At 35.7% G+C, this 72,089-nt stretch overlaps 1 protein-coding gene across 2 annotated transcripts; it reads left to right on the top strand.

The window, feature by feature from the left end:
- The first annotated feature begins 18,364 nt into the window (after positions 1-18,364).
- SYT14 (synaptotagmin 14) lies at positions 18,365-71,466 on the top strand. 2 transcript variants are annotated; one of them, XM_058802380.1, is made up of 7 exons: positions 18,365-18,491; positions 24,920-25,138; positions 50,394-50,662; positions 52,544-52,993; positions 66,588-66,777; positions 69,827-69,883; positions 71,013-71,466. In XM_058802380.1, the coding sequence occupies exons 1-7, from the start codon at positions 18,380-18,382 to the stop codon at positions 71,324-71,326; spliced, it is 1,611 nt and encodes a 536-aa protein (XP_058658363.1). In that variant the 5' UTR covers positions 18,365-18,379; the 3' UTR covers positions 71,327-71,466. The 2 variants fall into 2 exon arrangements, with proteins under 2 accessions (XP_058658363.1, XP_058658364.1); XM_058802381.1 differs by lacking the exon at positions 69,827-69,883.
- The last annotated feature ends 623 nt before the right edge of the window (positions 71,467-72,089 follow it).

Here is a 72,089-nt window from a genome sequence, read left to right as displayed (position 1 = left end):
AACATTGTGTTGGACTTCTTCACATGGATCCTGTTTTGTGTTTCTACACTGTAGCACCCTGTTCCTGCTACTCAACCTGCTCAGTGTTGTCGTTCCATGCTGGAATGTCGTGGGTTTGCCAAGGGAAAAAATAGTTGTCTATTGTTGAATAAAATGTTAACTAAACGTTTGTTGAATGTGATCCAAACTTATGAAAATGCTAATTAAAAAACAATTCTCAGCAAGAAAGTAATTTATCATGTAAAAAGTGCATCCGAAAAATTACACCTGCTGACTAAAGGCTTTTGTGATACAGTGCAATGTTCTGCTGCAGCTACCAATGTGGATTTTTTTCTGAAGAATAATGAATTTTATATGCAGCAGCCTAAGTTGCATCACAGTTTTGGTGCTGGAACTGGGTCTGGGCTCTGTGTTTGTTGGTGGGATGCAGTGTACCCTGGCTGAGTTTATGGATGACGCCAGGGAAGGAGTAGTTAATAAACTGGAGGGCAGGGCTGGCAAGCACTCAGCAAGCCCAGAGTGGGCTGAAGGATGCTCAGAAGCTTCCACAAGCAGGGGTGAAGTCCAAGCCCTGCTCTAGCAGCTGTGGGCAGGCTGGCTGAGCACCTCTGAGCAAAGAGACCTGGGGATCCCGGTGAGCAGCGAGCTGAACATGGGCCAGCCACGTGTCTGTGGCCTGGATCCAGCTGTGTTAATCCAGCATGAGAGGCTGGCAAACCGGGAGACCTCAGCAGAGTGCCACTAAGCTGGGAGGGAGCTTAGAGCACCTGGCACATGAGGAGAGGCTTAGGAAACACATTGGTGTAGCCTGGGGAGATCTGACAGTCACTCCTGCAGTCTTTCATTGTGCAGGGGGGTCTGAGAGATGGGCACGGCTTCTTCAGCTGCCCAGTGAAAGCCTGTGGGCAGGGGCTGTGAGCTACATCAGGGCAGTCCTGGTGGCTGCTAGGGACAGGTGCTCACAGTGGCAGCGGTGACACCTTCCCCCGAGAAGCGCTGGTACCCCTGGAGCTGTGGTTGTTGCAAAGCATGGCTGTTGAGGCTCAGAGGAGCTTTCTCTAACGCTGGTCCTGGTCTGAAGGCTTTGAGAACACCAGAAGTCATTCATTCCCAACCCACAGCCCTCTATGGTAATGCCTGTGCTAGATTTTCTTCACCATTATTATCAGCATCTAGTGGTGAAATTCCAGCTAAACTCTGAGCATAGCAGACCTTTGAATCTTGAATTGTGCTAGTTTAGAAAGACATAAAATTTTGAGTTAATACAAAATTCAGAATTCATCTTTGATGTACAGCTTTTCATCTTGTTGCTGCCATAGTCATTTTAGCAAATGGAGACTCGGTATACAAAACCTTTGTCTTTAATTGAGAAAATTAAACTTCATCAGCTGCCTCTGGAAAACATCTGGCAGCTGATGTGTTAAATGTTTGAATGTTTTTGTGTTAAATGTTTGAATGATTTAGATTTTTAGGACCACTAGGTGGATCTTCTTGCTCAAGAAAATGAAAATGTTTTGTTGAATGTGGAGTTTTAAAATTATTTGATCTTTCATTATTTTTCATTTTACTTCCACTGTCTGACATTATGAAAAGCTCTGTGTACCCAAGTGGGTTTGTTTCTCTTCTCAGATTACATTTTGGACAGAGTATTATGTAGTTTTAGATGCAAACTCACTCAAAACCTTAAAATCTTAAATAGGAGATTGTGTTCCTAGTCAAGATGGAATTGAACTAATAATAATTTGTGTCTAAATCAAGCATAAATTTTAATTAACCATAACATTATGGTGAACTAATGCTATACTATGATAAATTACCTAAAAATAATATTTAAAGAATAAAATTTAAGTGTGTCATGCCACTGAACCTTTGGGATTTGTGGGCTAACCAACACAAACCCACTATTTTCAGACTGAAATGCTAAATTAATGGTTGGCATCTTGCTGTCATGCAAAATGTTTCCATATTTTCAGTTTGGTTTTTTCAGTAACTAGTTTACTAAAAGCTGAGAGAATTCTTGGGAGTTGGAAAGGTGGAAAAACTTGGGTTTATTTGTTAATCCATGAATAATAGCAAGGTGTGAATTATGTATTAGCTTCACAATTCTGAGGACCACAGAGAAAAAGAAGAACCAGTCTAAGTCAATTGAGGATAAAATTTCACATCTTTAATACGTTAATTTAAAATATAAAAGATACTTTCGTTATCTTTTTGATGTATTTTTATTTAATGGTTGATTTCCATCCAAAAGCAGTTTGAAAAAAAAGTAATAAATGAATCACCTATTAAAAAAAGAAATAACATTCTAGCATTTTTCTAGGAAAATGAAAAGGAATAAAATCCTGACTGTATGCCTGTTAAATGGTATGAATTTATTTTGCAACCTTGTGGTCAATAAAAAGCAACATGTTGATTAATGTAAATGCTTTATTTGGTGGACCACCATCTTACATTAGAAGCTGAATGTTTGAGTAAAGACCTCTTGCTTTATAAAACAAGAGGTAGCAATGTGGAATCTGAATCTAGAATTAGTATTTTGTGATACAATTTCAAACTGGTTGATTTCACTGAGAGCAGTGAATATAATTAAAATCTACTGCTGCTCTCTTCCTTCACTGAGTTTTAGGTGAAGTCTTGTTTTTAACTGTCTGGCATCTCTCTAATGAAAAATAATTTTATTTTTTGCCATAATTTTTATTTTTTCTTCACTGCCGAATTTAAAACTAACAGGTCAAAAATTCTAGGGAGAAGACATCCAGTCACTCTTCTGCTTTATCTTTTGTCCCCTAAAGATGATTGCAATGACTTTAAAGAAGATTTTAATCTCCTCCCTCTGTCTGGTTTTGGGGTTTGTTTGCATGTTTTCTAATGCCTTGTTATTATAAAAGCGGATTATATTTTTAATTTAGTTTTTCTTATGTTTTCCTGTCAAAATCCTTTCTGAATGAAAATGATGTTGCCTAGCTTCTAGGAAGCACAGAAAAGAGGGAATTATATTGCTATCACAACAGGATTTTGTAAGGGTGATGACTCTACAAAACTCCTGGGATCCTCAGACTCACTGATACCTAATTTCCCATTCAAGAGTGTATTTGAAGCTTGTATTTCATATTTCTAAGTATGTTGACATAAAATGAGGATTCTTTTTACTTTCACAGACATTTAATTTTATTTTAGTAGAGTTACATTTTATTCCATTTATTTGATCCCTTTTATCCTTTCTCACTCCAATATATGGATTTCCTACAGTTATTTCTTTAAAGTGTAAATTTAAATAGAAATATAGATATTTTCCTAAAGCTTTACAATACCATCTGCTAGTGTTGCCAGTTAAGAGTTTGAAGTATTGGTTGATATCATTACATGCTGTATTGCATGTCATAATTAATTTATTATGGAATGGAGGAGAGTAATAAGTGCTGTATAATGTATTCCCATATTTTTGAGATGGGGAGAATTTCGTTACCTGAAGCTTGTTTTAGTGCATTTTGAAGTGTCTGGAGCCAGGGAGTGATTAATGGATATGAAATAAATGTTTTGGGAGGTTTTGAAACTCTGCTTTGTATTTTTATGAGATTGCAGAGAGCTGGGTATGAAATCCCAGAGAGTTCCCCTCAGTTCTGTATTTGTATCCATGCGCTCTTGTTGTCAGTAGGGTGTACTTAAGAGAAGCCATAGCTTGATGTAGTTTGGAATGTTAAGGTTTGATCATGGGGCATATTACTCCAAAATATTTTTATTTTAGATATTATGTGTTGGTGTTTTGTTTACAAGCTGTAATTCCAATTAAAATGGTCTTTATAAAAATGTGAAAAAAGCATAGTATTTCTAGCAACAATTTTATTATTCTTGAATAAATATCTCAAGGTCTATACAGTTGATTTTTAAATTTAAAAAATATCTAAAGGAGAAATTCTGGGCAAACCAAGTATTTGTTAATAGGGTTGTTTTTTAGGCTTTTGTTGGTTTTATTTTTTGGGGTTTTTTTGGTTTGTTTTTTAATGTGGAAGATAATCATAATATTATTTTGGCATTTTGTTATATTGGATTTTTTTTTAATATTTTCACAATTCTTCCATAGATGCCATTCTATAGGGTAATTCTCTCCAGGAAATTATGTTTATACCTGGGAAATATTAGTGTGGCTTCAGTTAAGGATCTTGCTTTTATAATTTTATCTGTATAAATTCAGTGTAAAGCTCTTCAAACTGTACCACCATTAGCAATATTAAGCCAAATTTACGTTTATTGTTTTTTCCAAAGGATTTAATGTATAATTTGAAAAATTGTTAAACCAATCTTCTGCATTGTTATTAATTGACAGAGTTTTAGAACTTTCTTTTTCACTGCTTATAAGCCTTATAAAGAAATGAAGTACATTTTATTTGTTACTGTGTTCTAATGGTGCATTTCCACACAGGTGGAGAACGAACTTGCGGTGTACATGAACTGATCTGCATCAGAAAAGGTAAGCAATGATTTGTGAAAGTGAACTCCTTAGCTTGTGAATATTCCTGGTAAGAAATCTACTGCCCAGTGTTATGCTCTGACTTTTTGTGGATCTTAGTGCTGCATCTCTTTGTGTTGCAGAATCTTTTGATGCTGACAATGTCAATAGGAAAAAATAGTGAAACTATAAAATAAAATTTGATTTTTCACAAGAGGGAAAAATGTGCTCTTCCAAAATTCCCTGAGTTACATGGAATTTGTTAATGCTGTTCAGCTGTGATGGGTAACCATGAAAACTTTGATCTTCGCTTTATCCGGATATTTGTGTGATTATATGATTTTCATTATTAATGGAAAGTTGTGAGGATCTTTTAAAAAACTGATGTAATGAACTGGCAATCTCTGCCTCTGATTTCAGGTGAGATCCTAATGACTCAAACTTCTTTGCTACCAGCTGCAGCAATAGTGAGACCAGCAGCTGATAGAGCAGAGCTGTGCTCCAGGGAGGGCTCTTACAGCTTAGAGCTGAGCTACACTCACTGAAGTTGGAGCTCCACAGAGCAGCTCAGCTGATGTAAAGGCCAGATACACTTTTCTGTCCCTTCTGGCAGCCCTGTGCTCCCTCCTGCAGCATTGCTGTTGAACTTCTGTCTTCTCATCTGAAAGCTAAGCCAAAAAAAAAAGGATTTCTTCAAGGATTAGTTCCTTGAATTGAGTCTGGGTTAGGTCAGAAAAGTCTCAGTGCTTTCAAAAGGAAGGAGCAAGAAAACGTGGTGGGAGAGGAGTAAAGCTGCAGGACTCTTGACAACAACTTAGTCTCAGAGTGCCTCTGTAGTATTGTCAAACCACAGAGTATGCTCTGTGGGAAGAAATTTTGTTTGTCCTCTTTGTTTCCATTGCATTCACTGAGACATTTTGGTAAAATTGTTTGGGTGTGTTGAAACCTATATTTAACAATGCCTAACGTCAGAATTAAGTCTACCAGTTAAGGTCAGAATAGTTTTATGGTCACAAGCAAACCTTTCCAAATATCTGTTGAAAGGATTTTTGAGTGTCTATGTGTTGCAGTACTGTAATTAAAAACATTTCTCCGCTTCTCTAAACTGTGAATCATTTAAATCTTGCTTGTATAAAATTCTTTCCCATTTTGGAGGGGAGGTGATTTTTTTCTTTTTATTGCTGTCTCTCTTTTTCCATTGACAGATAAGGTGGTACACACAGTGCTATGTATTCCTTCTATAATAGCTGCTGTTTATCTTTCTGAATTGGGAAACTCATTGGAATTTCTGAAAGCCTTCTGATGAACTTTCAAGAGCTGTTAATCTTGCTTATCCTTATTTATTTTAGGATGCTGTACTGATTTTAAGAAAAACAAATTTATCATGTTCTTGGAGACAGTGCTGTATGATTTTAACGTTAATTGCTGGGAAGTTAAATTGAAAAGATGTGTTGTTTGTTTTTTTAAGATTCTGTGTTATATTTGAGCATTGAATTCTAAGCTCTGTTAGCCATTGATACAATAAATTAAATAAAAAGAGCAAAGAACTTGTGTTTTAGCATTGTTGGTTATAAATTAGGCTAGGGATAGATAAGTGTGATTAAAAGAGAAATAAGTAGCCATTTATACTTGCATTATGTTGGGTTCCTTTTTGGGTCATGTGAGTTTCCACGTGCATTCTAACCTTGTGTGTCCCTGTGTTACTGACAAATTTCTCCTTGTGGTGCATGGATTTGGTGGATTCCTGTCTGTTTTCACTCCCTACTCAATGTGTACCTTTAAAGCAGGAGGAGATTGCCATGTACTGCCAATCTTCCAGTCATGTGGACTTTGGGATACTTTGTCTAAAACTTTACATCTTCTGATGCACATTCAAGATGCTTTTTGATCAAGACTCCTAAGGTTACTTTATTTGCCAGTTGTCCAGCCCTGCTTGCTTGCCAGGATGAGATTGCAGACTCAAGATCTCTGTTGACATCCTCAGAATAGGAAGGCATTTCCAAGCTGAGAGTTCTTGGCTGCCAGCAGTCTCGAGCTGGTCAAATCAGACCTTCCAGCTTTGTCCTTAATGTCACTGAGGGCTCATGTCAAGCTTATACGGGATGGAGTTTCCCATCTCTTGGCCGTGCCCTGAAAGCTAAGCTGCTTTTTGGTCTGTGAGCTCACAGTAGAAGTTGAAAGGGCAGATTAAGTGTTCACACTGACACACAGGTGTCAGTCTTGTCTGGTGCTGGGTAAGGTTGCAGTGTGCCCTTCTCCTTTTTCTCTGGTGTCTGTGTGACTGTGGCACCAGGAGAGGTGGTGACATTCCAGCACTCCTGGCATTCATCCACTCCCTCATTTTCATCAACTTCTGGCTCTGAGGCTTTGAGAGCTGGTGGTGTTTGACAAAATGGTTCTCCATTTGCTATTTGCCTGAAAGCCTCTCATGTTTTCAGCCAGGGGATGGTGGGTAAGTGTGACTGCTCTGTGACTGGAGTTGGAATGCCTGTGTGGAACCTCTGAAGGAAACATTAGTAAATAACCTGCATTAAGGAACTGGAGTTTTGCAGTGTACATTTGTGCTTTGCTTGTCTGTCCATCTTTCTTACAGCGCTTCCAAGTACATGGCTGTTGAGAAGCAACTAATAGGATAAACAGTGATGTTCCATCAATTTTTTCCTGCACTGAATAGGGAAAAGGGGAAAGTAAGCATGCAAGCAAGCATGTGTCTTCTATGAATAATGCATGGGAAAACTTTCCGGTTTCAAGTGATGGAATGTAATTACAATTTATATGGGGATTATATGACTTGAAGAACACCTATTGCTGGTAGTTAATTTTTCTTTCTAGTCAGTGAAGTAATGCATTCCTAAATTGTATTTTTCTTGCCTGCCCTTTCATTTTTTTGCTAGGAAAATAGGAACCTTGGAGTATCAGGTGGTGAAATGTGGAAAGGGACCAGAAAGGTCTTCAAAGCTGTGACTACACCATTTAGCTCAAATAACATAATGAAAACTTCTTAGCTGTAGTTGAAAGCATAGCTTAAAAGCAAAACCTAAGCCTTAAAAGGAAATGTCTGCTCTAAGATTATTCAGCTGTAAAAATGAAATATCTTGAAACCTCAATTTTGCTGGTTTTTAGGTTTTGTATTTCTCAGATTATATCAGTTTAAATGATAGACTCAGAGGTGTGCAAGTACCAGTTATAATGTTCATTGAATATCTGAGATTATGTCAGTTCTATTGCAAATATGATCCCAGTATGGTATTGATACAGGACTCAGATTTGCTACCCAAAGATGTAGCAGTTGTCTGGCACAGGCCTCCTCCTGTGTCATATTAATGCTGCTATAGTTTTGTAGTTGCCCAAGAGAGGCTGTGGTGGGTTCCCCTCTATGCTGCCCAAGAAGGATTGCAGTACTTTTATAGGGTTTTTTACTTGGTTTTTATTTTAGCAAGTTCATACATTTTTGAGAAGAATTTGCAAAGAGCTGATCAGGAGTAAGGAGACTAATAGGCTTTCCAGAAAAGTCTTAAAAACTAATTCTTATGTATTTTTAAAGAGGCTTCCTCTAAATGCATAAATATAGGGAGTGTGTGTCTTGAAAATGGGAGTATTTTGTGGCTGTTATGTAACATCTAATAGCTACAAAATACTGAACTAGTCATGTCTCCTATGTTTAACATAGTCAAGTAGTTGAAGTGTTGTGTGGTTTTATATTTACACATTATTGAAATCTGAAAATTGGAAAAAATGAAAAAATAGATTCTTGCTTTTATTATAAATTAGCATCTTGTTTACTTCTGTTATTTAATGCAAGTTTGTGTTCACACATTTCTTTAGTGTCTGACAATACAAATTGAAGGCTTGGCTGTGGAAAGAAGAGTCCTGCTTAGTTTTTGACAGTGGAAGGTGACAGAGTTTCTCTGAAATGACTCAGTTAACAGTTTGTCTTTTTGCTGGATATCTTCCTAGTATCCAGCTGTTTTTGAGAGAGTCAGGATATAAAATTGTGTAAGTTGTTCCTTTGGTTATTTGCTATGGAAATAAAAGAATTCAGGGAACTTGAGATTCGACTTGAGAACAATCTATCTTTTTTAGCTGTATAGTGCAGATGCAAGTCTAACTTGGAATTAGCTGTTGTTAGATTTAGTAATGTTTTAATTAAGGCTGTTTAAGGTTCTCTTTGCACAAGCAAGACAGATTTGTGATGAGTGTTTACGATATTGAGCTATAACTGAAGAAACTCCTCTTTAATATATTCTGTTATGTATTCATTGTGTGACCTGGAAGTGACATTAAATGAGAAAATATATATGGCGATATTATTTTTAGGTTTCTTTCACCCAACATTTTTCACTTGTTTATTTTTGAAGTAGTGCAAAGTGATATTTCTAACTCAGCAGTGTGTTTTGTATTTAATTCTTGGAAATTAAATACAGTCCAAGTAAGGACTGAGTTGCACAGAAGTTTAAAAATTATTTTTAAGCACTTTTTTTCTTTTGCAAGATGTTCTTTCCTTTCTATTGTTGTGGCAATTTTGCAAACAAAGGAAATTATTCAGCAAACTGACTTTGTGACTAAGAATGGAACAGAAGTGCACTCTTTAATATGCAAAAGAGAAGTTGCAAAAAGACAATGTCTTCGTCTGACAATGAAAAATGTCACTTGTAATAATAATTTTGAGAAGATAATAAGGTGTGAATTTTTGCTTTGTCAGAAGTATGTTTTAAGTAGAACTATTCCTCTTTAATGTTCTGGTCAGCTATCCTCACCATTTGCATGGGTCTGAATGTTAAGCTGCCAGCTACACTTATTCAAAATGACAAAAAGTAGCATTTATTCATTAGTTTCATTTTAGAGTAGAAACATGATTAAGTTGAAAGTCAACTGCATCTGATACTCAAGTTATCTTACACTATTAGTGATAATCTACACTAAGTAATTAAAATGATTTTCCCCTTTCTGGCTGCTGTCATCCAGCTGGTAGAACTACTTGTTCTTCATCAAGAGAAGGTTGATGTCACAGATGGCAGTAAATTTCTTTTATTAGATATCCTCATATTAATGTAAAATGCAAATATATGTTGTTTCTATACTCATTTAGAGGTTCAGATTTGAACAGTACCAAATAAAGTGCACTTTCTGTTTTTACAAAGAGGACTAAAAAACTCTTTATTTAGAAACTTAAAAATTAAAGCTACTTTTATAATATATAAAGAAAATAGTAATTAATACTTTTTTTTTCAAGGCTGGAAAAAAATTTTTATCCCATGGATACTAAACCTCATACACTTGGGAGATATTTAGACATATTGCTACATGTTAAAAAAAAAGTAATAATATTAAAATTAACACCCGCAGAATATATATTCTGAATTTGCACTCTGTTGGAAAAGTAATCTCTATGCACATGTGTTGGATTGGAGAAAATTCAATACAGAGTAAATACTTTTCTTTGAGCTTCCTCATGCCCTTACAGGAAGCAGAATATTATTTTGTGTGTTTTCCTGTGTTTGGAGTCTTCTGGAAAGCAGCAGCTACTGGGGTGACTTAATTCCAGCTACGGCAATATCTTTTCTTCCATGGCAAGTTTTGTATGTAAGAAGTTTGCTATATCCAAACCCTGGCATTCCTTCACTCAAGTTCTCATGTTCATATAATCATTTTTACCATGCAGTACTTTGCTGTATATCCTGGTTAATTACTGTTGGATTACATGGACTGTCTCATGCTTTGTTGTTAATTGTAGTGTCTGATAGGGAAAAATGAGGTTTTAAAGTATTTTTATTACATAGATTATTTTTCTTTCCTCATAGTGGAGAGCTACTTTGTGATGGGTATGAACTTTTAAACTGCAAGTCTCTAGACCCCTGTGGGTCTTTAATACTTTTGCTTTGGGAGGATTATTTGAGAGTACCATTAAAAATTATAATCACTGCTGTTCTCTTACCCACTGCGTGGATAATAGTCATGTAATATGCTATGTAATTGCAACAGATTATTGGGATTTGGAGGTAATCAAGATGATTCCATGATCACTGTCTATTCCAAGTGGCAAGTGTGATGCTTCCTTTGCTGTTTCTTTTCAGAGATTTCTGTTGTGAGATACTATTTAATCAGAGATGAATTTCATGTAAGAGAGAAAAGGCATTGAGGGACTGGTAAATCAGCAGGGATGGCAGGCTGACAACTTTTCCAGCACATAAGGATTTAGGAATTAAAAGATTTCTGTCAAAAGTTCCATCTCAGAGTATGGCTTCAGTTTCTCCTAAATTCTTTCTTAAATCAGCGGTATTTTGGAACCAAGGGTCCTCTTTTTCTGTAATTAAATTTATCAGCAAAAGACAGTTTCAGCATGGTATTTTAAAAGAAAGGGTAAAGAATCCTGGAAAAGACAATCTGTAGAGGCAGTACTAGAGCTGCCACAAGCAACTTTGTGCACTTATGGATGTGATTAGTTAATGTAATGAACCAAGCTGGTTTTATCATAAACTGTGAGTTAGAAATGGCTGAGGTCACTTGGTTTGTTCAGCCTGGAGGAGACTGAGGGGAGATCTCACTGCAGTTACAACTTCTTGTGAGGGGAAGGGGAGGAGCAGGCACTGGTCTGTGCTCTGTGGTAACAGTGACAGGACCCAAGGGAATGGCCTGAAGCTGTGTCAGGGCAGGGTTAGGATGGATATCAGGACAAGGCTCTTCCCCCAGAGGGTGGTTGGACACTGGCTCAGGTTTCCCAGGTCAGTGGTCACAGCACCAAGCCTGACAGAGCTCAAGGAGCATTTGGACAATGCACTTCTTTGGGATGGTGTGTGTGGGGTTGGGAATTGGACTTTGATCCTTTTGGGTCCCTTCCAACTCAGGGTATTCTATGGTTCTAGAATAATATTTTATGAAGTAAATGAACTCTATTTGATGTAATTATTTAGTCAAGTAATTTGATTGTAATAAAATCAAATAAACTGAATTTGTTAATTAAAATACATTCTAGAATTTCTTCCTGTGTATAAGAATTCCTTGAATCCAGATGTTAAAATGTGTTTTTCTTGTTAGTCCTTGTAATTAGATATTAAGGAAACAAAGGGAAAAAGAAGTTCTGCTTTGTCTCTGTAGCAGTGCATAGTATCCCACAGCCAGGGTGAAGTGACAGAAATGGAATGTTAAATACATTATTATTATTTCTGAGAAATTTCCACTGGAATAGGAGTGACAGTGGAGTTAGACCAGTGCTGCTTTCATGATACACTAATTCTAGTAGACTTTTTGTGTGAACAAACACATTCATTTTTTGCTTAATGTGGCATCTTTTTGAAATTACTCCAAAAGTGGCATCATGTATTACTTCAGAAAATATAAATTGTGTGTCTTCCTCAGTATTTCTTTGAAAGGTCCATTTAAAGGGCATTGTTATTCCAAATAAAACCACTTCCATCCTTGTCTCGTTCTGTCAGTCTTGAAAAACTACTGAGAGGTTCATGTTGCTAGAATTGTTTATAATTCTCTTCTGGAGGAAAAGCAGCACTCTTTTCAGTTTTGCCTTGAAATTGAATTGAGTTGTCATTTCAAGTTTGTGCTCGTTTGAAATTGCTGTTGCTCAGGGTTGTGTCCTGGATGTTGATACTGGAAGTGTTGAAGTGCAGGTAGCTCATGTTGCAGGGCTTGTAATTTGTGCTGGAGAGCGTGTAAACTTGCTGTCCAACAAAGTGCCAGGTGCAGGAGCAACAAACCCAGAGTGAGGAACATCAGAGGACTGGCACAATAAAATGTATTCAGCATAGCATGCTGAGAGGTGCAGCCATCAGTAGTGGGCCAAGGTAAGAAGTCTGTGCTGTGTCAGGAAAGGCAAAATGCAGTTTGGAATTGGAGGGGGCAGCATCTTTCTACAGAAAAACTTCAGTTTTAATGTTACCTAAATGTAACTATAAAAGCATTGCTATATGAGATCTAATTGTGTGTTTTAAGTTGAGCTAAAAGACTTCCTGATTTTTTTTTTTGGCAAAAGAGAAGAAATAGGTAAACTTTTAGAAGGGACCTACATAATCCAGTGTTTTATATGGGAGATAGAAGAAAGAATAGAACAGGAGTCATAGGAATTTTGTCTTTTGACTTGTTCAATAAAATGTTTAGAGTTCATTGTCTATCACTACTTTTTAGCAGAAATATCAGCTAGTCAATTTTTGTGGTCCAATTGTTTTTGTTTTTTATATGGGAAAGTATTCTAATAGTGATGCTGCCATATATAGTTCATGTTTTGGAAACAGTGCAGGTAGTCAAGAATTTAATTTTTTTAGTCAGAATTCTAATTCAACAGTGGATAAATCCGTGTAGGTGTAGCATTTTGTTTAGAAGGTTCTATTCACTTGTTGCTTCTTCAATTACTCCAGCAAACAGGAAGATTGTAATTGTATACGAATTCACAAATTGCTGTGAAATGTTGAGTAATGAGTTTCCATTGTTAAAGAAAAGCTGTTTAGAAAGACCATGAAATCTTAGGTAGCCTTCAAGTTCAGTTACTTGCTTTTAAAGAAGAGACAACCCTATGTAGTTAGTAAAAGAACTGTACATGTAAATTGGCACATATGAAAATACAGTCCCTACTCCTGTTGAGTAATCAGACCAAAGTATTTCACTTGTGAGCAGACTCAGGCGTAGAGAGATTAATTTGGTTTTTTTCCTGTCATGGCAAGTCTGTGAGAAAGAAATAAATCCTGTTTGGAGGTAAATAATTCAAGCATGGAGGAAAGCAATAAAGGCACACACTTGTTATTTTGTTTAGTAACCTGCTCAGCTTTCTAAAAATATGTTAATTTCTTGTGATAGTGGCAAAGTTGGAAAGAAGTGACAAACAACAGTGAATGGCATTTGGATGAAAATATTTTGAGCTGGACAGCACAAATTATTTTCATGGAATGTCAAGATGTAATGGTGTAAAAAATGAATACCAGTAAATCATTCTTCTTCAGGACTAAATACAAAACAACAGTCCTGTATATTTAAAAGAATTTAAAGGGCTAAAGTATCTTAGATCAAGTTGAAAAAAAACAAAAAAACCCCCAAAACCCAAGTTATAAATAAAACCAAGCTTACATATTACATTTCAAATGTTTTTCATGCTAGGATCCTAAAGGTAATTGGCATTTTTCAGGTCATACCCCTGGTTACTTTATTTGTGTACAGAAGAGATAGTATTGCATTTGTAAATGAATAATTGAAACATCACTAAGATAACTGTGTGGCTTAGTACATTACTAGCTAAGTGACTGGTATGATGTCACTTTAGAGTGTGAAAGATCCAAAAAGAATTGATTTATATTAAATAAAGTTTGGGGCTAGATACATACTAAAATATGAAATGCTTTTAAATTTCATATAAAAAACATTTCATCCTTTTAAAATGTCTGAGGCATTTTGTTGTTTGGTGGTAGATATTGGAAGATGTAATTTTCTGAAGAGTTTGAAACAACTTTTTGAAATGAAAAATTATGTCATAACAAAGAAGTTATTATTTGAGAAAGAGGTGCTAATTTGATATTTAAGATGAAGAGATGGTAAGTTTCTGTGTTCCTATACTTCTGATTCTAGTGATGATAACAACAAAATGGAATTAAAGTGATGTTAAGGTAATACTTCTGTAGTGATTATGACTTTCTATGCCACTTCCATTGCCAGCAATTCAATTAGTCTTGGTAGCTTTGTAGAAAGATGTTTGTTCTTTTAGTATTTCTAAAACAGCCTGATATTATAATGAGTTTCAAACATGAATTCAGAATTTCATTGGTGTTTTTCTTAAGAAGCAAAAATAATGATGAAGTTTATAGAGGTAGGACCTTTGAATTTAAAGGATGACTTTGAGAAAACATTGCCTTCCTACTGCTGTCTGATAGTAGAAGCACTGGGAACCTCTGAGAGTTTTAAAATGCTTTTCATGGTACAATTAATTCCCAGACAACTCTGAATTTATTACAAAATGTTTTGAATCAAAGTAATTCTGGTGGTGAATGTGGCATAGGTGTATTTTTTTATGTAAAAAAGAACTTTTAAATTTTTTCTGTCTATGAAGTATACCTGCTTGATACTTAAGCTGTGAGAAACTAACTGAAGGATTAATGTGATGTATAAAACCTGAATTCATAGATGGGAATCTGTGCACATTTCATGTGGAAAATTGAAGTAGGTTTTTTCCCCCTGGCTTTATAATGGTAATACTTTACAGGATTTCAGCTTGATAATTTACCTAATCTGTGAACAAGTATTCTAAGACTCTTTACATGAGTGCAAATTGATACAGAAATATAATTTTCAAGTCCTATGTTCACACTGAATTACATAAATAATTAATTAGTTTTGCTGCAGCTAAAGTTTCATTCTTTTTGTAAGGTATCAGCCAATGTTTCTTTTTTCATCCAGAAAAATGTCATCAGATACTGTGTTTCCATAGAGAACTATAAGGCTTTCAGATAGTGCCTTTTTTAACTACTTAGTATCCAGCAAGTACTGGAGAAAAAAAACCCCAAAATATTCAGCTTTCATTTCCTTTTAGGCTGTGGTTAACTTCCTTAAACACATATTTTGATGGATCAAGGCAGATGATTGCTGAGCAACATAAGCATAACTAAAAATTTTAAAAATGCAATTTAAACCTACAGCTTGAAAAGATCAAATGTGACATATGTGAGAGTGTTTTTCCCTGAAGATGCTGTACAGTTAATATATCCTATTTAAAGTAGACTGTCACTGCTCTTTGTTGAGAATCATTCCATGACTGGAATTCAGTTAAATCTCCTGCTCAAAGCAGTGTGGACACTGAATTCAGGTGAAGTTGCTCAGGACAGCCTGCTCCAATAATAAAGCAATCATTCTCATAGTTCATTCAAAGGTCCCATGATCTTTATCTGCCCTCTGATCTGTCTTCTTTTTTGCCTTCTCTTCACTTTCTGACTTTTTCCATGTACCCCAAGTTGGTGTCACACCTTCTTCATGTCTCACACTGATTTTCCTCCCTGAACATCATTAACCTGTGCCACCTTCTGCTGCTCCTTCACTTCTGCTGGCCCCCATGAATTGCATTCCCTGCCTCTGTGTTTGATAGATGTTATAGCTGGAACTTACTGAAAATGAAGGTTTTCTGTCCTGGGCCCAGTCCCTGGTTTCATTTGGGTGAGGATCAATAATGCAGAGAAAACTGGCTCTTGTTTCAATAGCCTCAGATATTCTCAGTTATCCATATGCAGTATTGGAAGGAATGAGAGTATGCCTACTGCCAGCAGAACTTGGGGAGATTTCATCTGTTAAGCTTTGAGGTAAAAAATTAATATATACGAACTGAGGCTTTTGTCAAAACTCAGAGTGTTCCCCTGTGTGGAAAGATTCCATGAAAAATGGTAAATAGACACCTGACAAACAATAAATGAATGCCTGAACACGTGCCAAAGTTCATGATAATTAAAATATTAATTGGGAAAAAATTAGCTGACTTTCTTCTCTGTTCCAGAATAGAAATTCACTTTTCTCACCTTGTTACTCCTCTTGATGAAGCAGGATGTCTCATTTGATGTTGTTGGCAAGCTCCTATTCATGAGAAAATTTTCAGGGGTGGTTTAGGCAAAATGTTACATGGCCTCTTCTGGTCAGAGGTAAGAAGTGAAAAAAAAAATATTTCCAGGTTTAGATAGGTCTGGATGTCCAGCTCAAAACAGAAGTGCAAATCTGTCCAATTCGTTTTTCACGGTGAAGGCACATTTCTTTGGATCTTTCTTTCTTTGTCAGATTTGAAAGACACCTGTATAGTAATTTAGGAACAGCACCATGGACACAAATGTTCCCTGTCATCCTGCAAAACTAACTGAGCTTGTGGAATTGCATGAGTTTTTCAGTCAGTACTTTTACATAGATGCATGAGCCCAGATTTACAAAGGGCATATGTCGAATCAGAGAATGATTTCATTTGGAAGGCTCCTGGGAAAGTAATTTACAGTTCAGTCCCCTGCTCAAAGCAGGGATAACATTGAAGTTGGATTCTATAACTGATCTAGGCAATCTGTTCCAGTGATAAACTCCTCTCATTCTTGATTTTTCCTGCCTCATCTCCAATTGGAACTCTTATTGTAGTTATTTCGGACTCTTGCATCTTGTCCTTTTGTATTGCATTTCTGAATGCTGAGTCTGTTGGCAGATGTTCTTTAATTCCACTCCTTTTTAAATCGTGAAAGATGTTACCATGTAGCATTGTAGTCCTAAAGATCTTGGCAAACAGAATTTGTCAATCTGATAAAGCTTCATAAATCTTTATTAAATAGAAAAAAAAATCAACCCCCAAGAATGGGATTTATGTAGTTGAGTGTAGTCTTGCAAAGTCAGGAGGAAGAAAAGTGATATGTGAAATCCCAGTTTTCATCCAGATTAACGCAGTTGTGTTCAGCTCTGAAATGTGTGTTGTCTGTGTGTTATGGCCATAAAATCCACTGTTAGGTGTTACTCTTCCTGTTTAGGATGCAGGTTTGAGACATAATGTTTCTTAATTATCAGTACATTAGTAATGAACCAGTTAACAGATTAATTAATCTGTTACATATCACTAGAAATCACAGCTCTGTAGTGCTTTACATGGCTTTTAATTGCGTGTAGTTTGAGTTTTATTACATTTTTGCCTATAAATTGCATCCAAATGCTATTGAGTTGCAGTTTTATAACCCTTCACTTTAAGCTCCCACACTACTTCATAATAAATTTGCAATCCTGTCACTTTTTTAACTTCTTGCTTCAAGTTTTTTGAATATAAGGCTTGTGGAGACTCCACTGGGTTTCCTAAGGGCCTTCCCTGTGAAATCCTGGCAGCCTTTATTAATGAAGCAGCTCAGCTTCATTATAGTCTGTGGGCATCTGCACTCCTTTCAAAAGATCTGCCCTCTCTTGGTCTTGAACTGCATTTATAAGTTGGTACTTATTTCTCACATTTCCAGATTCTTGTTTTTGCTGCTCTTCTATATCCCTTTCCCTGCCCACTCTCCTTTCAAATAAACAAATGGCCATTTAAATACTCTTTCCCATTGCTTCAATTTGCCACATTCATTTGCAGATTTCACATTTCTAAAACGTGCTCCTTGACAATCTTAGTCTTAACTGGTGTAATTGATGTTGTTAGATGCTGGTGGATGTCAAAGATGCTAAACCTTTCAAAGATCCCCAATACTGCCTTGCAGTTATCTGCTTAATAGCATTTACATATTCTTTATTTTACACATTCTCTAAGACATGTCAGTCTACTCTGGCCTTTTTTTCCCCCACCTGGGTTTAAGTGTGCTTTACCTCTATTTCATTTTCTATTAGCTCTTTCTTTGTTCATATGCAAGTGACCATACATGGTTTTTCTCACTCTGTTTTTTGCTCATAAAGCATCCTGCTTGTCAGAGGGCTGGGTGAGCCAGCTAGTCCCCGAGGGAAGAGGAGTCGGGTGCTGAACATGACAAGGTGGACAGGGCCAAGGCTCAGTCCCTCCTCAACAGCACTGTCTCAGAGCTGGCCCTGAGCAGAGGCAGCCAAACCTCCAGTAGGTGGGGAGCTCTTAGCTCCTTTCCAGTGCTGTCTCAGGTGTTCCTTTAGAAATCATTGGTTTTGGCAGCTTCTGATAATCTCCCTGTTCTTCTGCAGAGACTGTCCAGTCCTCCATGAGAACCTCCTGCTCACAGTGTCTGTCCCTCTCAGATTAGGACCACATGCTTTCTGTTCTTTGAAAAGATGATTAAGCATTAACTCAGATTTAAATGGTGGGGTTTTAATTATATATGGCATATATATTTGCATCTTTTTAGGTATTTATTAATGATCAATTCTGGTAATATTACAACTTTGCAAGCCTTTACAAAGTTTTAAAAAATTTATTTCTTTCTGTTTCTTTTAGTATCTCCGGAAGCAATTGGATTCCTGTCTGCAGTTGGGGTGTTCATTATTCTCATGCTGCTACTTTTCCTATATATTAATAAGAAGATGTGTATTGAAAATGTTAGTGGTTTCCCAGATCTCGATTCAGGATACACTACAAGAAAGAATTCACAAGATAAACTTTGTAAGTATCCAACATACAGTGTACTAAACTTAATTATAAGAGTGCACGTTTTTACAAGGATATAGCAACACAGCAATGTTGGCTTTTCCTGTGACTGCAGTACTTGAAAGGAGCAAACCTTTGTATCCACAAGCCACAGAAATTCAACAGTTACCTAACCAAAGAGTTTGCATTTACTTATGGAGAGATACTTCTCTTGCACTCTGAGAATACTCTTGAACTTATTTTAAACAATCCATAATTTTGTATAGTTAAATCTTTTCAGGTAAATTTGTGAATGGGATTATTGGATTTTCACTCAGCCTGTTAAAATCCTTCGCCATACTTTTGGAGAAGGTCTTGATTTTATTCACCCGGAAAATAATTTTAAAGAATAATTTTAGTGATATCTTATATCTGACTAACACATTATTGAATATTTTTTAATACAAGGTCTTTAGGGATCATGTGTAATGAAAGAAATTAGACCTTGAAAAAGATACTGAGGGTCGGTAAAACTTCTGTACTGTGAAAATTGAACAGGCTTTGTTAGTTAACTAGAGAGAAAGAGCCAGGCACCAGAAAACAGAATGTGAAATCAAAGAGGCCTTCTTCCCTTCTACCTCTCTAAAAGATGGAGCTAAATTTTAATTTTCAATTTTCCAGGAGGCAAAAGAAAATGTTCTCCCCAGAAATTGTCTGTCATATTAACTTTCTTTTTTGCTACAAAACAAGTCTTGATATTCCAAAGCATCTTAGCTTATGTAAAAGACAACAGATATTTTGGGGTGAAGAAGTCTCTACGATGTGTGTTGTGTTATGTTAAAAGCCTGTTTTAGTGTGACATGACACTGATGAAAATTTAAATGTCTCATAACTTCTTCTTCACAGGTTAGAATTCAAAAAAATTCCACTTCACACAGGTGTCTTGTTTTTGAAAATAATGAATTTTATTATGGCTAGTTGATGCTGCAGTTGATGAAAGACTATGGTTTTGCTGGTTGATTGTGGCTTCAAGATTTTTATTTAGCTGTTTTCTTATTGTTTGCAATGATAATTGAATGAAAAGAGAAAAGCTGAAACTTCCCCTGGTAAATATATTGGCTTTTGAAATAGAGAAGGCAAATAGCTCTGAAATTGAAGAAACAGGGGTGGTCAGTTTGTGAAAGAGAGCACCTGTCAGTGTTAAGATCTGTTGCTGGATAGGCCGGACAAATGGCGTTTTTTAGAAACCTTCAGCAAAATCTGAGCCTTCCCTCGGTGTCTTCCCTGGTGGACACGCTCAGCAGTGCTGTGGATGACCTGGCCAGTGTTGTTGGCGAGGTTGGCTACTCTGTAGCTGACTCAGTGACAGAGCAAGTGACCAGCATGATCAATGGCCTGCGGGCAGAGGATGAGAGCTCCAAAACGCAGAGTGAGAAACCTGTGGAAGGCAGAGAGGAACACACACCCTCATTAACTCATTCTCAGGAAATTAATATGAAAACTAAGAGAGGTGCTGCAGAACATAAAGAGACTCATAATTCTAATTCGTTAGATTTTGTAAAAAGTGGTACAAGTCAAGTTGGAGTATCTGACCATGCCTTGAACAAAAACCAGTGCCAGTTAAGAGGCACAGATCATAATAATCCTCTCAGTGATACAGAAGAACATCAGGATTCGAAGACTGTAGGAGGACCTTTTAAAAGGGAAATAGTAGGGGGAAATGAGTGTTTTGTAAATGATAAGTTCTTGAAGGATAGTAACCTGAAAAGTAAAAAACTTACAGTGGAACAATCTATAGAGGAGCAAGATAATTGTTTATATGCAGTATCAGATAATTCTAAGAATCGTGAGCATAAAAAAATCAAACCGCATTCACTTGGAGCTGATTTTAAAGATTCTGATAAAGTGCACAGTATGAATGTTCCCCAAGATGTAGAAACAAAGCTTGTACAGAAGGAGAAATTAACAGATTCCAGCTTGAAGAAGATGCACAATGACCATCCCAGTTGCCTTAATGAAATCAAAGAAAAGAAATCTGAAGCCTTCTTTGACAGAAAAAGAAAACCCGTCTCAAAGGATGAAGGCAGTGTGTCAACTACAATTGCAAATGAGGGCAAAAGGAAAAACTCAAAGAAATTAGAAAGAGAGCTATGTAATAAGAAGACAGCAGGAAAAGGTGAGGAGTCTGTCAGCAAACTGCATTCTTCAGCCTTTCCTGAAACTTATGATATTTCCTGCTTTTTCCACCTAATTTACACATTTAATAATAGTGTTTCCTGTCAGTGAAAGGGCCAGGTTTGTTTCAGTGCTTCATTTTCTAATTATGTTGATGTTTCTTGGAAGTTAATTACTTTCCACAGTATAACTTAAAGGAACTGATTAATAAATGCCTTTTCTATGTTCTAACTCTACTCTTTCTTTATACAGTTTTTCTTGCCTTCTCTGCCTTGTGTGGTTTCTGCTGAAAACTATGAATTAATTAATACTGGAAGTTAATACTTGTTCTGTGAAAGTTATTTTTATTTCATTTCTTTTAAAAGCATTGCATGAAATGTGCTATGACAGTAAAAGGAATAACTTCTTTTGCATTTACATTACAGTAGATCTTCAGAATATTTCTGGGATATGTGAGATAATGATTTCAAGACACAATGAGAAATGAGAAACTCAATAAGAAATGGCAATTAAGTGATTTTAAGTATAGAAAGAAGTGAATGAGGCTTGTCTTAAAGTTGTAGTCTTAAAAGAAAACCTGTGTGTTGTTGTTATGGATACTTTTTGCGCTGTCCTCAACATCCAGTCTTAGTGTGATAAGGGAGTTGCAATAACAGTTTGTAAGGAAGAACTAAAACCTTGCAATTTTACATACGTTTGCACATTGCATACTAAAAGTTTAGAAAGCAACACATGCTTTTCCATGTTTCCAGGTGCTGATTCTGTAAAGAAATGAATGATTTCCTAATAGAAACCCATTTTTTTCCTTCAGTTGTGTCTGTTTTCCTTTTCAGAAAATTTCAGTTATCTGCTTTGTTGAGTTTTGGTTTGGTTTTGTTTGGTTGGTTTTTTTAAGTTTGAATTAGGAGTGTTTTCCATGTTTGTATGATAAACTATGATCTTATCTATTTCATTACATAATAATAGATTTGTAAAGTATATTCTGTCAAAAATGGCATTTAGGGTCCATAATAAACAAATTATTAGCTTTCAATAGATTAATAATTGCTCATGACCTGTGTCAGCCAAATAAAGGAAAGGTTTTGCTAAGAACATAAATTGTCTTAGCCAAGTTTCCAAATAAGGTGTAAAAATCCAATGAGAAGTGGCAAGCAAAGGCACTAAACTGAGTTTTTTGTGTTTTTTTTTTTTTTCTTAATGTACAGGAAGCTACTTTTTCCCAAGAAACTGAAACTTATCTGCTTTGTAATTTAAAAAAAAAGTATTTGCATGAATAGCTTATGTTTAAACTTTGAGGAGGTATTTAAGTCCTCTGAAGAGGTCTTGCTTCATGATTTCTAATAATGGTATACATTCTCATTCTTTTATGATAGGAACTGGAGAAAAAATAAAAACCTGCTATCACTGAGAACTTCTGGATGCTTAGAAAAATCAGTGTATTATTAGAGACGTACTTTCAACTCTTCTTTCAAACATGTTGCTGCCGTGTTTTATACTATTCCGTTCTTTATGCAGGCTGATTAATGAACCTGATTTCCTATTTGTGAATACATTTCTTGTAATGTTAAAGGAGGCACCTAATACTGATGTCTGGCACTGTATTTTAGGCCTGGTATGCTCTGCTTTAATTATAGTTGTGTGAATCTGTAGAAGTTCCAATGTGGCAGGTTTCAACCCTTGGAGGGCTATATGAAATACAAAATTTTACCTTGTGTTACAGCAAAACACTTAGAGATTCCTTTTTCTGGGCAGCCTCTTGCAGTGAACATGTTAGCCAGAATATATCCTACTTGGTGTGATATTTTCAGTAAATAATCACTGAAATTGAACTTGCTTTATAGCCATCCATAAATGGGAAGAACCATATCTGCTAGACTTGAATTAATAGTCTAGAGCTGAAAGATCTAGTTTTTCCTTAGAGGTCTTTTAAGGCACCATTTTTCCTATAATTAGTAAAATAAGTTGTTGTACACATTGTGTGTCGTGCTGGTAGCCCCACATACAGATAAGATTTTCTGACAATTTCCATTGCAAGATCTTACTTCTTACTTATGAATTTCCTAAATTATGTGCCAAATTTGAAAGAATTTTGAGGAAATTAGGCATTCTTTCTGTCCGAGATCCTATTGTTTTTTGTTTTTTTCTTAAGTTATAGTTTAAAATCTTTAGTTGTTTCCAAAAAATAGGTAATGGGAAAAAATATACTGGGTATTTCTACAGAAAAAAAAAGTAGATTTCACCTCAGGTTTACAAAGATGCTGTGGCACCTTTAGGTATTGGAATATGTGCTTGAGATGTGGGAGAGCCCTTCTCCCATGTCAGAGATGCCCATGTTCTTCTATGAAAAACACCTAAGTCTGACAAAGTTGTAAATTTTTGGAAAGTTTGCTTTTTGAAAAGACATGGTAAACACTTCTTATACTTTGCTTGTTAAATTCACTGACCATCCCATTTGCACTCATATGCTTCATTGTAGGGATTGAAGAGCAGAGCAGGTTTTACCCTGTCTTTGATGCTTATGGTTACTGATGGACTCTGGGAGTTTGAACCGAAGAATTGAGAATAAACATATTCTATGTGAGGACAGAAACTTATGAACAATAGGACCTGATGCACGTGGTAGATTGGGATCTAAACTAGGAAAGGTGACAGCTATGGAGAGAACTGAGAACTTCATATGAAGGTGGAGAGACTAAAGGTCAAAGACCAAGGTTACATGAGTAGTTGGTTAGGTGCAAGTAAAGACATTGGGATTGAACAGCCAAAGAGAACAGAGGAAATCACCATAAGAAACCAAATGTGGGTGCTTGGAGCAAGAACTTGGAGTGTGTGGCTGGGAGACAGGAACTTGGCATAGGATTCTGCTTGTATAAATGTAGCTTTCCAAAAGATTTCTTACCTAAACTTGCAGCAGAGTTTTTTCTGTATGAGTACCAGGGAGAAAAAGATCTCTATGGGAAGTGATTCCTAAAAGTAGGAAGGACAGACCTCTGTAGTACTAAGAGGCAAACACTTGACAGTAAAAGAGATCTAGATGGCTGGCATACATTGATTTAATTTAATTTTAACTGGCTAGCTTTTGAATAAGCTGAATCTCTCTTTCAGCAGGAATACTCAGCCAGATGAGTAAGACTGACTGGGCATGAAGACAGACACTAATGGGAGTGGAAACACAGATCTGGAGCTGAGGGCATAAAAGCAGGGAAGGGAGAAGCAGTTGAGTGTGGCTGGGTAGCATGTTAGACAACATTCCCTCAGATTCAGGAGCTGAGAAACAGCATTATGGGCACCTCAAAGCTCTGCTGGTAATGGAAATGCACTGGCAAATCATATACCATAGGTTTGCTCTCAGAGTGGAGGTAATGCTAACTTCTGAGCTCACATGAACTCTTAATGCCTATTAGAGTCTGAGATCTACAGAACCTCTGCAAGGGATATTAAATGTGGATAGAATCCAATTGAACTTTGGAAGAAGGGAGGAGGAAATCTTCCCTTTACAGAAATAAAAATACAGCAAATCTTTGATTTGTGGGAGGAAGTCATGCTTGAGATGTAGTTGGAAAACGTTGGCCACAGGAGTAGGCACTGCAGAACTGCTATAAAAGAATTAACTAGATAGATTTTTTTTTCCCATGTAATTTTTGCTGTTGCCAGATGTCTGCAGTAAAAATCTGCATTAATTTCAGTTATTGAATAAGGAGCTGTTTATTGTAAGTTAAATAGAATTGTGCATGCAAACATCTTTCACTAGCATTTTCCCATTTGTTTTGTGAGTTTAAGCACTACTGGCATAACTATCCTAAAGATTATTTTGTTGTAGGCTTCTTTTTGTGAATCAGTTTCATTTCTATGCTATGCTACATGCTCACAGCAAAAATCAGCTGGGAATCAGCTAGGATCAGGAGCTGCTTGCTTGATATGTAAGGTATCCAAATGTAATGTTGCAGCAGTGTTGAATTTCCTTGACATAAATTATTTTGAGCATTTTCCTACTTCATGAAGGGTTTCAAGAATGTCCATGTGCCACCTTACATGAATTGATCTGGTTTTTGTTGAATAAGTGCTAGTGTGGTTTTTAGGGCTTAATAATCTTTCAGGTCTTCTAGAAAATGAGAACAGCTCTCACCAATTACAAAATCACAATGCTTGTGATTACAACAAGGTATTTTTAAAATATTACAGAAATTTTAATTGAAATGGCTTAAATATCTTCAATGATAACCTCTTATGGTTATTTTCTTGTATTCTATTTTGAGCTGTAGTCGATTTGCTCTATTTTATTCAAACAGACAATTCTTATATGAGTAAAGACCAGCATGGTTCATCATCTGAGAGTGAAGATGAAGCACTGGGTAAATATCATGAGGCCCTGTCTAGAACCCAGAGTTCCAGGCTGCCAGTGGTGGATGGCAGACAGCAAAAAAACTATATATGGGAAACCAGACAAAAATATAGTCCCCTGTCTGCAGAATATGATGGATACAGTAGTGAAGCCTCAATAGATGAAGGTAAGAGCTATTTAAAAGCCTTCCTTTTATTCCAAATTTCACAATTGTGTTCTGGATAAGTAAGTCCAAGATGAGAGCAGCTTGGCTAGCAAATAGTCAATGTCTGCAAGAAATATCCAGACACCTCTTCTATTAGTGCATGCCCAAAAAAAAAAATAAGAAAAGCACACACTTGTATACATTCTTCCAGAGATGCTACAAATGATAAAATATCTTGTTATATTAAGTTTCATTTAATTTTATCATTATTCATTTCATTTTTGGGGCAATTTAAGCTGTTTTTATTTAGGAAGGAAACATGGCAACTCTTGTTGAATTTGTGGTATTATAAATACAAAGAAGACATGTTATTTCTGTATTGATAAGTTGTTCTAACAAAAAAGTGAATGGAATTGGTTATTGGCTACAGTGCATATGGTCATTGCAGTGTGCATTGCTGGAATGTTCTGTATCTTTTCTTCTCCTGAAATGACACAAGGAAATTACTATAAAGATTAGGTTAATGTATTTTTCCATGGTGGTAAAAGTTGTATTTAAACAGTGAATGTTTTCTTACATGCTATATATTTCTTGATTTTCACTTGGGGTGACTATACTTGATGTAGAGGCTGAGAATTCTGCTGTCGATATTTTGTCAATATGCTTTTTGTATTTGAAAGTAGTTGTGTGAGAACTGCGTCCATAGCCAGTTTCAAGCATGAAAAGCGAGTTTTTCCTGGAGCTAGGGAAAAGTCACATTCTGATACAGGTACTATATTATAGTAAGGTATTTTTGGTCTTTCTTTAGTATGTTAAAATGCAAAAGTTTTTTGGTGTTTGATGTTTTCTAATAAAAAGTGGGTATATGTAATTACAAGATATTTCACCTTAAATATTCTATACAGTCCAGAAGGGCTTGAAAAAAATTTACAATTTCTACAATTTGATATAATTAAATTATATAAAAGTCTGTTTGCCCTTGAAATTTGAAATTAGTATACAGTCATTCATGATTCTAAGCTAAAACTTGAAGGACATGAAAACCATATTTCAAGTAAGTTGCAGAGTAAAAGGATTCTCTTCTGATCATGAGAAAATTCATTTCTTTCCTTTGCTGTTAAATTGCAGGAAGGCAGGTAGTCTGAGTTCCAACGAAGAGTGAAGGAGATGCAGAGGTGAGGTCAGGTGGTAAAAACTGATTCTTGAACACTGTGATGGAGAAGGAATAGCGATATTAAAAGTGTGTTTGGTTTTGATACCTACTGAGATCTCTCAACAGTGTTGGTGGAGGGAATGTGAAAGGCTTTTTTATGGCTTCTGTCACTGTTGGGAAAGAATGATGATGTATATTAACAGGAGATGGAAAAATGATTAGCAAATAATACCAGATATGAATTATAAGAGAATTACTCAGGCAGACTCCTTTCAGATATCTAGAATAAGGTGTTTCTCTCTCTGCAGACTGCTGAGGCTAGTTGTTAAAATAGCCATAGTTATACGACATCCCTCTTTCAATTTTGTAATTGCTCTGATTTTTAAATCCAATCTAGTTCATCTTCTCAGTGAAAAGTCCTGAGTTCATCTGAGCCTTTTACTTTGGCCCTATAGGAGTTAAGCTTCAAAGGCATTGTGCTAGCCTGTATCCAATTTTATTTTTTTTTAATAATTGTGTTCTTTATCGTCCTTTTAAGTCATCAGAATTTATATTTACTGATTTTTATCCTGGGGAGTGATAATTTCCAGTCTGGAAATCTGTATCAGGATTACAACCTAAGACAAAAGAACCTTTTTGGCAACTCCAAATATTGCATCCAGAAAGTTACAGTTGTTACCCCCTCCTTGTTTTTTGTTGTTCTTCTATTGCTAAATATATCTGTCACCAGGTGCTATTCTTTTTCAATGCTCTGTCCATTCTGGAAGCAGGCTGAATATAAATGCCATTTTTAAATTTATTGTAATGAAAGAGCATTCAGGGTTTGGAAGCAAAAAAAACCTTCTAAAACAAAAGCTATCACAACATTCTAACTTAAAAACTTAGATTTTTTTTTTAACCACATACTTCTACTTGCACAAAACTTTAATAATGTCAGTATTTTGCTTTTGCTGCTCCTTATGAGAGCATTCTCTTCCCACATTTTACAAGGAATGGAGAATAAACAGTGTTATTTTTTTGACAGCCTGCAATCATTCTACACCGTATGTTCGGCAAAATGCTTGCAAATTAGACTGAGGAGTTTGTCTCATTTTATTAATCCATTATTCTCAACAAAATTATGTTCAATACTATGAAAAAAAAGTTTTGGACGTTGTAGCAGATTAACAACCTAACATTTTTCACTTCTCAGTGACCTGAAGGTTGCATGCTGGAATAATTAGTGTTAGTACTTTTTATGTTCTTCCTAAATTACTTCAAAGAATATTTGCACAATGATAAAAATGTCTTAGAATAGAGGAAGAGACAGCGTATGCCTTATGTGATGATCATTACAGAGGGAAAGCTGCCCAACGTAGAACTTTGATAAAAAGAGGTGACAACTTCATGAAGGCCTGCAATCAGAAATAAAGGAGAGATTATTACTACCAAGCTGTTCATTTGTGTTCAGAGAAGCACTTAACAGAAGACATTAAAAATCTGATTCCAAGGGGGAAGCATCAGCATTCCAGATGTTTCATTGTGATTTTTAAAAATACAAAGCTTTACTGTTCCTTAAATTTGGAAGAAAATCTGTAGAAGACTTAATGCCACAGGAACACTGAGTTTTTTCTGTTAAATACTCGGCTTTTAGAGGTATTGAATTATTTTTATAAGAAGTGTAAAGACAGATGATTGACCCTTTTATTGACTCTTCTGTGGAACAAGCAGTGTGTTCCTATGCACTTTGTTTAATATGAGAAAAAATTGTCAGTGCATTTGACTTTGTGTGCTTCTTTTTTCTCATATGTGCTTTATCATTCCTACTTCTAAGTCTTTAACATTTTGGCTGTGCTTCCATAGTAAGGCACTGATCAGTCCATATGTTGAGCATATAACACTTGATAGTGTTAAAGTGAAGTGATGAGAGGACAGAATTAATTTTTGTCTCATCTCTGTTTTCCTCCTGCTCGTTGCCAGTAAAGCAGCCCCTGATCATTAAGAATAAGGACCAAGGGGGAGTGTTCTTTTAAGGAGATCTGGAAGATCTGCTGAAAGATAGTAGATTTAGATTAGATATTAGGAAAAAAATATTTTCTGTGAGGGTAGCAAGACACTGGAACAGATTACCCAGAGAAGCTGTGGGTGCTGCACATCTAGCAGTGTTCCAGGCCAGGTTGGATGGATTTCTGAGCAACCTGGTCTAGTGGAAGGTGTCCCTGTCCAGGGCAGAGAGGTTGGACTGAGGTAGTCTGTAAGGTCCCTTCCAACACAAACCATTCCATGATTCCATGACTCTATGAATTCCATCAAAGATAGAGTAGTATGAGTAATGGAAATGATACTTAGTTTTCAGAAAATTTTGTATTTTTCTGCTGAATTTTCTCTTCAGCAGCTAATCTCTCTGACATGTTCTATGTTGCAGTAGTGAGCTGTGTGTTTTTAAAGGAGTCAATAAACAGTTTTACTGATAACTGTTTACTCTGAACTTCTGCCTTTTAAAATTCATTTGTTTAGATGTATGTGTACTTAACTCTGCATTCACAAAATTTAGCAGAGACAAGAACATAATCTTGTTTTTATTAATACACCCTGTATGTTTTGCTTGTCCTGCTAACAACGTGTTTAATATTAATATGTTTGCATCATTCAGACCACCAGAATGTCTGAACGTATTGTTTTAAGGTTTGCTTGTTATCAGTTCTGCAATTTGTTTATTACATCCTTTTTCTGGCTGCATGCCTCTAAAAGCATCATATTCTGAAGCCTGAAAAATTGTGTCGTATGTTTTCATAGCATTCTTTTCTCCTCTAGATGGCCATATTAATCTTTCTTTTCAGCATATTTGTATCGAACCCGCATGGCGTTTTGTATAATGTTTTTAATACTGAAATGAAGAAAGCTATATGTTCTGCAGGCTTTGTTGGTGTATTTTCATGATGGAATGTTCTAGTAGCACTTTTGATGATTCTCTGCAATTCAGGGGTTTGAATTTTCATTCACAAATACCTGCTTTTGGCCAATGTCTGACCTAATTAATATGTTGTATTGCACATTTGATGCATTTAGATTTTTACATGTTTATATATAGATGCACAAAATGAAAAATAAATGACTACTGTGCTTGGATGCAAGTATTTCTACAGACTGTAGGCCATTGTAAATATAAAACTTTTGCAGTGAACTCCTCATGGACAGGCTTAATTCCAGAGTATCACTAAAGGAAAATCTAATTCAATAGAAAATCAAGTTGATGAGAAATGTCAACATTTAAAATGGTACAGAGGTTTACACCTGAAATTTTCAACTCTTGCACAAAAGACCAAAAGTTTTTAATCTAAGAAAACAAAAACCTGTGCAACTACAGAATGTGTGGCTCAATCTCTGTGCTTAGGTCCAAAATTCCAGGGTCAGCTTGAAATTTGAAATCTTAATTTTGCCAATAATGTTGGTTTCGTATTTTCTAATATTATCCAGTCAGGTATGGATACTTGCTGAAGTGACCTATTTTTCCGCTTTTCCTGAAAAAACTTCCTTTTAGGTTTTTATAATGTGTATTCTGCTTCCTATATTATTTCCTACCATTTCAGTGTTGAATATGTAGTATTGTCTTTATGTGTTCCAACTGTTTGTAATATTTTGGAAGAGGGGATTAATATAGACTGTAATATTTATGCATTTGTTTTAGAAAATAAAGAATAAAAATAAAGGGGGAAAAAAGGCAAGGAAAAACAGCACCATAAGATATTTCTGTTGACAAAGAGTTTATGAATTGAAAAAGGAGTCTAAGGGGTAAGGAAGTGTAAAAATTTTATATTTAAAATTGGCAAACTTTGTATTTCATTATAGAAATATTTTTTAGTATCTATATTGGGATCTTAAATGGACCATACCTTCTTAATAATTTGAATTTCAAAAAGACATACAGTATTATATTGAATTGGCCTCTTTGTCTCCAGTAGTGGCTGCTTCCTCAACTTTGAATAGCCAAGCATTATACTGACAAGTTGTTGTGTTTTTAGTATCTCCATAAGCTTCATAAGCAATGTATTTTTTCTAAGGAAGGTGTCATCTAAATTCCTAAAAATTGAAGTTTTGAAACTTAGATATGTTAGGGTATATTGAAATTACATTTCAATATATCCTATTGATTGTATTTTGAAATGTATTGATTATATTTTGAAATATATTGAAATCACAGTTTTCCAGGCATCTGACAGGTCTTTGTTTCTGAAATCAAGATTGTCTGAATCCCCTGAGATGAGAAAGGTAGAAGAGGAGAAGAAAACAATTTGGTTTTTTTCATAGTTAATTTGTGATGTGCTTAAAGCATTACCTTTTAAAAGCTGTGCAAAATTCCTGATTAGGAGCTAGCAAGGAGAATTGATCTCATTTTGAGGCAAAATAAGTCACATTATGAAGAAAAAAGGAGTAAGCTCACTTGCTTATTTAGCATACTTAGATATACTTTATTTAGCTATAGTTTACCAGTTCAGTACAACCACAGGTTCCATCTCCAGCCTGTTTTAAAATCTTTTTTCAACTTCTCAATTGGTAAAGCCCCCTGGCTGAAGACATGTTATTTCTGAGATTGGCCCAAGTGCCTTAGATTTCACAAGGTTTTTTTGAAACATATGGAAGCACTAAAAGACGGCAGCGAGAAAACATAAGTTCTCTTAAATGAGAATCTGCTGCTCTAGCAGGCATATGCTACTGGATTTTATCCATCTTTTCCATATTGTGAAGGTAGAATATGGTTATTTTTGTAGTTTGTCTTCTCCCCTTCTATTCTTCTCTAGGCTTTCGGCACTTTATGTTGATGTGTCTGTGGACATATGTTTGCCTTGTTCCTCAGTGTCAATCTTTGCACGTGAAGGCGACTGTTCTTCTGGAATCTCTTGGATCTAATTCTTTATGCGGCTTTTTGCCTTTTTTTTTCTGTCTTGTTAGTTTTCTTGTCTCAGGAAAAGTCTCCTCACTGAATTACTTAAAGTATATATAGAGATTTCCTCATAGTATCTTTCCAATGTAAACACTAAAAGCTCTTTCACAAGCATCTCAGAAGCAGTATAGAGGTGAATCTCCCCAGTCTGTTTAAGCAACCTGGCGAGTTTTCATTAGTAAATACATTCTGTGAAGCAGGATCCTACTTGTTCAGACTTACCAAGCTGAGGTGAAAGTCTTTGGACAGACTCAGAGAGGAATTCACTCAGTGAATTCCATGATAACTCTACGTTTTGCAGTTTAGTTTCTATCATTATTCCTTGCACGTAAGTAGATCTCTTTTCAAGCCAAGTGTGAATGAAAACTGACTGTTTTGAAATTATAGAGTGAGGGCCTCTGTATGGCTGTATTGTGTTCAGCAAAATAAGGAAGTTCTGTCAAAATTGGTCTCAGTAAAGTTCAGATAATAAGAATTACAGGCAAAAAATATGTCTGCCGTGGCACAGAATTGTGTAGTGGTAGTCACACTGAAGGACTGAAAGCTCATTTGAATACTCAGTCATAAATAGTTATTTATCTTCTTTTTCCTCTAAGAGGTGTTAAAGAAATAAATAAATTCAGTGAAAAGAGTATTTAGGAAAAAGGTGGCCACCCACTTTTTTCTTAGGTGTCTTTATCAGATTACCTGTGAGATTTCTCTGGTGTAACACCTATTGGAAGGAAGTACTCATTTTGTTCTGCAACTTTGGATAGGCTTAGGGCTTCAAATAGTACATTCAAGGTACTTTAAAAGGTTCTTTAGTGAAGAGATTTAAGATAAGTCTTAAGACACCTTCAGAGCTGTATTTCTAAATGCTTCAGAGTGTATTTTTAAGGCTGAGTCATGTTGCAGCTGTGAATACTCCTGATATTCCTACTTGTGTATCTTATGTGATAGTACTTGTGTACCATCAATTCATATTACTGATGTACTTTTTGGAGATTTTGGGGGATTTTTTAGTTACAGTATTTCTTTAATTGGTCCAGCTTCTTCGTTCTTGTTTTTTTTTTTTTTTTTTTTTTTTTTTTTATGTGGGCATATAGACCTGACATTTTTTATTCTAGGAGTAATTAAAAATCTTCCTGTAGTGTACAGGAGAGTGCAGTGATGCAAATGATACAAAGTTCTGATTCCTGAACAAGTGTGTCTGCCTCCTCTGGTTAATTGAAACAAATTTTCATTGGCTCCCAGCCCTTAAAAATTGGAGAATGATGGTATCTTGTGACTTTGAAGTTTTTGGGGAGTGTGGCTGTTGAATCCATTGCCATATCAAGGGAATATTTAAGGGTAGTTTTGTAAAAAAGATACTTTTGTAATTCAAGGACATGCAGAATTGTGTCTAACCTGATTTGCAATGCTTTCTACTTAGTGACTGTGATGTTGTGCGTTTGGGTTTTCTTGTGTTTTTTTATTTACCCAAGTTTTTGCTTGGGGTTTAGTGGGATTTTTCTGAGTTCCACAGTAGCTTCCTAGTGCATTATGACAGACCTCTATTGTTCTTCTGTAATAGTGGAAGACAGTTCTCTTAAGTGCTTGAAATTACGATGCGTGTTTCCACAAAATATACTCAACTGAGCATTGCAGAGTCTAAGGTGATTTAAAGATTAACTCTTGCTCTGTCTTTTATTCAGTGTTACAGAATTAAAATATTTTTTTCCTTCCCAAGAAAGTATAACTGTTTGTCTTGTGAGATGTTCCTGATAGAAAGGAACTTTTCTTGTAAGCAACTGGGGTATGATCATGTTGAGGTTAGCTTCTTTACGTGTATGCGTAATGCTTACAAATTCTTGAGTCCTGGAATAGGCTGAATTCACAGATGGGGGTAGAAAGTACGTGTGCAATTCAGTATTACTCATGGCATTTTCTTGAGGAATCTTATGGAGGAGGCAAGACATAAACAGGGATTGAAATGCAAAGGAGATCCATGTCTGAGTTGAAACACAGTTTGGAAGAGAAAGGATTTACTTAGAGGACTTGTGAGTTTAGAAGCCAGATAGGTAGTATCAAAGCTGTGCAATCTTTTCAGCCAAAGGAAGCGCATGAAAGTGCTTGATAGCATGAATTTGGGTAATTCTGAAATCATGGGTTTACCCTGTGAAGAGCAGCAGACATGCTGGGAAGAAAAAGATGCTGTTTAAAGTGTGCATATCATATACTGCTGAGAGAAGAAACCCTAGTAACAAAACTCAGAGTTAGGGATGATGACAAGATTTTCCATAGAAAAAATTCCTTTTCCAGCTAGACCAGCTCCAAAGAGGAGGAAAAACTGTCTTCGAATGGGAATGGGCTTTTTCTCATGATGTGTACAAGTAAGCAAAGCAGTCTCTCAGATTAGGTTCCTCCTGCCAGCATCTTGAGTTCTTTGAAGAAATATCCTTGCATTGATGTGAGGGCTTTGAAGAAAGTCACCCTTAGCAATGTGACATCTCTGAAGTGATGTAAATCATACATTAATGATAACAGGAAAGTTTTCATTTTATGGTAAACTTATTCTTTTAATACCTCTCTTCCTATTTGAATCTGGAATTTAAAGATCATTGATTTGGAAAAGTTCACAGACTGAAATAGTGACTGAAATAGTTTATATTTAAAATAGATGCTCTACATTCATAAAATGTAGAACTGTTTTGTTATCACAACAGATAGTACTGTATCAGCTGTAAAGACCATTTCCTTGATGAACCAAGTGCTTTTGCTGATTCTGAGAGTTCATGGCTCTATCATGGAAGGAGTGACTAAGAAAAGAGATTGAACAGTAGACTGGAAATCTCTGTGTAGACATTCTTAGGTACTTGGGAAAAGAAATTTTACCCAGTACTCTGCTTACCTCCTGAGAATAGTCATGCTGCTTGATTAGCACAATGGAGCAATTTAGGCAAATATGAGAACTGAAAACTAGAACAGATTTCACAACATGGAATAATAGAATGTTTTGGGTTGGAAGGGACCTTAAAGATCATCTAGTTCCAAACCCCTGCCATGGGCAGGGATTCCACCCACTAGATCAGGTTGTCCTGATCCAGGCCCCATCCAGCCTGATCTTGAATTTTGCATAAGAATATTACAAAAGAATGGCTTACCAGTTCTTCCTCCATAGCAGCTGTGGATAAATGGAGCATTCTTCTCACCTTTAAAGGTTAAAACCAGAGGATTTTTAACTCTAATCTGAAACTAAAGTTTGCCTCCCAGTTGTGCATTTTCCCTGTAGGTTAAGGAGAGGTTACCATTAGGACTGTTTGTTTATATTCTAAGCACATTACATTTTAACCTTCTCTTTTGTAAAAATACATTAGGGGTTTTTTGTAACTGAACTTTTTTTCTCTTTGGTTACCTAATGTAGGTTATTTTCCTTATGCATATGTATAAGTTTCATAGACATGCTATAACTATCTTGTAAGTATTCTCTTGGAATGGTTTAATGAATATTTTGCCCTTACACAACTTGAACGGTGTTACCATTTTAATCTGATAACATGAATTTTATTGTTAGGATAACTATTTTCATAGCTACTTTGAGTATATTATTGGAGACTATATTGTATCTGAGTAAACAATATAAAATTGGGTCTGTAGCTTCTGTGGAGGCAAAGATCCATAATTTGTTTTCTTGCAAAATGAGTTCTTATTTGCTATTTGAAACACTTGTCTTATGAAGTTATCCTAAATTTTAGGATTTGTTGGAATATTTTCCTTGGGGAAAGAGTAAGCATGATATGTTATACAACTTGAAGTAGTTTTTTGGTTTCTGTCCTTTTAGTTTGAGGCAAGCTTTTGGGTTTTTTGGGGGTGGGATTGGTTTTTTGCAATTACCTTTCCTCCACTGTATTTAGAAGCTGGAAATGGATCCTTAGCTAATGTCATTGCCATGCTTCTGGTCATTTTGGTGCAGCTGAAGATTATCTGCTGTGAAGGAATCATAGTCTCATGAAATCACACAGGAAACCTTAAAGGGAAAATTATTTTATTATGGAAAATCTGATTCTGGTCCTTTGAGAGAAGCTAGCAGACATGGTTAACTAGGTATAAGATTTTCTGTGTGGTCACCTATGCCCAATTCAATTAAAGCTTGGTCTTTAAATTTGTAAATAGAAAATCTTGCTGCATTCACCCTCTCACCACTTTGTAGTTCAGCAGCATGTGTTTTTGTGTATATATTTGTACAATTTGCTTGAAAAAATTGACCCAGCTCTCCATTTTGACCTTTGGTTTCAGTCTTGTTGAACCATTCTTAATTTTATCCTTCAAAGTATTTTGTAAAAGATTTTCAATTATCATGATTTCCTAATTATTTTAATTTTTAAAGAAGTTTTATCACATTCCTTTGCAAATATATCAATTTGTCAGATAAAGGTTAAAAATTAGATACATTTTATTCATGTTAAAGTCACACCCAGCTTATTTAAAGGCAGCTTTGACTTAGAGTTGCAAGCCTGAGGATATTGATTTGAATTATGCATGACTGTCTGGTATGCAGTTCCATTAGCCTGCTGGATGGATAATGTAAACATGTTCAGAATTTTAAGTATCCTATATGAGCAGCAGGTTAAAAATAGAGCTGATAAGAGCATGTGTATCTGAAAAATCCAAATCTTGGAGAATGAAACTACAAAAGGATCATGTCTTCAAGAGGCTGACTTCAGGTGTGAATTTCTTTCCTTTGAAACTGCTCAGCCCGAACAAATACAGCTGATGTGTGTGATTTGAACAGGTGACACGATTGCTGTTGGCTGCTGCAAAGCATTGACATCTGTACCAGAAAATAAACTTGCAACCAAAAGGCCAGGACCAACCCTGTGGCTTTTGGCCAAAAAAGAGGGATTGTGTCTGTTCTGGTTCAGATTGGTCAAGATTTACTCTAGGGATCAGGCCAATTTCTTCACATCTTCTAGGAAGATATGATTTGTAATGGTGTTTGATTTTGCTCAAAATTTCTGTGCCGTTCTCTTCATGGTTAATCTAATAAGTTTTTTGGTTATCCCTGTGTTCTGCTCAGTCTGTAGTTTGGTAGCAAAAATAATGACTTCTGAACTTAGCTTTTAAATCCTCAGCACTGTGCTAGTAAGATTTTAAAAAAGTATCTTTTTAGAATTTTGCCCAAATTCTTCCTGTGAATTTTTATAGAAAAAACCCACTACTCTGGAGTGAAAACTACAATGTCATCTATGTTGCATTCTCTAAAGATTTATTATATTTCGAAGTGTTTCTGTTGCATCTGTAGCATTTGTGGCAATTTGATGAATTAAATGAAAATTTTAAAAAATACTACTGCACTTATTTTCAACATCTGATTGATACAAACCAGAAAACTAGACTAATTTTGCACTATTTTTTACCCACCTTCTCAAAACTATTTTGCCTAGAATCCTTTGTATTTGGCTTTGTTAAATGCTATACATAATGCCAGAATGGAACTAGCTTTAGATTATAAGAATGAGAGAGAATAATGATGTCTTTTCCTTGGACTTTACAATTTTCATTTACTTACATCTTAATATAGCAATAATCCCATGAAAATTTGCAAGTGTATGTATGACTTAAAAGCTGTTCTTATGATGTTGATAATACTGCTCTGATATATTATTTTCTTTTCTCTCAACTCTTGGTTCAGGAATTGTATATCCACACAAAAATGTGGTCAGCAGATAATTCTTGGGTAGCACTGGTAAAGTTTGAAGAGGTGCTTTGTGCTGGTGGTCATTCTCCCTCTTAATTGAGGAACAGTTAATCTGTTAAGAGATGGGTATCTAATGCTCTCCTTCAGAGAAACTCATCATCCTGCTATTTGATACTGGCTGCTCTCTTGACTGTTTTCAGAGTGAAATCCCTTCACTGGCAATAAGAAGCAATCATCTGCTTCTCCTGGTGCCATTTCTTTCCTGTTAAAGAAAAGGCACTTTAGAAGAAGAAAATATTTTGAAACAGCAACAGTAGTTGTTATAAATGTTAAAGGAAATCCGTTGGCCGCTTAAGTCTTGGGAGCTACTGTGGCAATTTCCAGAGAACTTCAACATTTTGAAAAGGAGGAACTTTAGAGGGATAGTAACAATAGTGGTTATTTCTCAAAAAAGGAGTACTTTGCTCTTTAATTCTTCTCTGAGAGGACTGGGGGAATCTCTTGTGTGTTTTTGTGCCTAGTGGAGATAGTCCAGGAGAATATTATACAGAGGAGAAATAATAGTATTTGTAGCAGTGAATGTAATAGTCTGGGTATTGAGCCATTCTGTAAATATCTCCACTGTTCCAGATGCTCTTTTTTTTTTTTTTTTTTTTTTTTTTTTTTTTTTTTTTTTTTTTTTTGTAAGTGGCACTGACATAAAACTGTAGTATTTTGGTAGCACTGACCACTTAGCATAAATGCCACAATGTAGCAATGTCAATTTTGAGTTCCTTTTCCTTGTTCTCTTGCTTTTCTAGCTTTTTTTCTTTTAAAATAAATTTTCAGAGGACAAAGAAAGAAGTGAGATTTAATTCTAGTTGAAAGTTCACAGTAAAAGCACTGTGTGGATTTTTTTGTCCCCAAAAGGAAGTTTGAGACAGTTAGAAGTTGAATTTAAAGGTTAAAAGAAATCCAGGGAAATATAAGTCTAGCCTACATTGACAGTGTTAGAATAATGAAAATATTTAATGTTTCTTTACTTCATAAAGTAAAGGAATTTATAGAAAACTTGTGGAAAACTTGCAGAATGATACAGTTATTTCATAATACTATCAAGGGTAAGAGTCTGGGGCTTATGTATCAGTGTCTCTGGCTCAGATATTATACTTCACATTCTCTGTATTTTAAAGCAGGGTTGAGCCTGTGGATATGAAGAAGCCAAGTATTTTTTTTTGCTAAGTGTTTTGTTGTAATACTTAGAGAAGTTTAGATAACTGAGGAAAAGAGGTAAGAGCAGCGTTTGTCTACTCAATCTTTACTGTCTTTCTTGCTCTTAGTTGCCACCATGACACTCATTTACGCAGTTGGTGTCTTTCCAATGATTTAATGCATTGAAAGTTGGGAGACAGTTCTGAGTTTCTGTCAAGTTTGTATTACAATAATTTGTTTTTCCTTCTGGTTATTCCCCTTTACTTTTCACACATAAATTCAGATTATGCTATCAGCACTTGGTTTTTGAATACTGTGTAAATTTTGCTGTCTCAGTGAGAGTCTTTTGTTTTTGAGAAGAGGTCAGAATACAAAAAGCATAATGGGAAAAATCTGTTTAACTGCCCTCTTCTCCACTGAATAAGTACAAATTATTCCCAGCTTGTTGGAAAGCAATCTGCATTTGAAAATGTCCATAAGAAATTGGTATAAAGAGGGAGTTTATGGGAGTTCTATTTACTCTAGTTTATGCATAATCTCAGAGTTGCATGTAATGTTTCTGCGACTCCTTTTAGAAATGCTCATTGAGATTTGCCGTGTTTTCCATCTTCTGTGGATATATTGATGTAGAAACACTTAAACTCTGTCAACTCAAAATAAGCAGCAAACTCAGAATGATTCCCATTTTTCTTTTCAACACTGTTTCAGTGTTGGTCAGATTAAATTAATTTATGTCTGGATCTTTTTTTCTTTTGTTTTCCTTGAGCAAAAGTCCTGGATTTCAGACAAAAAAAACCCCTGCTTGTTTATTTCATTACAAATGGTACTGTAGGCATGTTTGATTTTTATTTTTTTGGGTGGGAAGACGAAGACAAACACTTGAAGGGGTTAGATATTCATCCTGTATAGATGGCTTAGATTCCTACTGTGCCAGTTTTCTGGTGTTCGATAAGGCACACAAAGCAGTTGTGGGAGAAAGCATATCACTTGTATCCATGGTAACTCGAAAGATACTTTGGAACTCAAAAGGATGGAATAAGCCAGAGTAATAGGTCTCATTATAAGGGCAAAATACATAAAAGGTTCAGGCATATGCTTTTAATTAGTTGCCAAAAATAGCTGGAATCGGGGATGATGCAATGAAACAATAATTCTTGGTGTTAGAAATGAGCAACACTTGAAATCTAAAAGATGTGCTCAGATGAAAGGCTTTATCTTACCATCTTATGGGTATTCAGTCCATGAATACTAATAGGTTTGCACTGGTTTCTTAATCATGCTTAGGACATGAGAGTGCACACTGATAAAAGCTCCTGCAAGTCTCACATGACTGTAAGTTTCTGAAGTTCCATAGTGATGTTAATTCTCATGGCTGTGATGCATCTTCTTATGAATAGTATGTGCAAGGCATTCTCTGCTGTCTCACAAGAGCTCTGCTTGAAAAATAAATGTAATGTGTGCTTCTATGTAGGGATAACAAACAAATAATTGAAAATGAAGATTAATTTGAGGTTAAAGATCCAGTATTTTTCAGAATAAGGCACTTTAATTAATTTTAAAATAGGAAGGTAAACATTGGGAAACAGTGTGAAAACTTGAATGGATAGACTAGAATGGAATACCAGAGAACAAAAATAGTGCAATATATGAAGTACAAGATATAGGATATTTGAAAATCTATTTTAATAAAAATATTTTAACACAGTGAATAATTTTGAAGTTTTCTATTTGAATATCAGTGTTTGTAAGGAATCCATCTTGTATTGCAGTGCAATTCTCCACATTATTTCCTCTGTTGCTATAGAAACTAATTCTAGTGCAGCTGTGATCGCTTATCAAAATTCTAATGTTTCAATAACCATTTCTTATTTTGAGTTATTTAAATAGCCTTGTCTTACTTTGAATCAAACTGCACATTTCATCACTGCTGAATTGTTGACTGGTCAAAATGTTAATGCAAAGTGATGGCAAATGCTGTGGGGTTGTGGTTTGGGTTTTTTTTTTCTTTTTGCTATCTAAGCTATCATACTTATTGTTAAAGAAAGTTGGAATAACAAGCAAATTAAGGCTCTTTTCACTTGTTAAATTTCAAAGGTCAATATTTGCTGTCTAACATCAGCATTTGGTAATGCACATTACTTCCTCACTGTAATCTCAATTATATTTAATATTACATCAACCTTAAATGGTTACTGGTACATGGCCATGGGGCTGTGTGTGTATGTGTGTATATATGTGTGTTTACATATATGTGTGTGTAAACTATTTTAAGATGTTTTTAACATAAAGTATATGTGTTGATGTTTCCATTTTGTTGAAATAAAATTTTCAATGATACTATAGTAGAATGCCACCAGTTAGCAAAATATTCTGGATCTCTTTTGCTTCTTGTATTATTTGTTTATTTGCAATTAGGTTTGGGTTTTTTTTTTTGTGTGTCAGTAGTAGTGGATTTCGGGGATTTTTTGTGGTTTTTTTTGGCTGGTTGGTGATTTTGTTTGTCTGCTTGTTTCTAACAATGGAAGTGCTACACTGGTAGGTCATATGTATTTAATGCAGGATGCAGCAACGTTCTGATTTTGAACCATGTTAAACATCATTCTGCTGAATATGTTTTCAACTGTAAGACTAAGACCTAAAAACTTGACTGACACCAAATTATGAGCAAGGATGTGATGGTAATTGGCCTGGAGTCATGTGTTGTGTATTTCTGCTGCTGTAGCACAGCTACCAAAATGTTCCTGCAGTACTTTTCAGGATAATCACTGACTTTCTAATGAGCGTACACTAATTTCATGTAGAGTGAAATAAATAATTTTCAATTTTGAAATTATCATACAAACATTTTGCAGCTGTAGCTGTCAGACTTTGATTACTAATTAACTGCTCTGCACCACCTTTAAGTTTCTTATTCAGCAAGCAGCATCAAACTGTAATTTCAAATTAGATATATAAATTTTTTCCTAGTGTAAGAAAGGTCTGTGAGAAAAAAAATTTCATGGATAGGCATATTTTCACTCTGTGCCAATGGCCAGTATGTTTGTTATTGTGAGTATGAGACCATGACAACACCATTTTCCAGATACTGTTTGGGAAGTTCAGTGTGTTGAGAGTGACTGTTCCTCGATTGTTCGGTGCTGTTTGTTTGGGTGGATGACATGGGAGAGCAGCTCCTCTCCTGCTGTTTGCTGTGGGCTGAAGCATCGTGCTGTAGCTCTCAGGAGCCCTTATGCAGCTGGGCCACTGCTTTCTCATCCTCATAAGCTCTTGCTTAGCTCTTATGGCTGCTGCTGTGGCTGAATGAAAATATCTTTACCAGCCAGACTCATATTCATTTGGTCTTGTCAAAATGCAGAAAGTTACCTATTTTGTGAGATATATGACAACTGTGGAAACATAGCAACACCTACCTCATACATTGCATGTAAGCCTAGTAAAGCAGCTCGTCTGTGACAGTAGGAGGTCTCAGAAGCGCCGCAAAGAAGTGCAAGAAATTTAGTTTTGAATAATTGTGTTTCTTTATGCCTGGAGAAACTTGTTTGAGGCCTTGCTGGAGTGAGCAGAACAGACTGACGTGCTCCCTGCTGGTTAATCTGTGCCTTTTCTGTGAATTCTTAGCCCTCTTACTGGGTGTGTGAAGGAAAGATACGTTGGTTTCGAAGCATATCCATTTCCTGTGATTTCTCAGTGTCTATTTTGCCTTTCTTTTTCTGTAGAGTTGGCTCTGTAAATGATACCAGAACCATTCCTAAGCGAACTTTCTACAGATGCTAATGTCTGAAAGGTTTAAGAGGAGTTCTTGACCCTACACAGACAATTTTCTTCTATTGTTGACCTGTTAGGTGCTCCTGCAAATTGAGATCATAGTAGATTTTTTTTTCTGGGTTCTAGCTGCTTTTTTATTTAGTAAAGTTATGAGAACTGTTTCAAAACAAAACAAAATCTGATTTTTCTAGAATGTTTTTACCAGAAATACTTTAATATACTGCAGGGAAGGCAGTCCATTTTGCTAGAGCAAGTCACTGAGCCAGTGTGTCAAGGAAAGTGCCTGAAGAGATAAGAGCAATCAAGGTCCTTTGCAATTCTGGGATCTGAATAAATAATTACCACTGTCTTTCCACCTAAAGGAAGAATAACAATAAATATAAAATATAAATGCAGAAATAAATGCTAATTGTGGGAAGTGTCTTGTCTCTCCTGGAATGTAACTAGCTATGTTCTCAAGGTTGTGCAGATTTTCACCTACAAATATGGATATTTCCACTCATCAGACATCACTGTTTTCTCTTTTATCTCTTTGCTCTGTTGACATTGCTTTTTTCTCAGATCTGAACTACTTTTTTGCATGTCATATGTTGTTTTATTTTCCCATTCCTCCACCTTTCTTCCTCTGTCATTTTTGCTTTGTTATTTTACCTGTTTGTAAATTTTCATTCCTGCTTGCATCTTGTTTGTTCTTTATTTCTCTCTTTGCACATTCTCATTTTCTATGCAGATCTACTAAACTTTTCTCTCTTTATTTCTTTTCTTTGCTTATTTGACAACAAAGCACTCTTTTTTCCCTGAATCATTGCACTACTTTCTCCTTTTGCCTTTTTTCCCCTTATTCCCTGTACCTTTTTTCCCACCTGCATGATTTATTTTTTATTTTCTGTTCCTTCTCTTCCACTGCAAAGCTGATGATATTGGAAAATTCTGTGGGGGTGTATATATATGAGAGGCTTTTATGTTGATGGTGTTATATTTATGGGAATTTTTCATTTTGGTGGTGGTATTAATTTCAAGTGTATTTTAGATGATTAATTTTAAAAACTGAAGTATAAAAAATAAAAATTAAAACAAACAAACAAAACCAAACCCTCAAAAACCAACAGAAGAAGTGGCTAGAGTACTAGTTGTAAAATACTTGGTTTCTGTTTTTCTGTTCCACAGTTCTCTGAAAGATTTCTGTGATGAGGGGCACTTCTGAGCTAGATTCGCAGCAATCTTTATTGTCTTGTTTTCACCCTGTACTTCAGTTCTCCATCCATAAAATGCCAAACCTGTTAACTTCTACTATTATAACACTACCATAATCCACCATAATATATATTTCACTTATATCTGTGTTACCAGCTGTGAGATAGCCAAATTGTGATCATATAGCTAGCTGAAGTAGATAGGCAGAAAATTTAAATCTTACTGAAAGGTTTTATGCATAATCCTTGTAGTGCTGCTTTGTTAGTAACCCACTCCAAGAGAGAATCCTTTGCAGTCAAAAATGCTGTGAAAACAAGGCAAAGGAATCAAGCATTGTGTTCCTATTCTGTAAGCAATTCTTGATGCAAAGTACCTTTTATTGTTCATTTTCACCTGTTTCTATTTATTAGAAAGCTTAAGTGGTAAGGAATTTTACGCCCTTTTGTTAAAATTGCAAAATGCAACTACCAGGGTAGAGGTATTTTTAAGAAACCATGAAGTTACTGCATTTTAAGTTGCAGAAGGAGTTCTCAATAAGAGAGCAGTTTTATTTTACCTATAATAAAAGTATGGAAAAAAGAGTGATGGAATTCTGATAGTTAAATACTGTAAGTATTGTATATACTGCTGAACACATCTTGTGTATATCAGTAAATTAAGTTCTTGAAAGGGGAGTTTTGTGTCACTTTGAAAACTTTGTATTTTTTTTTGTTTTTGTCAAATATAAAACCAAATGTGCCTGAAATAAGATGCAAAAACATTAAAATGCTTGAGAAAATTATCCACACAACACGTTAATCTTGCTTTCTAATCATGCTTTGTTTCCTCATTTGAGACTGAATAGAGTGAGAGCAGGAACATTACAGGAATATTAGCTGTGTGTTACAATACTTCACTGGGAATTGATTTTAGACCTCTGTGGGATCTTTTTCACCTTTTCAGTACTTCATTGCTGGTCAGCTCCTGTGCTTAATACCACAGCTGTAGTAGAATTAAACTGGACTGGAATTTGAGCTTTAATTTAAGGTGATAACTGTACTCAAAAGAAGTATAGCAATGACAGGAAAATACTTCCTATGCCCATATCCTGCTGCTACTGTTTGGAGGTATGAGGGAGGTGCTGCTGTGCACATACTGGTGAGAAATTGGGGTTCTCATAGGCCTGGGATGCTTTATAGTGGGGGGAGTTTTCAAAGCTTTTAGCTGTTAAGCTCTGAATTTCCCTAAAGCATCCATAAATGCTGGTGAGAGAGACGAATTTGGGAGAATTTTCACAGAGATGATAAAAGGCATTTCGTTGTCATCAAGATACTCCTAAGATTTCAAGGCTGGTTGTCAATCACCCTCAGCAAGCAGGACTTCTAGCATATTTTAAAAGAGGGAAGAATAAATAAAAGGAAGATTCTGTGGATTCATTTAACTTATTACCTTTTTGGAAGTGATATTTTTCTAACAATTTTGATAACTTCGAGAGCAGAGCTGCATAAGAATACCTGTTCATTTACTAAGTTAGTCAACATAGTGATCTGAAAAGTATTGTAAAGGAAATTTGGCTGCTTATAAAAATAGTAAAAGTGTAACCAGCATCTAAATGGAAAGGAAAATACATTTTTCTACCTGAATGGGCATATGCTTTATCTGAGGAAATAAAATTATGGAAGGGGAGGCAAACAATTTCACTTCTTAAAGATCACAGCTTTCAAAAAGCTTTAGAGCTGAATGGGTCTCAGAAAACAAGAGATTAAAAAAAAAAAAAAAGTATTCTGGAGCTTGATATATTGATATTCATGTCAATAAAAGATTAAAAATATTGAACCATTAGATTTAAGTATTATTTAGATGTATTCTGGACAACTGAAAAGTAGAAATATAGAACCAGGTAGCAGAAATCCTTCCTATTCCAATTAATATCAATGCTCTATAAGGAACCAGAGAATGATACTTCAATTGAAAACAAATTAATTCAATAGATGGCAATGTATAATTTTCATTGAAAGACAACCAAAATATTTGGGAAGGAAACAAAAGAATGTCTTTGACAGCTAGTTCATGATAATGCTTTTAATAATGTATTTGTACTTAAAATGTTATAAATGGCACTAATTTTGGAAAGAGACTTTTTTTCACTAGTGCTAGGCTTTTCTGTATTGCTCCATAAAACAGACCATAAATTCTTACAAATAAGAAGTGCTTTAGTAAGTACAGAGAGCAAAGAGTAAATTTCTTTTTTAGGAAAACAAAACACTGCTGTAATTCTCCAAGCTCAAGATGTAAACAGACACAGTAAAAAAAAATACTATGTGTGTTTCAGTTGGTCTTAGACCTTTCCTGTGGAAGAAAATTGAAGTTTGAAGGACTGGACATAAAGATAATTCTATAATTTTGATTTTCGTTATTTAAAAAGCAAAAGAGAACATTTATATTACATGAATGACCAGTAGCATTAGCTTGAGAGAATGAGGAAAATGCAGTGCTAAAAGCTTCATGTGACATCAGGTGTAAATGACAGCAATGCTGTTTTGATTTCCACAGATCTGGGAGTAAGTTCTTAGTGTATGGAATTTTTAAAGTTTAGGAAGCAGAGTTATCTATTAATGGAGAAGAAAAACCCAGTTGCACAGATACTATACATTTTCTTGTTTACAGTGAATTGTCTAATGTAGAAGATAGTTCAGCTGTGAATAGAAGTTTAAAATGTGGCAAATGCAAGAGAAAAGCAAATGCAAAAAGAAATAATTTTTTTTTCTGTTGTCCACAATAACCTCATACCCCTCCTATATTCTCCTTTTTTCATTAAGCATGACTCATGCCACAACTCTTTTGGAAAAGAAATAGAATAATGCCAAGGTAATATGTTATTCTGTGAAATAATTTGGGTTTTGTCCTCACAAAAATGCATGTAAGCTTTTAATTTTAAAGGAAGGAGAGGCCTGAGGTTTCATTCAATATTTAATGTTTATATTTATACTCCCTGTAATGTGGGGTAATTCAGTCAACATAATATTTTTGGATGGTAGAAAAGTTCAAACATGAAAATTCCATTTGGACTGTCTGTGCTGCCTATCAGAAATCTCTAAGGGTATTTAATCATTCAGAATAAGAAAGGTTTGTTTAATTTTTAAACATGTATTTCATTTTATGTTTTATTTAAATTGTCTTAGCATTTACATAGAACCCCTTGAAGGCTTGAAAACTTGAAATTTACGTTTGATTTAAAAAATAAATAATTATGTAGCAGAGTATGAGCAGAGATATATTAGAGGAAGGAAAGGTACCATTGGAGTATGAAGATATTCTGACAATTACAAAATATGACTTGCAAAAATTACTGATATATGAAGTGATTATTTATTTTAAAGGAACTGGAAGCCACATTCCAATAGGGGTGTTGTGATACTGTTGCCTCCCACAACAATGTGAATTTTTAAAGAAGTACTGTACATGAGGAACTCGAAGCTGCAGAAGTGTAGTTAATTATGGCTTATGAGACAGGGGAATTAAAGGCACAAGGGTAGTTTCTTTTTCCATGTTAAGAGATGGGTGTTCTTGGAATTACTCAGGAAATACGGGCTAAGGGGGACTGGGTTGGTGCTGCTGCTGTGAACCTTTGGGAAACATAACTACAATAGGAAAGTATTAATGCTGTAAACATGGGAAAAGGACATCACCAGCTGCACAGTGGGATGTGCAGCCTGGCATGGTCCATGAGAGACCAGAACAGAGAGGAGAAATGAGCAGCTTTGGAAGAAGCAATTTCAAGTAGTAACTGAAAACCTAAAGCATTTCTTATGATAAACTCCTGCATCTTTAAACTTTGATTCCCTCCCAGCAAAATGACTGAAAATTTTCTGAATTTTCTCATAGTTACCAATTGTATGTTCCAGGAATGCTCAGTTTGGCCTAGGTTGCTGTGTCAGATTTAACTTGCAAGTCTTTTGAGGTTGATGGCAAGGTATGTATCGGCCCCTTTACCTTGCAACCGGTCCTACAGGGCCTTAGGAAAACAGATGACCCTTCACTGCTTAACAAGCAATACTAAAAAGAAGATATTTATTTACTTCTGACTTAAATGTGCTGATGACAGTTTACATGCTGTAATCTCTGAGTCTACCAGCAAAATGCTAATTGCTCAGGTTTGTCAGGTATTTTGTTTATTTCTGGTTTCTTCAGCTGTTAAGCAAGGTCCTTACTATCACCATAAAGTGACTATTTTCCCAGCTGGCTGAGGGAGGATGAAAACTTTTATTAAAGCAGTTACCCCTTTAAAAAGTGTTTATTCAAATCTTCCTATTGACACTAATACACTGTACTCTCAATTTAGAGTTTACCAAATACTCATTACTAAACAAATTTAGTTTCAGTCATATCATGAGAATACCAAGTATTTTCACCTACTTTGGGTGGAGAACTGAATGTAAGGTTCTGTCTTTCTATTCTTCTTTCTTTCTATTTGTCTTTTCTCTGTTATGCCATTTTCTGGCTGGTAGGAAGCTCAGACTAAACCTGATTTGATTTCTCCGTGATTGTATCTTACTTCCAATTTTGGGACATATGCTGGCTTGTTTTTTACCCTGTCTAGTCCAAGGCGATGTGGTTATTTAATATGATTATTTAATTTACAAATGAATTTACAAAAGGTGTTTTCTATGTGATTTGAAAATTGCATAGAAGCAATGCAATGATTAATTTTAGATTTTCAGTGTACCCATTTGCTTGTAACTCTTTAGCAGCTGTTATTAGTCACATTCAGTGGTCTTTGGGAGGTATTCCTTGGCTTTGTCACAGTACAGAAGTATACATAGCTGTGTCCAAAACTTGCATCTTAAATAAAAGGTATGAAGTATATAACACACAGGGGTTTCACGTGTAAATATGCACACATTTCAGATCATCTTGCCTTTCAGCTCCAAATGTTCTCCAATACAATTCGTGATAAGCCAGCAAACCCTAGCAGTAGTTTTGTACTTTAAACTTTGATACATATGCAAAATGTTTTAGACAGGTTGTCACTACTTCTAAGTAATTTTTAAGGAAAATACCCAGGATCAGATATTTAGTGTTGCTGTATTCACTACTGTCTGTGATATCACTTGTCTTTGATATAATCAGTCATTAGAATGTCTCGATGGAATTCAAATCTTCATGGTTTTCAAAGAACCGTAGCAAAAAAATTTCATTTTATTGCATCATTTACTGTGGGGAGGGGGAAATTAAAATGACACAGTTTCACCTTGAGAATTAATTTGAAAACCTTCATATCTTTTTTTTTACAGAAGGCTGTTTTTCAAAACCAGTTTATAATCTAGACAGAGGTGTCTCTAGATTTTTGATCCCAGATACTTGTTTTAAGAATTTACATGCTATTTCAGTTTGTTAAACTGAAATTTGAAAAATATGTAGTTAAAACCTGCCCCAGTGTTTTAGCTTTTTCTGAGATTTTTGAGTCATAGTTGGTTAATAAGAATTTTGTTTTCACTTCTCCCATGCCTGCATTAAAAGCAGCTTTTCTGTCACACAGCCTGTACAGTTTTCCCATAGGGACTTATAATGGAGTTCATCAAAGTGAAAAAAGTGAGTCACACAGTCATTTATTTACTCATGTAAGACAATAATGGTGTTGATAACTACCTGGACACATTTTCATTTCATTAGATTATGGAAAAGCTGTGTGTTAAAAATTCTTATCAGACTTGATGACAAGTGAACAGAAAGAAACTCAGGGCTGCCAGATTGTTACCATCTCATTTAATGCTGTTTGTTGCCTTTTGGCAACAATGAGAAGAAATGCTATTTTTCTGAATTTTCTAGAATATTTAATGATATAGATTATGACAAAGAAGTCCAGTTTTCATGGTATAGGCAGTCAAATGATGCACATCTTTATTTTATTATGATTACAATATCAGTTTAGATTCTATGTCTATCTAGTTTCATGGGCATGAGTTGCCTAATATTCATAGGTGAGGTTTCATGTTTTTCTGCTAGACAGATGACTACAATTCAAGTATAGAATTCCCTGCTGTCTGTTTTGTTTTCTAGCCCTGAGGGACTGGAATTTCAAGAGCTAGTAGCACTGGCTCACTAACAGCAGAAAACCTTTTGCAGGAGTGCTGGAACAGTATTTTGGAATCATTCTGAATGGCAGGCTGGCTCTGATGGGTTTATCAGAGATGAGAGGGTTCCTGACAGTGGTTTCATCTTGTGGGAGTGTTTTAATTACTTTTTTGCTATGGTTCTTTTAGGAGCTGTTGAAATAGAGAAGAGCCCTGCATTCCCCAGTTAATACTTTCTTTAACTTGCTTGTTTGGTAGGTTTTTCTGTGTGTGAAATGGTATGTTTGACACCAGAAAGCATTTTTGCTTTGAAATTTTTATGTATAAGGTAATTCTTTATGTCAGGGGCATTGAAATCTTCATAGAAACCTCTACAGAAAATATAAACAAAATCTGAGACAGTTCTTTACCTGTCCTTGATATTCCTTTCATTTCAGCTGCTGCACACCTTGCTGTCTTTTCCCTATTCTATTCAACTGTGTAATGCTGCATAGTAAAATATGAGATAAAAAATTGAAATGTAATTTTTTTAAATTAACTTTCAGTGTCTGTAGCCATGCATCGGGTTTAATTTCTGAGATGTATAACCACATTTGTATCTATCTATCTATCTATCTAGTGTGAAAAGCAAAGATGGTCAGCATCAAGTATTCATCCCAAGCACAAGATTGCTCTTGATCCTTTTTCCACTGTCTTTAGTGACTAGAGGTAGTGTGTAACTTCCAGACACTGGATATGTACCCTTTAGTTGTCCTTAACAAGTAATAAGGAATCTGAGACACTGCTTCACATTTTAAATTCACTGGTGAGCAGAGTTCATTTGTGTGAAAGGTTGTCTTTTTTAGTACCTTACTTGTCTTCAGACTTTAACTTAGTATCTCCCTGGTGGGCAACTGCATGGGAGGTAATCAGCTTGATATCATGGCTTTAGGGAGTGCACTTTGTTTCCATAATTGGCCTACATTCCATCTGCATGGAATCTGAATTAAGATATCCAAAGGTTTTTGCAAGGTAAGCATCCCTGAAATTCAAGCCTTGAATTTTTGTCATGTCATATCCGTGCTATATTTATTTCCATGTGGTTTGCACAATCTATTCTGACTATACACTTAAAACTTTGCTTTTATCTAAATTTCTTTCATCTGAGAGATCATTCATTTCAGTTTTGAACATTTTTTTTTTCAGTAGTATTGTTCATCTGATTTGAAATGTAAAGTTAAAAAAATAAAACCATACATAGATTTTTAAATTCTCTGTCCAGGCATTTAGATTTACATTTTCCACAGAACTGTTTGAACAGTGAACAATCAGAAAGTAAGCAAAGCATTTTCACTTATTCTCAGCAAACTGCATTCAGAGGATGAGAAGAACACCTCCGCTGGATGAACTGCAGCCACCTCCATACCAGGATGACAGTGGCTCCCCTCATCTTTCCTGTACGCCTTCTGAAGTTGGAGACAGCAAATGTGAATATTCCCAGTGCAGCAACAGCCCAAGGTGTTCATATAAGTGCCCAAGTGAGGGAAGCACGGGACACGAAATAGAAAGCTTTCATAACAAAGGGTACGAAGAGGATGTTCCCAGTGACAGCACAGCGGTTCTTAGTCCAGAGGTAAATGGAAATAGCTGAGCGTGGTGAAACACTTCTTTAATCTAAAGATCAATGCACAGTTATACAGGCACTAATACTCCTGCTCATTTAATTTAAAAAAAAAAGTAGTTTGTTGGAAAATAGGACACTGGGATTTCAGATTGCTGTAGTTACCTTTGTGGCATCTTAGCTTTCAAACCAGCTCCCAGTAAGAGTGAATTATTTTTTAAACCATTTTAAACCAGTCAGAAAATTTCATCACACTGTAAAGACTGTAGTCAAAATTCTTCCACGTGGTTTTTCAGACAACATAAATAAACTTCTCTTAATGCCCTTTTTAACCACTTTTCTAAAAACCCTCTAATTTTATGAATCCCAGCACTTTTTCAAACTGAACACCCCATAATGTAAAATAAGTTTTATGAAAAAAAAAAATTGCAAAGGTTTTTTTTTGATGCTGTTCTTGTGATTTGGGCCACTTAATGTTCCTATTTTTGTGCTATAGATTGTAATCATATATATGTAATTTTTTATATGAAGAAATCAACTTTTTTGACGTGTATTTCATTGAAATGCCTTTAGCAACCAGTTACTGCACTAACATCTATGGGTGAAGTCTAATTAGTGATGCCATGTGCAGAAGAAGCTCTTTTGCTACAAATTTGTCTTTTGTTACTACCAGAAGTTTTGGAGTACGTGTTAGAGCGCAGCCCTGATGTTTCTGTCTAAGCAGCCCTGTTGGTAGTTGATGATGTTGGTGCAAGGTCTGGAAGGCCCAGCTGCAAGCCCTTCCCATCTTGTGTCACTCCAGACGTTAATGTAAGCATATTCAATAAGAACTGAGAATCCTGCCAATGTTTTTTTATAGCTACTCGAAGCTTCAGGAGTGAAGCCTTTACAGGAATGTATTCCCACAGCTATCTGGCAGCCAGATTAAAATAAGAACATTTCTTAGCCCAGAAGGCTTTGTCTTGGCATCTATTTGTTCATGTAAACAAGCTTATCTTTGATAATGTGAAGACACACTTGAAATACCATTGTTTTACATACTCAGAATAATTTATTGTATGAGCAGTGGGTTGACCTGTACTTCTAAATATTTTCTGTTTCAGTATCTCTATCAAACTGGCTGTTGTAATTTTATAGGGGATCAGTATTTTATTCAAAATTTGAAGTGACAATAAACCATCTGAATTTTAAGTTTAAAATACAATTTTGGGATTGAAGATGGTTTACAGAGAGCTCAGAAAATGAATTCAAACCAGATACATCTTCTACAGTTCTGGTAAAATTACATGAATGAAGCCTTGAGAGTGACATTCTTGGCCATAGCAGAGGGGTTGGAACTAAAAGATACTTAAGGTCCCTTCCAACTCAAAATTTTCTGTGATTTTATGTTTCTGTGATAATTTTTGGCATATTCATATAACTCTTACGGACTGCAACAGGAGCTGTGTGTGTAAGGTTTGTTATTCCTGTGTTCTTTGCTGGCATCTCACTGTGCTCTCAATCATTCGCTGTCTCTTCAAGCAGTGTAATAGGTGAACTTTAAAATGTATGTGTGAAGTAGGTGAAATAAGGTGATTTTATCTTGTAACCAATGTATATACTTTTTAACATGTGAGGCACAGAAGGAGAGGTCATTACAGCTTAACTCAATCAGTTCAGACTGATTTGCTCCTGGCTTTTGGTGGTATTGGCCAGGTAAAGTCTTGATTTCATCTTGACTGCCAGCCAGCCACCTCCTTGGGCTTTCAGTGCTTAATAACCTTGTTTAGGAAATGAACAAAAAGATCATAGTGGCTTCATATTGTCTGGAGTATACCATAATTTCCATGCCAGATTTAATAATAGAATACAATAAATAAATAAATAAATGGCTTTTTTTCTCTTCTTCCTCAGGATATGTCAGCTCGAGGATCATCTTCACAGCTTCCTAAACCTTTTGATCCTGAGCCAGTAGCTAAATATGGCACACTGGATGTGACTTTTGACTATGACTCACAGGAACAGAAGCTTTTGGTGACAGTGACAGCTGTCACAGACATTCCAACATACAGCAGGACAGGTGGAAGCTCGTGGCAAGTACACCTAGTTCTTCTCCCTATAAAGAAGCAGAGAGCAAAAACCAGCATCCAGCGGGGACCGTGCCCTGTCTTCACAGAGACATTCAAATTTAATCACGTCGAGTCGGAGATGATTGGGAATTATGCGGTTCGCTTTCGACTGTACAGCGTACGGCGCATGAAAAAGGAGAGGATTGTGGGAGAAAAGATTTTTTACTTGACAAAATTGAATCTTCAAGGGAAGATGTCAGTGCCAGTGATACTGGAACCCTCTTACAGTATGCCTGTAAGTATTAAATGAGGCAGAATAAGAATGCAGTGAGATACAGTGTCCTGAATTCTGAATAAGAATAGTGCGTGTATTTATAGAGTCATCACATCCACTCAGTTTTTTGAACAATCATAGCGCTGCATTAGCACAATGAAAATTTCCTTAGAGCTTCTGTAAGTACATTCACTTTCCACCTGCAAAAGCTGGCCCTGTTTTTCCTTTTAATTACTTAGAAATTTCCAGTACATAAATAATGATATAGCAGTGAATATATGTTTCCTTGCATATAGATATGTATATGTATGTAATAATATTATATTTATCACTTGCAGCACTTCAATTTAAGAAGAAAAACACACCAGAGTGGAAAAAAAAGAAGCTATACTAGCAAATGTCCTCCATCTGTTGCTATTAAGTCTTGGTTGAAAATAGGTATTCTCCTTGAAAGAAAGAAAGATAGGAAAGAAGAATTTTGAGTGTATAAAGCAATTTTTAATAACTTCACTTTAGAACCTTGTAAAGAATTGATTTCTGGTTCAGTCTGAAGTGAAAAGTAGTTGAAATAGAAAAGGATTTTTTCTGAAAAAAAAACAAAACCCTACCTATCTGATGAACAAAATTATTTGTCCCCCAAATAATATTTCTAATAAAGCAAAGCAACAATAATTAAGGATGAACATAGGTATCATTATCAATAAACACAGAAGATCAGTAAATTGGCAGTGATCACCATCTTCTTTTTTAAGAATTTAACTATGCTTTTGTTCAGAAGAAGAATGTCATGTTGTGGTCTGGGCATCCTGGACTAGGAGTGCTTTGGTGTTCCTTGCTTAAGAGTTGCATGTGTGATATATTACAGATATATTTTGGGGAGAAAAAAATTATGATTATCAAGGACGATCCATATTTGGTCATTGTATGTATTTTGTGGTTTGGGGTTTTTTTAACAATCCATAAAAGAATAAGAGGGGAAAAAGGGAAAGAAAGGAAAATATTTTTTAGGTGAAGCAAAGCAATTAATTTGTTCTGCATTTTGAAAAAAAAGTTGGGATTGATTGAAATGGCATTTCTGGTGAACATGAGTATTGCCAAAGACTCAAAATAAAAGGCTGTTGTGTTTAATGACTGAAAATATATTTATTAGTAAAAGCTGAAGTTAAATCATGGATCTGGTGGAGGATCAAGTGACAATAGAGCAGATTCCTCATGGTTCCTTAAGAAGCACAAATCAATCTAATCTAAGGATGAAATGGTTCACCTCTCTAGAACAAACTTTCTTAGTGAAAAGTTTGCTAATTTCACAGCTTGGAAAAAAGCACCCCATAACCCAAAACACTGAATATTCTAAAGGTACTTGCTTAATTTGCGTGTTTTGCATAGGTTTGTGTATAAAATTTGCTAAAATAAGTGGAAAAGGGCAGTGAATGGGCCGTGCATGTGATTGATTGGTGTATCCCACATGCACACTGGTTATTCTTCAGTATTATTTTCTTGAAATTTTGTGATAGGCAGAATAGAAACAAGTTCCATAAGGCATGAAAAATGATAGCTTATTCCTTATGTTCTGGTATGATAAGGCCTGGTGTGTCAGCATTTTTTGCCCCTCAGTGTTTGGGGGCTGGAGCAAGAGTAAGGAATATTGGTAGAAAGTGAAGGGATTTTTCAGAGTTCGTTGTTGTAACAGGATTTAAGCAGCTCTACCTGTTGCTGGAAAGGATCCTTCAGAGTCATGACAGCTTGAATGAGGAGCCATAGTCTTCTGGAGCTACGCAAATCAGGTTTTACACCTTTGGGAATTGATTAACTTCTGAGTTTATAGGTATTTTTATCTTATAATTTATAGCCATTATAATATTTTTTCAGTAAGCAGATTTATTGCAGAATTTAACATCTATTTGTTTTGCAAGAGTGTTAAAATTCATTTTGTTTTTAGGATGTATGACTGGAAGTAAGAGGCATCCTTGGGCTCTTGAGCTCAAGCCCTGGTTACTGAAAAGAGCCAGGTCATCTTGATCACAAAATTGTGAATTTTCATCTGAAAACATTAGGTTGTTTTGTTTGCAACCTGAATTTCTTCATGGCCAAGTTATTACCATTTGTTCTTCTGCCAGCATTGGCCTTGAGCTTAATTAGTTCCTATCCTTCTCAGGTGTTTGCCTCTGGGTATATTTATAGACATTGATTGTATTCCTTTTTAACTGTCCTTTTGCTAGGATAAACCAACAGCCTTTATGTACAATTTATCATAAATGTCAGGAAGGAGTTATTTAACAGGAAAAGGTAAGTGCTGTTTGAATTTGGAGATATCCAGTTGCTCAAGGATATTAGTAATTATAAGATCCATGCTGAGGCACATTCTACATTCAGAATTAAATTTGCCTTGTTCAGTTGCAGAGGGTTTTGTTGCTGAGAAGTGTTTATATGTGACAGCTTTTTTATGAAAATATTTCTTGGACACATGACAGGTGTCCTATTTTTTCAACTGCTTCTCATTATATGGATTTTATATATTAAATATACCTTCTGTCACTGAAACTTCCTAATCCATTGGAATATCTATGTTAATCTCTTCTGCAGAAATGTATTTTATTTCCTTCTGTCTGTGCCTGATATTATATTAATGTATTTTATTAGCTAATCATATGCCTTCTGATTGTATAAGAACAGTTTGTATCCTGTGAAGTTCAGTATTTTTTCAGTGATACCTTAAAGCTGTGCATAAGGAATCTGGCTAAAAGTAGATCAGCAAGTCCAGTGCCTTTCAAACATAGTGACAGTTTGACATGAGTGGGGCCTGCAAGTCTCTGGTTATTGTTAAAGTGTTAACAAATGAATGTCATGGTGAAGACATGATACTAGTATGTTCCTTAAATAGGTTTCATGGCTTCAAATTTACAAATATATTCAAAAATATCATTTTCACTCAAGATTTCACCCCGTTTCTCTCCTTCCCACATTGTGTATAATGCCTTGCATTAGCAGCTATTATCCCCAGTCCCGTTGCCATTTGTCTTTAACAGCCCTGTGCTGCTGCAGTTCTCCCACGTAACAGGGAAATCCTCATCAGCCTCCTTATTTATCACACATTTTCTCCCAAGTTCAGGGCAAATGAGGAGGAAGCAGTGAAACCAATGAGTTGGGCAGAATGCAGTTGTCACTGTTATCTGAGACAGTGTCCCTTTCAGATTTGATAGAAATGGTCCATTGCATCAAATGTTTAATATTCAGGGGTGTAATTCAGCGGTGACAAAATTATGGTTTTGTCAGAGTATAGTTTGTGTAGGAAGATATTTGTCAATGCTTTCAGAGAAATTTTCCCTTTAGTACAGCAGAAGACAATTTTTCTTCACCCATCTTGGAGTTCAGAAAAGCTGTTTATTCCTCTTCAGGAAATCCCTGTGGACCTGTTTTTAGTTACTCTTCATTCTCACCCAGAGAAATTTTCCCGACAGTGAAAAACAACCTCTAGTACGATGTGATTATAAAAACATATAAGCAGTTTATTGAGTGAAATCTGTTTGGAAAAGATCAAAGTAACATGGTAATCCACCATCCCATAGGTTGCTTTTTGGTGTAGAATAACAACAATCAATCAGTCGTGGTTTTTATTTTGTGATTGATTTGGGAAGTACTGTTTGGGTGACCGAAACATACCTCTTGCTGCTAAGAAAATCTAGTAATCATTCGTTATGTATCATCAAATTACAAGGTGTTTGCTGGGAAGAATTAAATTTATTTTTCTTTCCTTCTGTAGCATTCTCAATTTCTAACATCTTGAACTCCCAGTGTGATCTCCATAAGAAAGAACCAATGGTGAAGGCAGTCATAAGTGTTTAAAATATTATTTTGTACATCTTTACTATAAAGATCCAGAGTGTCTGGATAATTATTTTAATTGCCCAGTGATGGCAATTATGTATGCAGTGTATAAAAATGCTCACTCTTGCACACACATGCACTCCACTGTGAGGAGAGTGGTTAATCATTTAGTGTGCACTGACAGGCCACACCTAAAGGCCAACATGAAATAAAGGCCTTTGATTTCATGTTGGTCTTTAGGTGTGGCATGTCTTGAGTATTCCTTGTAATGTTTATCAGTTCATAAACTTTGCATAAATAAAGGCTTTCAGAGTGGCATTTCCTTTTTGGGTCTTCTTGTCCATTTTAGAGTCAAGCTGTCAGGTTTTGTGCAAACAAAGCAGAAGAGTCACTATTAGTCACCTTACTAATGTGTTCTTACAGCATGATGTATCCAGGATTGTATTTGGAAGGCTAAATACTAAAATTCCTATCTATAAACAGAGCTTTATTAGATACCCGTATGATACTTTAGGCTGCTAAAAAGAAAAATTACTAACACTTGTCTAGGGAAGAAACAAAAAGACAAAATACTTTGTTCTTAGTATTTTAACTGGAATTCTACCTAAAATGAAGACTTCCTCGTGATAATATATAAATGCTCTTGGTCAGCTTGTATAAATTATATCCATCAAAGTGAGGGGCAATTATATTTCAACCCTGAGCACATTTTATCTCAGGAATAACTTACTCAATTCATCTGAGTTAGTGGTGGTAATACACAGAAAATCAGAATTGTTCCTTTGATGCAATATGGAAGATGACTCTTGCTGTAAGTTTGAGAAAGTTACAAGGTGATTGGAGGATGGTGATAATGTTAGTGAGGCTGCAGGAGAACGTGGCAGTACTTGGCAAACAAAGCATTCTCCCTGTGTTTGGCTGCTCGTGTAACATTACATGGCAGTACCAGCAAGCAGCAGTCATTGTCTTCATGGTGTTGTGGCTGGGGGTAACAAACATTGACTTTCAACTCCCTTGCTGATACAGATGGGAAGCAAGTTCCTCCATGGGTAGCCAGGTCTATTGCCATAACCCTGAATGCAGGATACTGGCAGAATTTTTGGAAGTCAGCAATGTAAAGAATTTCCTCTAGACGTCAAAATCATCACTTGGTCACGCAGAGTAAAATAACAATTTAAAAACAGGCATGCTTTGCCTTCAATTAATGAGTTGCTTCAAAGAAGTTACTTATTCAGTTTGGTCCCTGTAGTTTTTGATATTTGCAAATTATGGAAGCTATATTTCAGGTGTGGTGTTACTATTCTGAACGTACGATGATGCTTTTCAGCCTCTAAAGTGCCTCCAGTCAAATGACAGGCTGTGAATGACTGCTCTAGATTAAGAGTATTGCTCAAGAGGATTATTGTGAGTTAATCAGAAAAGCCAGTCCATCAGTGGCAAACATATTGTCCAGGATTCTATGTCTCGTTTTGATCCTCTTTAAAAAAATAAAATAGAGAAACCTTATCAATACATAAAGCTAAAAAAGTGAGGTAACTGTGAGATTATTTCATTCTCTGTTGTAAAAGTATGGTCTCCCAACCTGGACAGTGATTTCTAAGAGCAGTAAAGAAAATAATCATACTGTACATTTCCCAGAAGTGAAAGTTTAGAACGTAGAAGTAAAGATTGTCAGGGTTGTCCCTTGTATGACATTTTCACTTTTGAAGACTATGAGCTGCTGCTTAACCTTTCTCAAGCAACTCTTTCAGTGGAGGTTCATTTTTTAACTTGCCAACCCAAGTGAAATTTCTGGTTCCCCTTAGAGATGCTGAATTTCCCAAATATTTTGTTTTCCTATAATTTTGACTCTTCTTGTTTGCATATATATGTACACACAAATATCTTCTCACATTTGTTAGTGTCTTTCAAGAAAACTTGGAAGGATCAAAACACAGAATTGGTTCTGTTGGCCATTTTGAGCACCCTTCAGCAAATGCATGTGCACCATTTTCCTTCAATTTATTTCCATTGAGGGAAGTCCTAATCAGAGATTTTGAAAGAACAGATGAAGTCACCTAGTCTGCAAATTCATAATGCATGTGGTTGTGGAAATTTTGAATTAGTTTTTGATTTATTTGCTGGATGATTCTTTGTATTACTCTGGTGGGCTTTACAGTATAACATAAATCTTCTTCATTATCATTATTCATTTCAGACTTGAGGATCTTCAGGTAATCACTTCTTTTGTATATTCAAGCAGCCTGTATTTGGTATCAGATAAGCATTTCTGTTCACAGGGTGCCCCTAGCAAGGGATCCTTTTAGTCAAAGTGTTTCAGCCTCTTGTCAGGTTTGCCGTTTATATCATTTGACCTTCAGCTGAATCTTTCACAACTCCTGTCTTTCTGTTGGGCTTAATCAGCTGTCAGCTGGCCCCAGGAGAATCCAGTTTATCTTTTCCCTTTCTTTTTTTTTTTTGTGTAGCATAGCTCTAAGAACTGAAGCAGATCCCTTCTGACTGGAAACACCTGGTGGTCCTCTGATCATGAGATTAAACGCGACCTCAGCAAATCAAAAGGGCACCACTAGCAATTGTTAATCACAAAGAGTTTACCTGACAAATACATTCTAAATGTACAGTTAATGATATGGGTTTGTTCATTGTGAAAAATAATTGCATATATGTTTATGCAATCAAATAATAATCCATAGATTGACTACTCATAAATTGTACTTACTGTTTGATTGCTGAATCGTTCTCTTTTCCCAGACTGAAAGGGTGTAATCAAGAGAAAAATGAAATTATTTGCTATTGATCTCCCCAATGAGCATAGACTCAATCCAGCTGGACAGAGCATTGTTGTTTAAAGAAGTCTGTGGTGTTGCAAGCTATCCTGCAGTAACATCTCCATGCTCTTACATATTTGACTGGGAGTAAAGAGAGGGGGGATGTGTGAGTGGATCTGGGTGGGAGCTGTTAGCGTAGCTTCATCAGGAATGCAGGTGAAATGTCTGCATTTTGTGTCAAATGTTCTTACCTAAATTGCTAACACAAATACCTAACAGCTTCTACTGCTTGAATGTTTCTTTATGTACCTGTCTTATCACAGAAAACAGAATTGGATAATAAAAGGCCTCTTGCCTCTTTTACCTCCCATGGCCGTATAAAAAGCTGCTAGACTTCTGCAGTGTAAAAACAGTACTTTTGCAAATGCTGTAAATTCCATTGTAGGTTCGTTTCCAACTGCCTTCTCCAACTGCTGCTTGGGTTTGCTCTGCAAATTTCAAGCCCATTATGTCTGTGGAACAACCAGGTGACCTTTTGTCATCTGCCAAGGGTGTTATTTCAGTACAGACTTACAGAAGTTACAGAAAACTTAAAATGTTTCTCTTTCAGTAGGAAAATTAATGTTTTGTTCTGCAGAACTGCTAATAAAAAAAATAATTTAGGCACAAAGTACTAACAGCAAATTCTCATGAGAGAGGAAAAACAACACAGAAATCTCTCAAACCTGTTCAGAATCTTTCAGAAAAGTTGTGTGTTGATTTGTCATTATTAAGAATATGTATATCTAATTTTTTATTTTAATATTACTGCTAAATTATAGTATCTTAAATTTGAAACCAAGCCTTTTTTTTTATCAGTACAGTATTCTTACTAGATTTTAATTTTTTTTACTGATTATTTTAAATTATTTTTAAATTAAAATTTCTGTATTATCATAATGTATCTTAGGAAGTGTTTTGTAGTGTCTATGGTAAATTAAAGCTTTGTATAGAATTTTTAAGGTTTTAGAACTTTGAATGTACTGAATCAAAGAATTTTAATTTGATCTCAGTTTTTCAGTGTTCGATCTGTGTGAAAATGATGTGGGTTTTAGAATTCTGCATCCAGAAGTTTTTCTCTCTTGGGAGTAAAAAATGGGGTAGAGCAGAAGCTTTTGATGAGAAATGGGAATATTATCATTTCAGATAACCTGATTTTCAACTACATTAATAGTATTTAATAATCAAAACAATCCATATTTGATGTGAATACCACTGATGTTGAGTGGATTTATTTGCTAAAATTGGAATTTTTAACTAGGAAGTCCTGGTAATATTTAAAGCATGCCATTTTACCCAAAATAAACGGGTTTTTTTCCCTGAGATCAAGTTGCATAATGGAAAGATTATTAGACTATTTAGTTTCATGTTTGTGATTTAAGTTGACTTAGTAATGCTGTAAAGTGTTAAGTACATGAATAAAAATGCACATTATACTTAATTGGAACATGCTTCAAGGAAGCTATTAAGCAAAAACCCAAATAATTACCTGTCATAGATAATGATACTTTCCTAAACTTGAATCTTTGTGAGATGCTTAAAACTATATGTTTCAATGTTTGCAAGCTCAGGTTATAAATTTAAAGCAAAATACTGATAACTGTGTGTTCTCCTAATTTTACAGTACAGGACATCTGGCTGTAAACTTTGAGATTCCTAATTATTTTGCATCCCTCCATTTTCAGGGCTGAGTTCATCAGGTGGTTTAAGTTCTCTTTCCCAGGAATGATCTCAAAATTTTTTCAACAGCATTTTAGGTTTGGAATGTGTGAAGTCTGTGGTGCTGAAGCCACTAGTGAAGGATGTGGAGCCCCCAGGTTTGGTTTTCTCCTCTTGGGAGCTGGTCTGGAGCCCCTATGGGGCTTGGTTGCTCTCCTCACCTCAGCAAGCTCAGAAGGGAATGGGAGCTTCAGGGTTCAGCCCTAGCGTGGGGATTGAGAGAGATGAATGCTGTCATCTGTCATCTAAAAAGTGCTGGAGACCAGGATTGAGGCCCCCCCTTTGCCTGCTAGAATTCACATTTTCTTCCCTAACCTCTCAGTTGTATTGATCTAGAAGTAGAAAAAGTAATGTGCAAAAAAGTTCTTTAAGAGATTAGTGGTATAACATTAACATTTAAAATTGGAGAGAGACATTTAGACAAGTAACATGCTGTGAATCAGATTTCTGTTGCGGAAGGATTGTCAGCAAGGTTTCATCTCTTCTGTGTATATTTTGAAAACCAAAAGAGTCAGATACTCTTGTTTCATAAGCCCACAGAGATTACATTGTAACCTGTGCATTGAGGAAAATGAACTTTTAACTGCCTTGAGAGCATGACCACATTATTCCCTGTCATTAACTCCAGTTGGCTTAAGAGCAGAATTTATAAGCAGAACTTCAGGGTATAGAAAAATAACAGTAGGAAATGAATATGTAAGTAACAAATACTGTGTTTCCATGGAATTGTGGGGAAGGAAGACAAATAAGTATGTTTTACATACATTACCATGGATGCAAATAGAGGATTCTCTATGTTGTTTGAGGGGAGAGAAAAACACTATTAAAAGTGCCTCTCAGGGTCTGAAGTCTGACATCGTGCATTCTATGTGTCCATGTCCCCTCATGTGGTATGAGGGGGAAAAAAGAGTGTTCTTTTTGTGATTGCCAACTTTTGTACAATGTGAACATAGTCCATACAAAGGCTGCTTAATGGGAATGTTTTTTGTTATATATTTATTAAGAAATAATGTCTCTTCCCCAGATAATATATGCAAAGAAGTCATCAAGGACAATAGCTTGAGGAATTAGTAATTAAGTTTTTGTAGAATATGACACATACTACTTTTACAATCCAGTAGAAAGCAGCGATTCTTGTAAGTGTTGATCAAATAAAATCAGACTAACTTTTTTACAAAGTGTTATCCTGTGGTGTATATGGGAAAGGTTTTGGTCCTTTGCACACAGCTTTGTGTTAGACAATTCAAAGGCTGAACACTTTTAATATACTGCATGAACCAAATATTTGGAATAGACTTCACGATTTTTTTTTTGCAGTGCTTACTGTTAATAATGTATTTATGGTCAAATTGACAAAAATTTGGTCAGGATGTAGTATTAATTTCCTGGAGACAACCTCAAGAGACTGTTTCTTGCACTGTGGGCAGATCAGTAACACTTTGACTGTTCATCTAATTTCTTAAAAATCCACATAGAAGGTTTTGTGACAGTTCTCACTTAGCTCTTCTGGTGCTTCACTGACCTTGAAAAGCCTTTGCTCCTATGGAACCTTAGTCCTTCTTTTCCTTGCTTGTTAAATTACACACAGTGTTTATAGAGGATGAGAGGGAAGCTTTATGAAAATAAACTTACCAAGACATGATTTCAATCAAATAGTAACTTTTGGTCTGAATCTTAAGTTTCCCACAGGGAAGCAGCAGTAGCAAAGTGGGCTATGGATAGCTTTACAGACAGATTGAATGCTGACCTGCATGGAGGTGAAAAGCATCTGGTTGCACTGTAATGTCATTGGAGCTCCATCTATATTCATGTTGCACCAATGAGCAATTTCAATGTTAATATTTTACAATTTGGCACTTGGCTTTGAAGGTTATATTTTGAGCAGGTAAAAGTGTAACTTCTTGTCTTGCTCTTTTCTTGATGAGTTTGTTAGTGCTTTTCCAGAATTCCAACTTGTGTAAACAGAAAAAAACCCTCTAAACAGAAACTTTATTAAAGCTGTTATTTCCACTTTTAGTGCAGCATCTGACTTAGCACAAAGCCAGGTTACTTACCCACAGATGTCATTATCATGGAATATCTTCCTAAAACAATGTCTGGATTTCCACAATGTGAACAATGTGCTGGAGAAAATGCTTTTGAAAAGACATCTAATAGTACTCAGTATCTCTACTTTCAACTTTTCCCTGCAAGGGAAAGTCTTTCTTTAGTTGTTGATCTGAGCCCAGTTGATCTCAACTGTCTCTTAAAATTCCTGATTGTGATTTCTTCTCTTCCTCATAAAATTTTTGTTTTCTTTTAAAAGAAAATTGACAAAATATGATCTTGCTCTCCCCTTTTCCTCAGGTCTTTTACACACTTGTCCCTAAGTCCTCTGTTTTCTTCCTTGTTATAGCCACAGAAAGTATACTTTGGTTAATGTTGTTTAATCTTTTTTTACCCAGTAACATCACTCTGTCTTCTAATCTGCTTCATTTTCCTTCTTAACATTTCACTTTCTCTTGTATTAGGATTTTCCAGTTTATAACTAAGAAGCAGAGTATTTTTTAAATTCATTTGGGTCAGCATGAAACAAAATGAATTGAAATTGAGGTTCTTTTAGAGTGAAAGGGAAAACAAAATGCTGTTTAGATTTTTAATTTTGTGAATTTGTTTGCTTTATTTTAATGTCTTGTCCATGTCCCCACAGTTTTGTAGGAAGGAGATCCGTAAGTTTATTATAAAATAAGGATTAAACACCATTCATTTGTTTTTCTCAAACCTGTAAAAATACTTTGGTTTAGAAAATATTGTAGTAGAATATTTAATTTAAATGCTCTCCAGATTTTCTTGAAGCTTACATCTACCAGTTCTTTCTGTGCAACACTTCTAAGGTACAGTCATTTAGTTGCATTTCCATCCACTTAGAGTTCTGAAGCATCACCTTGGTCTTCTCACCCCACTTTTCAGCTGGTGAGATCCTTTTACTTGGCCTTGAAAAAGGCAGTCTTGTCCTTCTCCTGTCTACTCGGGATTCTGCTGTAAAGGAAAGATATTTGTAGCCCATGCTTATGTAGCTTTGGAACACCACACATTGAATTTTCCAGTTGTTTTCCTCCTTCTCTATTTTACCACAGAAGCTTCTTGTCTTCTCTTTCCTGGTACTTGAGGACTCATTTCCACTCAGTAGTCACTCATTTATTATTCACTGTTTCTAACAGGCTAAACCTTACTCTGATACCCATTGTAGTGAGTTTGACTCTGTCATAAACTGGTTTCTAAGTCCCTCTTAGGTCATCAGTAAACTGTACAAATAAATCCCAGTTAGGAAAAGGCACTATCATCACCTTCTCTCAGCATGTCAAAGCCCTTGGAGGACTTGGGGACAATGTTACCCAGCTGCCTTCTTTGTGTTAAATCTCTTTTTTTTGTGGGCTTGCAGCATGGTCTCAATCAAATTTGAGATCTAAGCTTTGAACAGTGTCAGGTGGACTGTGCTAAAATTCCTGACTCAAAAAATGATAAGGTGAATAAGCACCATGGGGATAATGTGTTACAATTTTAAAAGACCAGAAAACTTAAGTAATAGCTACAGCTGTGATAGGCTGAGGCTTTCAAGTGTGCAGTGTATACTGTGACTGCTGAATCAAGTCATCTTTCTTTTAAACTTTCTATTTTGTTCCTTCTGTTGAAGTTAGGAATCAAAAGTTTCCTGTTCTATGAATGACAAGAATCAGAGAATGAATGTATACTTGTAATTAATTTTCAGCAATTAACATTTTGCCAGCAGTTTGAAATTTATTCTTGCCACTGAATAAAGAGCTTTTGGAGAAATAACCAAAGACTTAAAATTCTGAATCTGCAGCTTGGGAGAGGGAAGTCAAAGAAATTTGTTGAGGTCCTTCTTCAGTAGTAAGAATGCATTTGCTAACAACAGTTAATGTTTATTAATGAGGAACTGGATTGCTGCTTGAAACTTCTGCTAGACTTTTGGAAAATGTTCTCTTGAAAAGAAACAGTTAAACTGTCAGTAAAAGGGATATTATTGTAGCTATCATGTCTTCTATAATTTGAGATTCTGTAGTGCATGTGGGATTTGTATTTCAGCTGAAGTTACTTATAAAGTAACTTACAAAGTTAACATTTATCTTGATGATGATTTGTGCTATTTAGGTTTTAGGTCTGATCTTATGCCCATGTCAGCTGTTGTTGGAAATGATAGAGACATTTGGAATCTGGAAGAATCAGCTTCACAAAATCATCATGACTCCTTGGAAGAGTGATGCCAGGTTCCCAAATGAGTCAAGCCATATTTGAAAAATCTGTGGACCCAATTTACACTTTTTGTGAGAGAATCATAAAGGGATGTGCTGATAATTAAAAAGTCTCTCCTCAGTTACCAAGTACATTGTCATTCTATTGGCTACTTGCCATCCAGTTTTTGTTTTCTGTGGTACCACTCTTATGTGCTAGTGCAAATTAGAATAGGAACAACTATGGTGTGATTACTATGGCAGCATAAAGAAAGTGTATTTTTCCCTTTGTTTTATGCCAATAATGAGGAGTTAAAATTATAAAAATTAGTAATAGAAACTCCCATTAAAGATGTGATATAGTGAGAATGCATGAAAGATCTAAATTTTTGGAAGCTTTCAGGGTGGAAATGAAAGCATTGCTTCCTGAGCTTTGGATGGCATTCTTCCTTTCCCGCCCATGACAATGAGAGTATTGCAGTTCTGTGTCCCTGGATCCAGTTGAATTCCTTGTAAGCTAATTTATGCTAGACAGAGTGCACTTTTCTAATTGCATGTGTTCTGTTACTTTGCTACTCATAAATTCTCAGGCTAGAGAATAATCTTTATAAAGGATGAATAAGAATTTTCTGTGTTTTATTATCTTCAAGGTTCCACTGGTGTTCTTCATTTTTTGGAAAGTAAAATATCCAAGGTTTAATGTTTTCCAGGATGCTGACAAATTATGTTACAGGTCTTACCTTAGAAATTGAAATAAATAGGGATCATAAAGGCTGTTCTTCATCTTCTGCTGTTATTTCTCCTTAATCATAAAGCACCTAATAATTGTTTTAATTTCATACCATTTTATTGTTACCTCTAACATGTGCAAATTAAGCATATATTAAGAATGTACATTTCATATTGGGTGGTTGAATGGAACTTGTTATTGTGACTAAGTTGCTTTCAGAATTTTCTATGCGTTATTCTAAAAATTGACTTCCCAGTAACATCGTTCCATAAGACACACAGAACTTTTAATCTCTTTTATAGGGTTGTGACTCTCAAATGAGCATGTCAGAAATGTCCTGCAGTGAAAGTACCTCCTCTTGTCAGTCTCTGGTACATGGCTCAGCTCCAGAAATCCTCATTGGCCTCCTCTATAATGCTACAACTGGAAGATTATCAGCAGAAGTGATAAAAGGAAGCCACTTCAAAAACTTGGCAGCGAACAGACCACCCAGTGAGTGAAAATCTTTTTTCATCCTAATGCTTCTGTACTGGTGGGGCTCTCAGTAGCAAGGACTTCAATCTTATCACTTAGTCTTACCCAATCAAAATGAAATAGAGCAATCATCAACTAATCTGTTTCATGTTTTATATTTCTAGTCAGTTGGGAAATAGCAAAAAATCTAAAATTCAAAATATTAATTGTAAGTTGACAAGCCTGTTTTAATTTTTCATGATGACTGACTAATAAATTACCTTTATCATAATGATTAATTGCTAAATTACTAATGCCTCACATCACAGGCCAAGAATAAAAAAGTCAGTGTTTAAAGAGAAAGTACATGCCAGTTAATATTAATATAAACGTTCTGAACAGTTATTGCTGTTCCTGGAGGGGTTGATGCTGCAGTCTTTAATTGCCTATGTGCCTGTATATCTGTGGTAATATATGTAATTTGGGAATGTCAGTAAAGCAAGGAGCAACCACTTGAGGCCTTTGGCATATTTACTGTACAGGAGGAAGGTTCACCATCAGAAAGGACTTGAATTGTGTCTTCAAGCATTTGTTCAAAAATATATGTCTGAAATATCTGTGAACTTTATATACTTCTTAAGTGGAGCCAGATGGAATGTCACAGGGAGAGAATGTTATTACTGTCTCTAGCTCTTTGATATAGCTTGAGAAAGTTCAATAACAAGCTTATCTTTTTTTCTTCTTTTTCTTTTCTTTTTTTTTTTTTATTTTTATTTTTATTGTTTTTTAAGACAGTGGGTCTGATTTATGTAAATGTTAATAAGAAATACCTACCTGTTCCTTTTGATTTTGTCAGGAGGCTCAGGTTTTAGCTACTCTTTCTGGCTTTAAGCCCCAGATCAGTATGGCACTAGCAGATTATCTGCTACTGGATTATGTATTAGGCTGCCAATATTTTGTAAGTGGTTTGCACATCTCACTTTGTCTTCAGAGTTTAGGAAGTAAGCCAGAGTTGATACTGATGCTCTCTCCTCTTCCTCATTTTCTTGACCCATGTTTGTTCTATTCATAGTTGGCTCACCTTACTCTGCTTGTCTTTCTCTATACTTTTCACATTGATGGAGCCAGACTTTGCTAGCACAGCCAGAGAAGGAAGGCAATAGATTAATCTAATACTTCTATATAATTGGGCAGCTGCCCCAGAGTCACCTGTTTGGAGACAAAGTGTAGAAACAGATGGGGAAAGCCAAAGAGGACACTGGAGTATGAGAAGAAATTAAAGGGAGAGAAGAGATCTCCTGTTCCCTTAAAGCAAAACCAGATGCTTTTCTTTCTGGAATCTCAGAGATGGCCAGTTTTTATTTAATATTTAGAATATGCAAGGTAGGAGAGGTTTAGTACTTGTTTTGAAAACAGAGATGTTAGTATGTTAATTCCCAAAATGTGCTCAATGGGCTCATGCTATGTAGCTAACAGTTGTGAGTGTCACTGGGGTCAAAAATTTGTTTCAGATTGCAAGAAAGGAGCAGAGAACATGGCACGTAGCCCTGTAAAATCATGGTCTGTCTAACCTTTTCAGAGGGAAGAGCTTCCATGCTACCTTTTGTCCCTATGAAGGATAGGGGGAGGATTTGATAATAACCGTGGTCCAGTTCTGTTAGGGCAAATGTGGGTTCCGAGTTCTGTTGTTTCTAGAAAGCTGGAAACTAATGAACTTTCTGGGTCTGGTAAAACCATGCACAGAATATTTTGGAATCCAGATTTTCCCTTTGGGCTGTTTTGTGCCATCCCCCTCCCCTGCCCCCAGCAGTGGTGGAACCTTTTAAACTCCTGGACACAGATCCATGCCACTGCCATATCCTAATCCCATACATCATGGACATCTGCCAGCCTCAATCTGTGCCAGCATTTCCACAAAATGAAAATTAAGGCCTGTAGGGATGATGATGATGATGAAGAAATGTCCTGCTCACAATTGTTGTTTGGAGTATCAGTGCTCCAGGATCCTGAGAAGTGCTGGAAAGTATATGCACAGTTCAGTTTTCATTCATGCATTGAGGAACTTTTATAGAAATGGAAGCAATTACTCTTTCCCATATTTCTGTAGTCTAGGGCTTGGGAACTTGAGAATTTTTGTGAAGTGCCTCTGCAGAAAATATGAACTGAATACTAAATTTTTACTTCTTACTAGTACATGCTCCTCTACTGCATATTTATATTACATAGTAACTCATTTAGCAGTTGAGTACAGGCAAATAGTCCAGATCCTGCAGGCAGTAACAGTGGATGTGTCTTCTTTGTTTCTCTGTGCGACAGTTGATATTTTGCCTGAGAAAAAGAGGCTTCTCAGTTTTCCTTGAGGTTCAGTTGAAAATATGTTGCATATTAAATGCATGTGTGTATATGCATGCGCACACACATTAAATCCATAAATATGTGGATTTTAATAAGCAAGGTCTTTAAATCCTAAACAGAGACCCATTGCTGAATTTTAGATATAAGTGACCCTCAGCTCTTTTCATGATAACATCAGTCATTCTTGTGCCCCAGTTCATCACTACTCAAGAGCTGAAGTATTACAATCAAATATCTGTAATTAGAAAAGCTAAAGGCAAAACCAGCTTGATTTTCAGTTCAATTATTTTTCATTTTATTGCTTAATATATGAAGTTTAATTACATTAATGTGCAGTTTTTCTAAATATGCTGGAGTTTGCATGAAAAAGCATAAGGTTTGATAAGGATATAGTGATCTTTACCCAATCTGCTGTAATTTAATAATTTGCACAATTCTTGCTATGGTAAGTGTGGCTTAGAATCCAGTGTCTATTAGTCCTAAGATAACCCATTATGTAAGCAATGTAATTTTTGTTAAAGATTACACAAAAACTGCACAAAATTTCCGTTTCATTAAATTTTACCTAACAATCCTTTTGTTCAGTCCTTTTTCTGATCTGTGCTGCTAAGCTTTCATGTTCTTCCACTCTAGTGAGTAGTGTTTCCTCTTAAACTTTAACCTTTGATCCTCTCTCACCCAACTATTGACATCTGGTCATTATTTCTTTTACTGCTTTCCACCCCATTGTCAGACGGACTGTTCTGTTGTCTAAAACACTTGATAGGTGGACAGGTTTATATAATCCGAGGTGAGTTCCTGTAGAAACTAATTGGATGTTGTCTTTTTCATGCAAAAGAAACCTGCCAGCAGTAAAATATCCACAGCTGCCTACCATGCCAGTTTATGAAAGTATATGTTTATTTTTTGTGGCACTCTTTAATGCAAAAGTTGCATTTATCTCTGATTATGGATGTTGGGGTTTCAGTGTACTTGCAAAGTGAAAATACTCAATGTGTTTTTTTTAGGATAAACTCCAACCTTTAATTGATATTATCCATTAATATGAAAAGATAAGAATAAAAATTAAATATGAGATTGTTTTATACAATTTTGTATTTCCTATCATTAGTTAACTTCATGAAATGTGCATCCTTCTGCAGGAGCATGATTTGGTGCTTTTGGTCCCATGAAAATAGATATTTAAAAATAAGGGTTTATACCCAAATGCTAACACATAATGTGCACTTACTGCATTACTTGCATCAGCTTCTTAAATGTATGCTTAAAAGCACCATACAAGCTAGTTTTGAACAATCATCTTGCATTATGCAAAATCTTGCTTTTCTTAAAACACGCAGTAAATGTATTCCTTCATGAATCTAGGAAATAATAGGGTTTTTTTAATTGTGTAAACTTCCATCTTTGAATGCACTTTGCTACATTTTGGTTTTCAAGATAAATAAAACTGAAAAGCCCAAAATGAGAACCACATCCATGCAGAGATTATTCTTAAGCATTTTATCCTGGCTGTTTTGATATCATTGCTGCATTTTGACATAATTTTGTTTTCCTCTTCATTAATTGGCTTTATTCCACTTTGTTTATCCATATTCTTTGAAATTTCAGTGGTATGCTTACAGTGTTGTGGCTAGTTGGAGCTTGCTAAGTGTTAATGCAATTTAAGTTTTTTTAGACTAAACAGGGTGGGAGGGGTCAATGGGAAGAGGATTATGAGGTATACCTTTAACTTAACCCATGTCCATAGTGCTGGAGCTAGTTCATTTGTTAGTGTGTTTGTAATATTTTGTTTACTTGTCATGTCTCCATGCGTTCGGCCATCCTGGTATACACCATATCCTCGTTCTCTGTAATCACCTCCTTCTCCAAATCTCTGGCTCCAAGCTATCTGACGTTCCACCATGTGACTTCTTTTGTAGATACATATGTTAAGTTAACACTGCTGAACTCGATGGGGCAGGAGATGTCCAAGTGCAAGACTTCCATCCGCCGAGGGCAGCCGAACCCGGTGTACAAGGAGACGTTCGTTTTCCAGGTGGCGCTGTTCCAGCTCTCGGATGTGACGCTCATTCTCTCCGTCTACAACAAGCGCAGCATGAAGCGGAAAGAGATGATAGGCTGGATTTCCTTAGGTCTCAACAGCTCAGGAGAAGACGAACTCAACCACTGGACTGAAATGAAGGAGTCTAAAGGACAGCAAGTCTGTAGATGGCATACTCTACTGGAATCCTAATGGATGGTAGAAGGTGCAGCCGTGGTTCTAAGGGAGCTTGTTCTCCCGGGAAGACGATCATCCCTGGTCGCAATCAGCAGATTCGTTAGGGGAGTAAAAAATGGAAATTGCAGTCAACATTCCATCGGAAAGGATGCACAACCTGCAAAATGGTGGGATTTAATACAGAATCTTCACTTGGTGTCATGAACTTCCTTGGTGTCAGAGGATCCTTGCTGTACACAGATACAATAGCGGTCCCTTCCCCATCCACCTGATGCTGTATTTGTTTGGGTTTGTTTTGTGGTCTTCAATTCAGAAACATTTTGTGCGAGGTTCTCCAAATTAATGTAAGCTCCTCCTTGTGTACCTTTTGTATTGCTTTAATACTGTAGCTTCTGACCTGCCTGCATTCAGATTAAAGGTCAATAGTTTGCACTTTCAGAAAAAGTTAATGGTCTGTAAAGCAAAAGCAAAAAAAAAGAAAAACCACTGGTGAAAGAACACTTAATAATACAGCAAATAGAAATATACTATTGTTTTGCACTGAGTTTCTTTCCAGGAGCTTGGTAAAGTAAGTTTTCATTTTTTGATATGCAGTTGGTTTGAAAAATACTGGCATTTGGGCATCAGGTGAACTTTGACATCAAACTAATGTTTCTTCAGTCTGTGACAGGAACAAGCTCTATATATGGCAAAAATTGGGTTTTTCCCTCTTGCCTGTACTTCTGCCTAATCCAAAGAGACCAGACCATTCGTTTGGTCCCTTCCAAAACTCCTTAGA

Source organism: Ammospiza caudacuta, chromosome 3, assembly GCF_027887145.1.
Source record: "Ammospiza caudacuta isolate bAmmCau1 chromosome 3, bAmmCau1.pri, whole genome shotgun sequence".
Lineage (NCBI taxonomy): Eukaryota > Metazoa > Chordata > Aves > Passeriformes > Passerellidae > Ammospiza > Ammospiza caudacuta.
The sequence above is the reverse complement of the archived record's forward strand: the minus strand, read 5'-3'. Positions and strand labels throughout refer to the sequence as shown.

Coding starts and splice junctions, on each gene's coding strand:
- SYT14 (XM_058802380.1), top strand. CDS start 18,380: ATGCTGCTACTTTTCCTATATATTAATAAGAAGATGTGTATTGAAAAT. Junction 25,139..50,393: donor TGAAGCCTCAATAGATGAAG/GTAAGAGCTATT, acceptor ACTTATTCTCAG/CAAACTGCATTCAGAGGATG. Junction 69,884..71,012: donor ACAGGTTTATATAATCCGAG/GTGAGTTCCTGT, acceptor CTTCTTTTGTAG/ATACATATGTTAAGTTAACA.